We start from the raw sequence: 72,089 nt of genomic DNA, 5'->3' as shown, positions 1-72,089 counted from the left end.
AACCTAAACAGGAAAAAAGAGGAAAATCTCTAATCTCATCAGTCGGAAATGACAAAGACGAAATAACAACAGATTCCTCAGAAATTCAAAAAATCCTTAATGAATATTCCAAGAAACTTTATTCTCAGAAATATGAAAATCTGAAGGAAATTGACCAATAATTGGAAGCACATCACCTTCCAAGACTTAGCCAGAATCAAGTAGAAATCTTGACCAGGCCTATATCAAGTTCTGAAATAGCATCAACCACACAAAATCTTCCTAAAAAGAAAAGCCTGGGACCTGATGGCTTCACGTCAGAATTCTACCAAACCTTTAAAGAGGAATTAGTACCTATATTACTCAACCTGTTCCAAAAGGTAGAAAAAGAAGGAAGACTACCCAACACGTTCTATGAAGCAAACATCACCCTGATCCCCAAACCAGCAAAAGACCCAACAAGAAAAGAAAATAATAGACCAATATCACTAATGAATATAGATGCAAAAATATTCAACAAGATCCTAACAAACAGAATCCAGCAACACATCAAAGAAATTATACATCATGACCAAGTCGGTTTTATCCCAGGGTCTCAAGGCTAGTTCAATATATGTAACTCTATAAGCATAATCCAGCACATAAACAAATTAAAAAAAAAAGACCCTATGATTCTCTCAATTGATGCAGAAAAAGCCTTCGATAATATACAGCATCCCTTCATGATCAGAACACTTAAGAAAATGAGTATAGAAGGGACATTTCTTAAACTTATAGAGGCCATCTACCACAAACCCACAGCCAATATCATATTGAATGGAGTTAAATTGAAATCATTTCCACTCAGATCAGGAACCAGAGAAGGCTGCCCATTGTCTCCACTGCTCTTTAACATTATAATGGAAGTTTTAGCCACTGCAAATAGGGAAGAAAAGGCGATCAAGGGTATCCACATAGGGTCAGAAGAGATCAAACTTTCACTCTTTGCAGATGATTTGATTGTATATCTTGAAAACGGCAGTTAATTCCACTACAAAACTCTTAGAAGTGATCAAGGAATACAGCAGCATCTCAGGTTACAAAATCAACATTCATAAATCGGTAGCCTTTATATATACCAACAATAGTCAAGCTGAAAAAACAGTTAAGGATTCTATTCCATTCATAGTAGTGCAAAAGAAGATGAAATATTTGGGAGTTTATCTAACAAAGGACGTGAAAGACCTACATAAAGAGAACTATGAAACTCTAAGAAAAGAGATAGCCGAGAATGTTAATAAATGGAAAAACATACCATGCTCATGGCTGGGAAGAATCAACATTGTTATAATGTCCATACTACCCAAAGCAATATATAACTTCAATGCAATCCCTATTAAAGTTCCACTGTCATACTTTAAAGATCTTGAAAAAACTATACTCCATTTTATATGGAATCAGAAAAAACCTCGAATAGCCAAGACATTACTCAGAAATAAAAACAAAGCAGGAGGAATTATGCTACCAGACCTCAGACTATACTACAGATCGATAGTGTTCAAAACAGCATGGTACTGGGACAAAAACAGAGAAGTAGATGTCTGGAACAGAATAGAGAACCAAGAGATGAATCCAGCTACTTACCATTATTTAATCTTTGACAAGCCAATTAAAAACATTCAGTGGGGAAAATATTCCCTATTTAACAAATGGTGCTGGGTGAACTGGCTGGCAACCTGTAGAAGACTGAAACTGGACCCACACCTTTCACCATTAACCAAGATAGACTTACTGGATTAAAGATTTAAACTTAAGACATGAAACTATAAAAATACTAGAAGAGAGTGCAGGGAAAACCCTTGAAGAAATTGGTCTGGGCGAGTATTTTATGAGGAGGATGCCCTGGGCAATTGAAGCAGCTTCAAAAATACACTACTGGGACCTGATCAAACTAAAAAGCTTCTGCACAGCCAAGAATACATTAAGGAAAGCAAGCAAACAGCTCTCAGAATGGGAGAAGATATTTTCAGGTTAAGTCTCCAACAAAGGTTTAATAACCAGAATCCACAGAGAACTCAAACGTATAAGCAAGAAAAGAACAAGTGATCCCATCGCAGGCTGGGCAAGGGACTTGAAGAGAAAATTCTCTGAAGAAGACAGGTGCATGGCCTACAGACATATGAAAAAATGCTTATCATCCTTAATCATCAGAGAAATGCAAATCAAAACTACTTTGAGATATCTTCTAACTCCAGTAAGATTAGCCCATATCACAAAATCCCAAGACCAGAGATGTTGCCGTGAATATGGAGAAAAGGGAACACTTCTACACTGCTGTTGGGAATGTAAATTAATACATTCCTTTTGGAAAGATGTTTGGAGAACACTTAGAGATCTAAAAATAGATCTGCTATTCAATACTATAATTTCTCTACTAGGTATATACCCAGAAGACCAAAAATAACATTGTAACTAAGATATTTGTATCAGAATGTTTATTGCGGCCCAATTCATAATTGCTCAGTCATGGAAAATGCCCAAGTGCCCATCAATCCACGAATGGATTAATAAATTGTGGTATATGTACACCATGGAATATTATGCAGCCTTAAAGAAAGATGGAGACTTCACCTCTTTCATGTTTACATGGATGGAACTGGAACATATTTTCTTAGTAAAGTATCTCAAGAATGGAACAAAATGTATCCAATGTTCTCAGCCCTACTATGAAACTAATTTATGGCTTTCACATGAAAGCTATAACCCAGTTGTAACCTAAGAATAGGGGGAAGGGGGAAAGAGAGGGAAGAGAGGAGGGAGGTGGGCAGAGGGAGGTTGATTGGTGAGATTACACCTGCGGTGCATCTTACAAGAGTATACGTGAAACTTAGTAAATGTAGAATGTAAATGTCTTAACACAATAATGAAGACAATACCCAGAAGGCCATGTTAACCAGTGTGATGAAAATGTGTCAAACAGCCTATAAAACCAGTGTATGGTGCCCCATGATCGCATTAATGTACACAGCTTTGATTTAATAATAATAAAAAAGAAAAGGCCTCTGCTGTTTACTATATGGACATTAATGGCTTTGCTGGAGCCTGGTTGGTTTCCTTGTACAATATTGATATAATTGTCTTGAGGCACAGTGTTGGTGTGGAGTTCCAGTGAGATAACACATGAAACTGCAGCACACAGGAAATTGACCAGCCTTCCCAGTGAAGGGGCTCAGTAAAGGTTAGTTTTGCTTTTCAGCCTCCATATCCTTTTCCTTTCAGTAGAGTTTTTTTGTTTCTTTAGGTGCACAAGAAATACAGATACTTCAGGAGCATATCTAATTCTCTTATTCCACACCTATCTAAATTCCATGCCTTTGAGGTTACCTGTAACCCCTCTCCTAGGTATCCATGGGGATAGATATTAAATAAAATATGAAGTATTTTTTCACTGGGGTATTTAAACCAGTTTCCACTAGGAGCAAAGTGAATGTTAATTAACTCCTAAAAATAGTGGCTTTTCTATATGGTAACCCTTGTCCTTCTTACCGCACTCTTGGTATGGCATATCTGGTCCCTGAAGAGTACTGAAGCTATCAGACTCAACTGTCTTTTCTCATCACCAACAGTTTTAGGTCTGTTTATAAACAGGTCAGAGTGTCCACTCCCACCTCCTGTTGTGATAGTTTACATTCTGCAGCACTTCTCAATTTCCTAAGTCCCATCATCTCTAGTTCCCTTCTGTGACTGAGGCATGGGCCACTGGTTACTTGGAAAAGATATATAGGATATATATATTTTTCCCTATCATTTGAAGGCCATTCATTTTTTTATCTGTGGCCAGTGCTTGCTTTCTCCTTCAGCCCATCTCATTTTCACATACATGTAACCACTAATGCATGCAGTGAGAGGTTCTGTCCTCCAATCTCCCTGAAGAATGTATGAGAAGAAAATACAGAGCAAAAGCCATGAGAAAAAATGAAATTCAGCAAGGACAAGAAACCGTGTAGCTTGTTACCAGCAGTGCTTTCTCTGCCTCCATAATGATGTGAACGTGAATGAAAGAAACAAGAAGCGTGCTTTTAGAAAATGGGTATGTCTCTCTTGCCCGGAATCCTGAAGAAAAGAGCAGTCAAATTTGAGACTAAGACTGGAGTTATTTTCAAGGTTTTCTTCTTCTTGTTTCCTTTTGTTGAATCTTCTAGAAGGACTGATGCACAGTTGCAAGTCATTGTAACAATATAGGAATTACTCTGTTCTCAAAATAGGATCTCTCATCCACTTGGACTGAAAGATAAAGCTCAGTTTTGCCCCTTGGATTTAGACATCTCACCTCAACACAACTCATCCACTGAAGCTTGCAGGGAAGATAACCAGGATAGGATGATCCTGCCGGGGCCAGGCCATCTGGCTGAAGCCAGTGTGTCAACAGAAGGACCTTTACCCAGTGCTTGTGATCTAAGTTCCACCCTACAGGTTTTGAATGTAGCTTTTGTGTCTACACTAGGAATGGGCAGAAGAAAAATAATCAACCTTTTGGAAAATAATGGATTACCACATTTGGAAAGAGTTCATGTGTAAAAGGAAACTTAATAATAAATGTGAAAGTATTGAATTTCAAAAAATGCAGAAAGACTTCTAAAAGCATCACAGCATTAAAACAATAATAATAATCAATTTACCAATGATTAAAAATGGGCAGCTGAAAAGGAAAATCAAAATCTGGGTGGCCTTTGAACTTCTTTGCAATATTAGATGCTGGAAGATAATGAAGCCATGATTATAGCAGTTTGAAGGAAAAGATTATGCCCCCAGATTTTGTCCTTAGCCAAATTGTTACTCATCTGAAAGAAACAAAAAAGCATGCACGAGTGTGTGACGACTCAGAGCGATACCACTTCTGAATATTTTTGTTTGTTTGTTTGTTTTGTTTTGGCCGGGGCTGGGTTTGAACCCGCCACCTCTGGCATATGGGACTGGCGCCCTACTCCTTGAGCCACAGGCGCCACCCACTTCTGAACATTTTTAAAGCCAAAATACTTTAAGAAGAAAATAAAGGAACTAGTCAAAATAAATGAAAAATAATAGCTAACCAAATACAAAGAGATAGGAAGGAAGGAATAGTAAAGATTAAAGCACAATTTTATAAATTAGAAAACAAAGAGTACAATTCAAATTTAATTTCAATAATTTATCTTGTAAAAGACAAAGAATACAGATACAATATTAAGTAATTTGATTAGATAAATGATGCAAAATTAACAATGAATATAAGCAAATTAAATCAATTACACAAAAATACTTTGTAAAATTCTAATCTAATGACCTTTAAATGGTCTCATTAGAATGTATGTGTCTGGGTGTGTGTAAGCAAATTACCAAAATTGGTACAGTGTGAAATAGAAGATTCCAATATAAAAATATCCTTAAAATAAGCAGTTAACTTGTCTGAAGGACTAGTCCCAGGAAAGATGTAAGTTAAATGTGTCCACAATTTTTTTGTGGTTCTTCAAGGCATACATAAAGTTTTTAAATATAATTTCAGTTTTATCAAGCACAGAAAAAAAGAAGCCTCTTGAAATAATTTTATTTATTTCTATAAGGGTTGTATAAAATGGGTAGTCAAAACTTGAAAAAGATGGCACAGAATTTAAAAAAAGAACCTAATTTCTCTTTTATCTATGAAGTAGAGATCTTAACTAAATCAACTCCTGCAGCATATTAAGTGAATACATTACATGACTAAGTAGGATTTATTCTAGGGACACCTACATGACACAACATTAGGAGATCTACTAATATAATTTATGATATTAACAGGTTAAAGGGGAAAACATTTTCATAGTTGTCATATATACATTTGATGTAATTTAACATTATTTAAAAGGCCAAATCTTAGCTCTTAGGAATAGATGTATCCTTCCTCAACATAAGCAGAGTGGAAGATTCATTTCAAGTGAAGGCCAATTCCTGGTTTACCAAAGATGCACTAGATTAGATGAGATCAGATGAAATAAAACAATAATACCTACTGTCATCCTTTTTATTGAGCACAGTTTTAGAAATCCTAGTTTAAGCACACAGGATACTTCCTGTTTTAATAAACAATAATGAATAGAAGTATGAAAATTGGAAAGGATGAAGCAAATTTAGTCTTTATAAGAGGTATAATGACGTGAATAACTGCAAAGCCTAATGCAATCACTGGTATCAGCAGTTAGAAGTACTAAGAGAAGTTTCCAAAAAGTTTCAATAATTGTTTTACTATATAACATTAATAACTACCTAGAGAATAAGTTGGATCACAAGTCTCATGGAGAGTAGTACCCCAAAGAAGGAATGATCTGGGAACAAGATAAACACATCCCAAAGTCACAGTGGGATTCTCCTAGGTGAGCGGGTCCAGCCTTGGTAAAGGACAGACCCTTTCCAACTCTAGTTCTTTCTCTCTCTTTTTTTTTTTTTTGAATAATTTGCAAGATTTTATATAAATTAAGCATCAAAAACAAAGTAGTTAATATGGTAAAGCACATATAAAAATATGATCGTATGCCATTGCCCGGTTTCTACATGAGTATTGTCCTCTTTTTTATTTTTTGTGTAATTACAATGAATCTGCAACAGTAAACAACATCTGTGGAGGAACATTTGGGAACAACTGTCCTTCCTTTTATTCACTGGTGACATCGCCTTTGGTCTATCAAGCCCACTCAGGTCTGTGGAAGCAATGTCTTGATGGAGCTCTGAACGTGTGTGGCTGCTCAACGGCCTGTTTGGATTCTTTCTCCTTATTGGGGGAATACAGTCCAGCCATGCTCTGGAGAAAAGTATCAAAAAGCGGGTTGTCTTTTGACTTTTTGACTTCTCCTTATCCCCTTCCAGTCCTCCTTCCAGACTCTGGGACTTGAATGTGTTATTACAGCCTGTTGTCTGCAGAGCAATTACCGCCTAATTTGACTTGTGGCACAGCAGGCTGACAAAGGTGCTGGCTGTCAGCGAGGTCAGAGATGGGCCGCTGCCCCGTGGACTGCGGGCAGCAGGCGGGAGGACTCTGCCAAAGGCTCTTCTCAGCTGGGCGTGGGGCTGCAGCTGCCTGGGCCGCTTCAATGACTGTTCGGATGAAACGTGGACTGTTTCAAGACACACTGTCCCAGCTGCAGCTTGGCTCTTTGCCTTCTTATGAAAGATGGGTGAATCTCTCTGAAGTAAATGGAGATATTTCTTGTGCTTTGTGTATAAATTTCAAGTGGACTTCCTACCTAAGTAAGCATTAATATACTATGCCAATTTTCCTTTATACACTGAAGGTTTTGAAATAGTATTTCTTTTTTTCTTTTTAATGTTGGGGATTCATTGAGGGTACAATAAGCCAGGTTACACTGATTGAAATTGTTAGGTAAAGTCCCTCTTGCAATCATGTCTTGCCCCCATAAAGTGTGACACACACCAAGGCCCCACCCCCCTCCCTCTGTACATCTTTCTGCTTCCCCCCATAATCTTAATTGTCATTAATTGTCCTCATATCAAAATTGAGTACATAGGATTCATGCTTCTCCATTCTTGTGATGCTTTACTAAGAATAATGTCTTCCACGTCCATCCAGGTTAATACGAAGGATGTAAAGTCTCCATTTTTTTTAATGGCTGAATAGTATTCCATGGTATACATATACCACAACTTGTTAATCCATTCCTGGGTTGGTGGGCATTTAGGCTGTTTCCACATTTTGGCGATTGTAAATTGAGCTGCAATAAACAGTCTAGTACAAGTGTCCTTATGATAAAAAAATTTTTTTCCTTCTGGGTAGATGCCCAGTAATGGGATTGCAGGATCAAATGGGAGGTCTAGGTTGAGTGCTTTGAGGTTTCTCCATACTTCCTTCCAGAAAGGTTGTACTAGTTTGCAGTCCCACCAGCAGTGCAAAAGTGTTCCCTTTTCTCCACATCCACGCCAGGATCTGCAGTTTTGAGATTTTGTGATGTGGGCCATTCTCACTGGGGTTAGATGATATCTCAGGGTTGTTTTGATTTGCATTTCTCTAATATATGGAGATGATGAACACTTTTTCATGTGTTTGTTAGCCATTCGTCTGTCATCTTTAGAGAAAGTTCTATTCATGTCTCTTGCCCATTGATATAAGGGATTGTTGGCTTTTTTCATGTGGATTAATTTGAGTTCTCTATAGATCCTAGTTATCAAGCCTTTGTCTGATTGAAAATATGCAAATATCCTTTCCCATTGTGTAGGTTGTCTCTTTGCTTTGGTTATTGTCTCCTTAGCTGTACAGAAGCTTTTCAGTTTAATGAAGTCCCATTTGTTTATTTTTGTTGTTGTTGCAATTACCATGGCAGTCTTCTTCATGAAGTCTTCCCCCAGGCCAATATCTTCCAGTGTTTTTCCTATGCTTTCTTTGAGGATTTTTATTGTTTCATGCCTTAAATTTAAGTCCTTTATCCATCTTGAATCAATTTTTGTGAGTGGGGAAAGGTGTGGGTCCAGTTTCAGTCTTTTACATGTAGACATCCAGTTCTCCCAACACCATTTATTGAATAGGGAGTCTTTCCCCCAAGGTATGTTCTTGTTTGGTTTATCGAAGATTAGGTGGTTGTAAGATGTTAGTTTCATTTCTTGATTTTCAATTTGATTCCAAGTGTCTGTGTTTCTGTTTTTGTGCCAGTACCATGGTGTCTTGACCACTATGGCTTTGTGGTACAGACTAAAACTTGGTATGCTGATGCCCCAGCTTTATTTTTATTACTAAGAACTGCCTTAGCTATACGGGATTTTTTCCAGTACCATACAAAACGCAGAATTATTTTTTCCAAATCTTGAAAGTACGATGTTGGTATTTTGATAGGAATGGCATTGACTAGGTAGATTGCTTTGGGAAGTATAGACATTTTAACAATGTTGATTCTTCCCATCCATGAGCATGGTATGTTCTTCCATTTGTTAATATCCTCTGCTATTTCCTTTCTGAGGATTTCACAGTTTTCTTTATAGAGGTCCTTCACCTCCTTCGTTAGGTGTATTCCTAGGTATTTCATTTTCTTTGAAACTATGGTGAAGGGAGTAGTGTCCTTAATTTGCTTCTCATCTTGACTGTTATTGGTGTATACAAAGGCTACTGACTTGTGGACATTGATTTTATATCCTGAAACATTACTGTATTTTTTGATGACTTCTAGGAGTCTTGTGGTTGAGTCTTTGGGGTTCTCTAAGTATACGATCATGTCGTCAGCAAAGAGGGAGAGTTTGACCTCCTCTGCTCCCATTTGGATTCCCTTTATTTCCTTGTCTTGCCTAATTGTATTGGCTAGAACTTCCAGCACTATGTTGAATAGTAAAGGTGACAGAGGACAACCTTATCTGGTTCCACTTCTAAGAGGAAAAGCTTTGAGTTTTACTCCATTCAGTAAAATATTGACTGTGGGTTTGTCATAGATAGCTTCAATCAGTTTTAGAAATGTGCCACCTATGCCTATACTCTTCAGTGTTCTAATTAGAAAAGGATGCTGGATTTTATCAAATGCTTTTTCTGCATCTATTGAGAGGAGCATGTAATCTTTATTTTTGCCTCTGTTAATATGGTGGATGACGTTTATGGACTTGCGTATGTTAAACCAGCCTTGCATCCCTGGGATGAAGCCTACTTGATCATGATGAATGACTTTTTTGATGATAAGCTGTAATCTATTGGCTAGGATTTTGTTGAGAATTTTTGCATCTATATTCATGAGTGAGATTGGTCTGAAATTCTCCTTTTTGTTTGGGTCTTTTCCTGGTTTTGGTATCAGGGTGATGTTTGCTTCATAGAGTGTGTTGGGGAAGATTCCTTCTTCCTCAATTTTTTGGAATAATTTCTGCAGTACAGGAATAAGCTCTTCCTTGAAGTTTTGATAGAATTCTGGAGTGAAGCCATCTGGACCAGGGCATTTTTTGGTTGGAAGATTTTTTATTGTTTCTTTGATCTCAGTGCTTGAAATTCCTGGCTGAGTCTTGGGAGAGGGTGTGATTTCAAATATTTATCCATTTCCTTCACATTGTCAAATTTCTGGGCATAGAGTTTCTGGTAGTATTCAGAGATGATCTCTTGTATCTCTGTGGGATCAGTTGTTAATTCCCCTTTATCATTTCTGATTGAGGTTACTAGAGATTTCACTTTTCTGTTCCTCATTAGTCTGGCCAATGGTTTATCTATTTTATTTATTTTTTCAAAAAACCAACTCCTTGTTTTACTAACTTTCTGAATGATTTTTTTGTTTTCAATTTCATTGATCTCTGATTTGATTTTGGATATTTGTTTTCTTCTACTGAGTTTAGGCTTAGATTGTTCTTCTTTTTCCAATTCCATAAGATGGCTTGTGAGATTGTTGATGTGCTCTCTTTCTGTTTTTTGAATGTAGGCATCTAAAGTGATGAATTTTCCTCTGAAAACTGCTTTTGCAGTATCCCACAGGTTTTGGTAGCTTGTGTCTTCATTATTGTTATGTTCAAGGAAGTTAATGATTTCCTGTTTTATTTCTTCCTGCACCCATCTGTTATTCAACAGAAGATTGTTTAATTTCCATGCCTTTGGGTGGGGTCGAGCGTTTTTGTTAGAGTTGAGTTCCACCTTTAGTGCCTTATGGTCTGAGAAGATACAAGGTAAAATTTCAATTCTTTTGATTCTGTTGATATTTGTTTTGTGTCCCAGGATATGATCAATTTTGGAAAATGTTGCATGGGGTGATGAGAAGAATGTATATTCTTTATCTTTGGAGTGGAGTGTTCTATATGCGTCTATCAAGCACAGTTTTTCTAGGGTCTCATTTAAATCTCTTATATCTTTGTTTAATTTCTGTTTAGAGGATCTGTCCAGCTCTGTAAGAGGAGTGTTAAAGTCCCCTGTTATTATGGTCTTATCAGATATCATATTGCTCACACTGAGTGAGGTCTGTTTCAAGAATCTGGGAGCATTTAAATTGGGTGCATAAATATTTAGAATTGAAATGTCTTCTTGTTGTATTTTTCCCTTGACTAATATAAAGTGACCATCTTTGTCTTTTCTGACTTTAGTTGTTTTAAATCCACATGAATCTGATAATAAGATTGCAACTCCTCTTTTCTTCTGAATTCCATTTGCCTGAAAAATGGTCTTCCAACCCTTGACTCAGAGCTTTAATTTGTCTTTTGAAGCCAGGTGTGTTTCTTGCAGACAGCAAATGGATGGCTTGTGTTTTTTAATCCAGTCAACCAATCTATGTCTCTTCAGTGGGGAATTCAAGCCATTAACATTTATTGAGATAAGTGATAAGTGTGGTAGTATTCTATTCGTATTATTTTGGGAGAGTCCATTGCTTAGTTTTATCTTTTGCATCAGTGTGGAGGTTAGGTTCTGTCCTTTAATTTCTGAGTTCTTATTTTGCAGCTGATCCATTGTGGTGGTCAGTGTGCAGAACAGGTTGAAGTATTTCCTGTAGAGCTGGTCTTGTTGTGGTGAATTTCCTCAATGTTTGTATATCCGTAAATGATTTGATTTCTCCATCAATTTTTAAGCTTAGCTTAGAAGGGTGCAGAATTCTGAACAATCAAAATTATTCTGTTTAAGTAGATTAAAGGTAGATGACTATTGTCTTCTTGCTTGGAAAGTTTCATTAGAGAAGTCTGTGGTCACTCTGATGGATTTGCCCCTGTAGGTCAACTGGCGCTTACTCCTGGCAGCTTGGAGAATCTTTTCTTTTGTCTTGACTTTGGACAGGTTCATCACAATGTGTCTTGGAGAAGCTCGGTTAGAATTGAGGCGACCTGGGGTCCGATATCTCTCTGAAAGCAGTGTGTCAGAATCTTTGGTGATATTTGGGAAATTTTCTTTTATATTCTTTAGTGTGGCTTCCATTCCTCTGGAGCATTCTTCTTCCCCTTCTGGAATTCCTATAACTCGTATTTTGGAACACTTCATAAAGTCCCATAATTCTGACAGTGAACGTTCTGCTTTCTTTCTCTTCTGCCTCTTTTACTATCTGAGTTATCTCAAGAACTTTGTCTTCTACCTCTGAAATTCTTTCTTCTGCATGGTCTAACCTGTTGCTGATTCTTTCCATTGCATCTTTAAATTCCCTAATTGACTGTTCCAGTTCCTTCAGCTCTGCTATATCCTTTTTATATTATTCATATCGTTCATCTCTTATTTGATTCTGTTTTTGGATTTCCTTTTGCTTATTTTCCACTTTATTAGCAGTTTCCTTCATTGTTTCCATCATTTCTTTCATTGTTTTCAACATGTGTATTCTAAATTCCCTTTCTGTCATTCCTAACATTTCTTTATAGGTGGAATCCTCTGCAGTAGCTACCTCATGGTCCCTTGGCGGGGTCATTCTGGACTGGTTCTTCATGTTGCTTGGAGTTTTCTGCTGATTCTTCCTCATGAGTGATTTCTTTTATCTGTTTCCTTGCCCTAATTTTCCTTTCACTTCCTCTTGCTCTTTAAGTTGTCATGCCTGTGGACTAAGGGTTACAGGACCAGAAGGGTGAGAAGGTTGAAGAGCAAAAAAGGGATGAAAGAAAGGAGGACCGAGTGATAAGTAAAAAAAAAAAAAAAATAGAGAAAGTAGAGGGGGTGGGTAAAATGAATATTGAGAAAAAGAAGAGAGGCACAGAAAGAGGGAGACAGAGCAATATAGGTGTACAGTAGGATACTTTGACACAACCTTAGAAAAACCCCACCTTCTGGGGGTGCCCAGTTGTGTGGTTCCGTTGAGGTCAGCAGTTCTTTGCTAACCTGATCAGACACAGTACCCCACCTCCACCAAGTAGATAGGAAAGAGAAAAATGCTATAAATCAAACCAAAACAAGCAAACAGAAAACTTTACGGGATACAATTGGGTGAAAAACCAAATAATAGCAGTAGAACCACTAGCAAAAATGAAGTTCTAGTTATTGAAAAAGGCAGCAATGGGAAATTATAATTAAACTAGAAAAATTGAGAAAGAAAAAGGATCTGTATGGAAAAGGTTGAAATTAAAAACAAAACAACATCAAAATAAACAAAAAGACAACGAAACCAAAAAAAAAAACACAACCAAAAACAAAGCAGTACGTATATGTTATTGAATATTGTCTGGGCAACACATGGTCTTCTGGGGTATGAGATGTTAATCACAGTTCTGATATGACTGGAGGCTGCTTATTTCTCAAACCCCAGCAGGTAGACACCCTAAATTTCTCTTCTGCCCACTTAAAAGGCACTTTGAACTTGTAAACTTGCTGAGCAGAAGCTTTCCCAGGAAAGTGCTTGTCGCTGGAATCACTGCTGAAGTGGCTATCCACTTACCCAGTCTCCCAACACCGGTCTCACTCTGCCCAGAGGTTTAGGGCTGCAACGTGGCTCAGACCCCACCCTTAGGCTACTCAGTTGCTGGGTTACCAGCTCCCACCCGATTCTAGCTCTGCGACCCTGAGGGCAGAGCTTGCCGGGGCAGATCGCTCACAGTGGCTCCCTGTGACCCACAGCCAAACACTATTAGCTCCGTCTGGCTCAGCGGCTCAGATTGGGGCCCTAGACAACGGCCAAAGTTCTCCGCACTCCCGCTGAGGCTCTCCCCAAGGCAGTTCAACTGAGTGTCAAGTCCAAAGACACCAAAACAGTTCACAGGTAAGACCTTTCCGGTTTGCAGTCTCGCTGCTACTGAACTTACAGTTGCAGGTGGGTTTAGACGGATTGAACACACGTGACCACTTGCCGTTTTTCCACTGTTTTAGTCCTCCTCTTGGGGTCCAGAAGTCTCTTGCTTACTCCCTGTATCCTCACAGGGGTGATGATAGGCAGATCCCACCAGCCAGAGATGCCTGGAGTCCTATCTCCCCAGACTCACGGTGCCCAGATGCAAGGAAGCTGTTACTCGGCCACCATCTTGCTCCGACTCCCTCTAGTTCTTTCTCTTGATAGTTGTGTGACTTGTTCACTAACCTGAACTTGCATTCTCCTCCATAATAAAATGTGTGACGTGTTCACTCACCTGAATTGCATTCTCCTCCATAAAACTTAGAGAAGATATTTCCTGGGGCTTTTATGAGGATGAGATTAGACAATGTATCCAAAATGTCCAATAAAATGTTAGCATATAGGTTATTACTGAGACAACTCTGGGACTCTACCGGCACGTGGTAGCAATCCATCTCAGGAAAGCTAATCGCCTGCACAGACATGTGTGAAGGAAGAGTAAACACAAGTATGTTCTTCCCATTTTCTTTTTTCATTGAGAAAAATAAGACAGCAACTGTACATCAAACACAGACCATTAATAAAATATATGATTATAGATCTAAATCATCTAATATTGGCATTCATTTAAAAATATTATATGGTAACTTTTTCTCTGATATGTGAAAATTACCTAAATATAGCCAGTGAAAAAACACAAAAATGTCATTTGTGATCCTGTTTTGGTAAAAATTCTATATATTAAATCATATGTATTTAACTGTAAAATAAAAAAATGCAAAGGTATATGCTAAAATATTAGTAATGATTCTCTATGATTTTTCAGATGTTAGGACCCTGATTTTTCGTTTGTATTATCAGGGTTTTCTGATAAATCTATAATAAATATTAATTTCTTATATTTAAAGAAAGTAAGAAACAGATTGTTTGAGGTCCTCTCTTAACACACTGAAATTATTTGTCAAATCCCTCGGGACAAGACCCCTTCTCTCCTAACAGACTTTGGGTGAACAAAGGTTAGATGGTCAACATTTATCTCTCAATAATTTTAAAATCTGTATTCTTTAGCGCATTATGCTTGTCCCCAAATGGTTGACACATTTCTTTACGTGTCAGTATCTTTAATCAAGTGCTGCTCTGACTTGGGCACCAGGTGTCTGAGAAGTGCTTTGTACATCTCACCTCTCATAATTCCCTCAACAAATGTTTACTGAGCATCCCAACATTTGCTAGGCATCAGAGTGACCTCTTTGCTGGGAATCCACAAGGCTTCAATACATAGCACTGCTCTTGAACTAGCGGAGAAGTAAGACGAGAGAGCAGATGGAGAAATAAAATGTGCTTGCTCACTTTTTACTCAGGAGCGGTTCAGTGGAGGGAGGGTGTGGTCCGGAGAGCGGCTGGGCTTCTCACGTTGATGTCTCTCACCGGTCAGTTCCAGTGGAGCAGGAAAGAGAGTCCACATTTGTCTTCCCACCACTTGAGAACCACAGCTAAAAGTCTCTCTCCAGGTAACCTTTCCTTCCTCTCTGGAAGAAGAGCAAAGAAAGGGAATGAAAAGAAATCAGGCTTGAACACTTTTCTCCCTGCGGAAGGAAAAAATTAGAGATCTGAACCCTGAGGATGCCCCTGTGGTCTCAAAAGATATCTGCCCCTAGCTTCAAAGTCATTCCCAGTGCCTAATCACTGCATTTTAAGATGTCATTTGGGCCTCTGAGGGGGGCGGGGGAGCAGTATAGATTTTGCCCTGGTTGGCATTGAATTGGGGGGGAGGAGCATAGTAATTAAATTAACTCTGAGGTCACTCTATACCCAGGGCTGAAAATTCATTCCTAATTCTATTTCCCATTCCAAATTATGTCTAGCCATATTTTCTAGTATAGTCCACTAGAGATAACACAATAAAATTAAATGACAACATTAAGATAGTTGCAATAATAAAATGTCAAGAAAACAGAGATACCCTAAATTGAACATAAACATCTTCATATTATCAAATTCCTGGGGACAAATTAGTCTAAAAATTACATTGTTTTGCAAGTTCAGGTAAAAAGGAATTAATGTCAGACAGAAAATTTGCTTGCCCATGCGAATTAAAAGTCTAATGGAACCAGAGTTCTCCCTCGTTTCTTACTTGGTTCACTTTTAGCCACGGATGGTCTTTTTGGGTGGGACCGAGTTTCTTTCAGCAGGTGTCACTGGAATGATGATGATTTCTTTGGGACCTGGGGAAATGAATGCCGATCTCTGATGAGGGCCACCTTCAAAAGACTCCAAAGTTATTATCAGTAATGGTTACTAGTATCTGCCCACCCTGACTGCATTTAGAAAGCAAGGCGATCCCCAGCCCCGCCAGCAGTTATTGCAGACAAAGCTTTGTTTTTAGCACACAGTGTCTAATGCTGCTCAGGTGCAGAGCAGACGCTCAGTGGTACTAGGGAGGGTGACCATAAGTCCCACTTCCCTAGGATGGTCCCACTGTATGCATCTTATCTACAAGTAATAATTGATAGTAACCAGTTTCACTTTCAAAATTGCCTTTTTTGGAAAATAAATTATCTGATCATCCTGTGGAGTAAGGAAATGTAGATTATAGCTTTATCATGAAGGCATTTGGTTTATGCCCGTTCTCTGGAGTCTACCGTTTATAAATGAATGCGACAAAATGGGACAAAATCTTGAAGCAGGAGGTTAATTTGGGAAATATGCTCTTACCATATTTAGGGGTGGTGGGTGTGGGCTCCAGCTACTTACACTGTATCCACTCCCTGGGAGCAGATTTGAGACACTACTTCCTTCTTATTCACTTCAGAAATTTGTGATAGTGGCAGATTCAATCCTTCACTGGGACTTATTTAAGGTTTCTTTCTTTCCCTTCAAATACTCTTTTCATTTTTAACTATTCTTTCCCCTGTGCTCTCAGTACAAGTGTTCAGCAATAACAATAGAAACTTGGAACCTTGGTAATGACTGTAAGGCAGAGCAGCAAATATGGTCTGCCCGTAACGTCTAACTGACCTGTATTGCAAAAGACTATTCTTTATCTCTGGCCTTTTGTCTTATATGTGACTGTGTAGGAAAATTTGGGCTAGTTTAGTTGGGGAAAAGCTAGAGAAGCTGTACTCGGAGCTCATGGAACCTGCTAAGGGTTCAGCACTCAGCCTTATCTTGCTGGGTCCTCGTGGCCAGCATCCCATGGAGGTCATCTTTTGCACCAGTGCTTGGATAAGCACCTCCCTATTCTTGCCTGTACCATGGCTGGCATCTTTATTGAGGCTCAGCTTTCCACACTGTTACTTTCCTGAGGCTAAATTACCCATGAAGCTTCAGTAAGGGTTTTGCTAAGCCTCTAGTTTACTGTCTTGGTTTTGCCCCTGAGCCTCCCCCAAACTGCCCTTATCTGTGGACCATGGGCCCTTAAGCTGCAGACACCCAGCAAGGAAGAAAGCCCAAAGCCCCAGCAGAGGTGACACAGTAAAAAGCCAAATGCCTAATGGTGTGCTGGTAAATATTTAACAACCAGCTGTCAAGGGAAAGAAAACTTCAAACCTGATTTATGTTTGTCTATTTTCGTGGACGATTTTAGTTCGTGCTTTTTGTATCCTAGCTAAGAAATCTTTGCCTAATCTATTGAAAAGACTACCTTTTCTCCATTGATTTGCTTTGTACTTTTATCAAAAATAAACTTCCTATATATGCATGGGTCTGTTTCTGGGCATACTATTTTGTTACATTGATCTATATGTCGATTCTTATGCCAACACCACATCTTGTGATTATTGTGGCTCTGTAGTAAATGTTGAAATCAAATAGTATGAGTTTTCCAAATTTCTTTCAAAATAGTGCAGATTCTTCTAGGGCTTTTGTTTTCCTAATTTTAGAATCTATTTGTCTTTATTCCTTTTTTTATTTTGTTTTGTTTTGTTTGTTTCTTAAAGCTCCCTGAATAGGGTTCCAGAAGATTGGAGTCGAAACTCATTTTGTCCTGAAAGGCTGGGCAGGGCCTGACCATGTGGCTTGTTTCCTGGAGGAGGATAATTGTGAGCTCATGCTCCCAATTAAGGTAGGGGGCAATCTCCCAAGACAGAAAGGCAATCTTCCCAGAAAGAAAGAGAGAAAGAGGGAGGGCTAGTGCATAGTCACATGGATTCTTAAAACTAACTTCTAGAGTCAGGCCAGTTTTCACGAAGCACAGGACCTGGCAGGTCTCCCTTCACTCCCAGGAAAGCATCTTGTTCCAAAGAGATGGAGAGAGGGAAGGGTCTCAGCTATGCATGTGCTTTTGTCATTTTCTCCTAAATTCACTGATCACTTATTACCTGGAGGGATGAAAACTAGGTGAGAGGATGGAAAGAGAGCAAGAAAGTATAGTAATGGCAGCTGTCGCTACCTGAGAGAACATACCAAGAGTGGGGAAGCTGCATTCGCCCCACCAACACTGACTCAACCCATTAGCATTGAGAGGGCAGCCTTTTTCCCATTTCCATGTGCGTAGGGGAACCTGGCACTTCTTCTTATGCATCTCACAAAACAAGATCTTGGTTTTTTGGGGGGTATGGAAGGGATGTCTTTTTTTTTTTTTGAGACAGAGTCTCACTTTGTCACCCCTGATAGAGGGCTGTGGCATCATAGCTCACAGCAACCTAATATTCTTGGGCTGAAGAGATTCTCTTGCCTCAGCCTCCAGAGTAGCTGGGATTTAGGCACCCACCACAATGCCTGGCTATTTTTAGAGGCTGGGTCTCGCTTTAGCTCAGGCTGGTCTCGAACTTGTGAGGTTAGACTATCAGCCTGCCTCGGCATCCCAGAGTGCTGGGATTATAGGCATATAATAGTGCTGGGCATACTATTTTGTGTGCTGTGCTGGCCTGAGAAGGGATGTCTTTTAAGAAACAAATGAAATTGGTAATGTTTGTAGGAGATACTACAGAGAATTGTTTTGTAGAAATGGGTTGGGTCTTGGTATATTGACCAGGCTGGTCTTGAACTTCTGGACTCAATTATCTCACCTCAGTCTCTTAAAGTGCTGGGATAACAGGCATGAGCCACCACACCCAGGGTGTAACAAAAACCCATTTTATTTGATCTGAACTCAGCTGACTTCTTTATAAGTCATTACCACACAGAAGGAGCTCCATATTTTTTAAATAATTTTTTAAAAATAAAGCTTAGCTATGAAATAGCTACAAAATACCAAGAATGGTTTTTGAGCAAGTACACCAACTTCTACTTCCAAAAGAGTGAGTGGTCATTTTAGGTTCATCACCTTATCCCAAATCAGTTTCATTTCTCAAAACAGCTCTTCCAATAGCTTCTGGCTTCTGGTGGGTGCCTGGTGTGTTTCTCCTTGGTTCCACTGTAGCATCACTGTTTCTCTGGGAAGGTGCCAAAGCCTGGGTAATGGGTGCTGCCCCTGTGGGTCCCACAGCTGGTCTTGGTGGCACATGGTTAGTGTTTACACTGAAATTTCTCTTCTTGGCCTCTGAGGCCACGTTTCCCTTGAAGACTTCCCAAGGAATTGTTTTTTTGAAAACTTCTCTTTCAATTTCAGAAGTGTCCTCTCTTTCGGTATAAACTGTCAACATAGTCTTTCCTTTTCCCTCACCCAACCGTGCTTCCCTCAATGAATTCCCTAATGGACATGGACTGTTCTCTTCAAATAGATCCTGGAGGGCTCACCAGTCCATCAGTTCCTAAAAAGACTTATTCTTCTCAGATGAGACACTCTCCTATAGTTAATTTCTTTTTCTTCTTATTCGTAACATAGAAAACCTCTAATGAATTTTAAGTTTGTTGATTTGTTGACTATTTTTCTACAGCAGCTTATTCTCACTAAGAATGGTACCTCCACAAGGCATTTGCATTTTAAGCCTCATCCCAAGCTGAAACAAAAGACCATTTCTTGTTCTTATGTTTTTAAGAGGTCCAGAGGTGTACCTGTTTGCCAAAAAGGCCTGAAAAAATCAGGTTCATCTCCTGTTTATGTAGGTTTTGGCTTCTACTTCTTCATGCAACATGAGAAATTTGGGGGGCATTAGAGATGAAACAGGAAAAAAAGAATAAACATAGTATTTTTGGAGGTGTTTACTGTAGACTGAGAAATGACAGCCTACCTTTGGTACTTACCAAGTGCCATATTCTGAGCTACATTCTTTTAAATCTATTTCTCCTTTCCTGTTTTGTTTTTCTCCATATAATTTATTGTTCTCTCAAGTCATACTATCTACTTTTTTTTTTTTATTTATTTTTGTTCATCTTCCTCCAGAGTGTAAACTCCATGAGGGCAGGGATTATTATCTAATGGGAGTCACTCAAGAAATATTTGTTGCATTATTAAATCTCTCATCTCATGCAGTGAGTATTACAACTGTTTGCGTGTGTGAGAGAACAGGGGCTTAGACAGGCTTTGTAACTTGTCCAATGTCATAAATTTAATAAATGGAAGAACCAAGAATTGAAGCTAAGGTTTGACTCCTAAATCTATAGTTGAGCCACCGTATTCATTGCCTCTCATCACTTTCCATCCTGACAACACTATTTCTGTGAAGTAGATACCACTCAGTTTATAGATGAGAAAATTGAAGCCCACATAGGTCAAGTAACCTGATTCAGGTCACATAGCTGGCATATAAGGAAGAGGTCTTGAACTCAGATTTATTTTTTCTCTTCAAGTTCATGCACTTTTCTCTGTTGGTTGAGAGGCATTAAAAGTAACTTTGGTTACAAATTTCAGGCTCAATTTATGATGGCATTCAGAATAGTACACACTCATGTATGGCAGAAAACACGTAGTTCAAATCAGAGACAGGAGAGTCCTGTGTTTCATGACTCAGAATACAGTTTCTTTAGGGGCTTCCCTCTTGCTGGTGAGTGTCTCAGATAATAAGGAGGCCGTAAGTCCTGCTTACCTGCTCATTAGCACTTGTGGCAGAAACAGACTTTCCCCTCTACAGTTAGTGCCACCAAAGACAGATTTGTTTGCTGTCTATTTACCAAGGTGATAAATCACCGATTTGAGTCCCTCTGGGAAGGCTGTGCCTTAAGCAGCCAGAGTCACGAAGTTGCCATAAAAATGATGGGGGAAGTCACTCAAAGCTCTCTGAGTGCCCTGAAGGTACTAAGGATGAACGCTCTGAATTCCAGTTGTGTACTATTGTAAGTGTCGGAGGATAAATATCAACTGCTGCTAAAATCCACCTGCCTACCTTCCAGCAGACATAAGCTCTTTAGAGAATATGGTGCTTAAGGAGTTAATAATGTTTAGAAATCCCCGGACCTGCCAGAATAATGAATGCAGCTAATATAAACATTCTAATTAGTTAACCTGTAAAAAAAAAAATCTTTGCCACTATAGAGTGGGCATTTTCATATTATCCTGAATGTAAACATTACCTTATCATACACTGCCATTTAAATGTTACTCTATAGCTTTTCTTGGGTTTAGACACCATTATTGACTATGCAAAAAGCAGCAAAAAAGGACTTAATAAAAAGTGACAGCAGGCAGCTCTCCTTGCCGGCAGAGATTAAGTGCTTAGCTCTTGGCATTTCAATTACCTAAAACTAATGGAATAAATATTTTACACTATTATTGCCTTTTGGGGGGTAAAGCACTCCAAGGAAAAAATATACATGAAATGGGATTCTGTTCTTTTCTTAATGAAATAATTAAAAATGGATTTAGTATCTGAATGTGATCATTAAAAAAATAGCGATTCTAGAATCGTATCAGCATGAAGAGATCAGGACATAATTTCTTATACGTGTGGCCTTAGCTGCCATCATTTTGCCTCCAGTATAACTTTAAAATAATGCCATCTAACTATATCCATAAAACCACTTTAGCTGAGCTCAGATTATTTTACAATGGCATAAATTTATTAGAGTAATTTTTTTAAAACATGAGGCTAGTCAAGAATTTCCATCCTTAGGGAATATTGTATTTTAAGTGTCATGGGGGTTGAGGTACTAGTAAATTTACTTTTTGAGTCAGCTCCCAGTGATCTCAGTTTTGTGCTCTTTCCTGTTCCCTGGCTCACTTAAGGCAGGACACACAAATAAGCAACAGCTGCCAGGACTATGTGCATTTTCTTCAATGGAATGATACCTCTTTATCGCCTACTGTGGGGGCTTCCAGGCAAAGATAATAATGGCTTTTCTTCAATAATATAAAATAGTAAGGCCCAAAGATAAATCACACGCTGCTAATTTTAGTGTTGGTTGTCTTTGGAGGTAAGAAAATGGCCTATTTTCTCCTTAGGTATGTCATTATTGTCACTAATGCTAATAAAAATAATGTCAAACTTGAATCTGCAAATGGCTTGCATACTCTATAATGTCACATTATATCTTATTGGGCCCATTAGTTTATAGCAATTGTTTATAGAGTTTATAATAATGTGCATGTGTGCGTGTGTGTGGTCAAATGACTTGCTCTATGCACATGGTATTTTCAAAAGATATCCTGATAGAGACCATGGATTTCCATATTTTTTGTATCAGTGCCAATAGCAGATTATTTTTTGAAATGCATCTTTGTATGTGACAAAATACTTCTTTCTTCAGAAAAAGGTACTTGCTATGTTATCTGGTTTTTTTTTTTTTTTTTTTACAGTTTTTGGCTGGGCCTGGGCTTGAACCCACCACCTCCGGCATATGGGGCTGGCTCCCTACTCCTTTGAGCCACAGGCACCACCCTGGTATTTTTTTTTTTTCTGAAAATTTATATATCCTGGAAAATATTCATGGAATGAGAATTTGCTTTGAAATTAATTATCTGAAGAGATTACTTGAACTCTTAAAAAATACATATGTGCTAGAAGAAATAAAAGATTGGCTTGACACTGAAACACTGTGCAAAAATTTTGTTACCAAAGTATTTATTAAATTACTACATGTAATATTATTGTGCAAGTTTTATTTTTCATTATTTATTTATTTATTTTTGAGATAGAGTCTTACTTTGTCATCTTCAGTAGAGTGCCATGGCATCATAGCTTACAGCAACCTCAAACTCTTGGGCTCAAGAGATTCTCTTACCTCAACCTCCCAAGTAGCTGGAACTACAGGAACCCATCACAATGCCTGGGTATTTTTAGAACTGGTATCTTGCTGTGGCTCAGGCTGGTCTCCAACTTGTGAGCTCAGGTGATCCACCTGCCTCAGCCTCCTAAGAGTGCTAGGATTCCAGGCATGAGCCACTGTGCCTGGCATTATTGTGAAATTTTTAATCTACAGATTAAAAACAGTCAATGTGACCCTGGATTGTGGCATCACCACAGATCACTTGCCTGGAATTAGTGCCACAATCTAAATCTTAATAACCTGGAAATCTAATCCATCAGCATGTCTGCTGAATTTGCTTGCTATATCTGTACACTTCTGTCAGTTTAACCCAAACCACTGTTATCTCTCTTCTAAGTTGTTGCAAGAAATAATCTTAGCTATTGCTGTTCTAGAATCATTTCTCAACACAATAGCTAAAATCATCAATGAAAGATGGAAAGCCAATTTTCTAATGCCCTTGCTCACACCCTCTAGTGCAGCAGTTCTTAGCCTTCCTAATGCCACGACCATTTAATACAGTTCCTCATGTTGTAGTGACCCCAAACCATAAAATTATTTTCATTGCTACTGCATAACTGTAATTTTTCTACTTTTATGAATCATAATGTAAATATCCTATATGCAGGATAGTCTTAGCTGACCTCTGTGAAAGGGTCGTTTGACCCCCAAAGGGTTTGCAACCCACAGGTTGAGAACCGCTGCTCTAGTAGCTTCCTATTACTTCAAAAATTGGATCCAACCCCTTATCCCTCCACAAGGACCTTCCCACTGTTTTCATCACCTCATCCGTATCACACTCTACCTTATTCTCTGGAAGCAGCTGGCCGCCTTCTTACCTATCCCTAGAATGGTCTGCTCCTGGCCTTGGAACACCATCATTCCCCACTTCTCTGCATTGTCATTCAAGTCCCATCTCTTGACACACAGTTTTAACATACTTCCTCTTAGAACTTTTCAATATCTAATATTTTATTAATTGATTTACTCATTGTCACACTTCCATTACTGGGTGTAAGTTCCATAATGCAATCACCTCACCTGTTTTATCCACTATTCTCTACCCAGTTCAAGAGCACTCTGTTGGTTCTCAACTTATATTTACTAAATAAATGAATGAATGACTGGTCATGAAATGTTTCCTAGAAATCTGGAGATTTTTAAATACTTGAGTGCAGTACAACCCCTTCCTAACTCACATAATTAGAATATGCTTTCTTCTTTGACATGTTGATCTTGATGCTTACCTAGGAAATATTTTCATTTAATTCATAGTGGCTAATTACACAATGAATGAGAATGATGTGAGACTTTTCTATGATATTCAGGTGAATACAATTTCTTTAGTTTTAGTGATATGAACTGTAACTTCTTCTGAATCTGCTCTACATTCCCCTTGGTGGCAATTAACATATGAACAAGATACATCTGATGTGTTTTATTCCAACGCTTCCCCCTGGACCTCATGATCACTGACTGGATTCACTTTTTATTATCTCACATTAATTGGGCTCATAGGATCCAAGTTGTGTCCAAGATTGAATCCTGATATCCCCCCCACCAATGGTGGGGCCACCCCATAGATGCAGACACTCCTCTTTTTTCCCTGTCCATATTTATAAGCTAGGTACTTTGGCACTGAGATGTCTGTCTGTTCTTTCTTTCATTTTTTTTTCAAGGTCAGGGTTGTCTTCCCAGGACCTCCTTCCTAGTCTTTGCTCAAAACTCGAACAACTCCCACTTGTTTCCAGAAATGTCCCTCATATGTGTTTTCGCGCATGGAACAGCTGGTAACTTTTACAACAGTAGATGCTTCTCATTCAATACTGAGCATATGGGTTGGAGTGTCCTTCTAAAAATTGAATGTCTGGGTTTTCAGAAGTTCCAGGAAATCTGTAATGCAAGGCAGAAGCACAGACTCTCTGTGAAGAATGAAGGGAAAAGATGGGGTCTCGTATAAGAAGTTTTAGGAAACGCCTGTCTGGATGAAGTGCTTGAGAAAAAAAAAATGATGCTTTTGAAATAAGACTTTATTTTAAGTCTATGGAAATTCTATAGCTAGTGTGGGAACTGTGACAGGGTTTTGAGAATTGCCTGGTGGGACCCATCCTAACTTATGCTAAGAGAAACAAGTGCTTACGCCAACTGCTTTATTGATGCATCCACTTAGGAGTTCCTAAGGACTCTTCCCCAGATTCAATGAGTAAGAAATGCTCTGTCTCCAGATTGTCTGAACCTATGGTTGTACCTGGGTCTCTGCATCAAGGTATGTCAGAGTATATCATCTGCTTTCCTGGTTTGTTTCATACTGACCCATAGTCTCACAGGATTTGTTAAAAATTCTTAACTATTTCCAAAGGATTTATCAACATTAAAACATATTTAAACTATCAGTCACAAAACCACGTGTTCCTGGAATAGTAATGACTATTCCAGATAATGTGGAACAAGACACAGATTCTAGAAAATGTTCCAAGAATATTTGAGAAGTCAGCATTTTAAATAGTGGAGAAAAGATGGATTATTTAATAACTAATGCTGGAGTAAGTGGCTAGACAGTGATAAAAAGCCGAGACTGTAAAATAACTCTAGATGAATAAATAGTTTAAATCTAAAAATTATACCATATAAATGCTGCATGAAAAAATGGATTTTTTGGTTGTTTGGTAGGTAAAGAATGCCTTTTCAAGGATACCACCCTAGCTAGAAACCACAAAAGAAAAGAATGATTGATTTGACTACTTAAAATGATAAATGCTTATATAGGAAAAAATCATGAAGCAAAGTTTAAAGAATGAAAAAGTGAGGAAAATGTTTGTAGTGTGGATGAGAATTAATATCTCTAAGGTAATTTTATTTATTTTTATTATTAAATCATAGCTGTGTACATTAATGCGACATGGGGCACCATACACTGGTTTTATAGACCGTTTGACACATTTTCATCACACTGGTTAACATAGCCTTCCTGGCATTTTCTTAGTTATTGTGTTAAGACATTTATATTCTACATTTACTAAGTTTCACGTGTACCCTTGTAAGATGCACTGCAGGTGTAATCACACCAATCACCCTCCGCCAATCCTCCCCCCTCCCTCCTCTCCCTCTCCCTCTTCCCCATATTCTTAGGTTATAACTGGATTATAGCTTTCATGTGAAAGCCATAAATTAGTTTCATAGTAGGGCTGAGTACATTGGATACTTTTTCTTTCATTCTTGAGATACTTTACTAAGAAGAATACGTTCCAGCTCCATCCATGTAAACATGAAAGAGGTAAACTCTCCATCTTTCTTTAAGGCTGCATAATATTCCATGGTGTACATATACCACAATTTATTAATCCATTCGTGGATTGATGGGCACTTGGGTTTCTTCCATGACTTAGAAATTATGAATTGGGCTGCAATAAACATTCTGGTACAAATATCTTTCTTATAATGTGATTTTCAGTCTTCTGGGTATATACCTAGTAGAGAAATTATAGGATTGAATGGCAGATATATTTTTAGATCTCTAAGTGTTCTCCAAACATCTTTCCAAAAGGAATGTATTGATTTGCCTTCCCACCAGCAGTGTAGAAGTGTTCCCTTTTCTCCACACCCACGCCAACATCTCGGTCTTGGGATTTTGTGATATGGGCTAATCTCTAAGATAATTTTAAAGACCCCTTCAAAGCATTGAGAAAAAGACTAATATACCCATAGGAAATATGTACAAAAGGACATGAACAAGTAATTTACAACAGGATCAACAAAAATGACCAATAAACATGAAAATTTATTGAGCCTTCCAGATATTCTATAAAAGCAAAAGCAGGTTTTTCTTCATGTATTAGATTTACATATAGAATATTGCTAACACAACGTGTAAAGAAAATACTGGGAAACAGACACTCTCATTCACTGTTAGTAGGGCACAAACTAGTACAATATTTCTCAAGGGCACCAAAAATAAAACATTAGAATCCTTTTTGATCCAGCAATTCAACTTCTAGGAAGTTATCTTAGGAAAATAATGAGCCATATGTCAAAAGATAAATACTAAATGGTGATCATTTTAGCATTGCTTGTAATACTGGCAAAGAAAGCAAGAAGATTCATGTTCAGTGTCCATTAATAAGGAAACAAATAATTATGATTTATGTTTATTATAGAATAGTATGCAGCCACTAATAAGGATGTCAATCTAAATTAATAGACATAGAAAAGAGAGCCACAATATGTCATTGAATGAAAAATTTGGCTGCCCAATGGCACGTATAACATGATAGTATTTGTTTAAAAATATACACATATATACTTACCTGATCAATATGACCCATTGATCTCTTTTTAAATTTTCAGCCCTAATATGTCATATCTCTTTTTAAATTTTCAAATCAAAAGATCCAAGTCTCTAGTCTGCCTCTAGCCTTTCTTCTCCCTAGGGCTCCCTCTCCTGCAATGGTCCATGATGGTCCCAGCAAGTTACTAAGGTACTTTTTTATGCCCACAGGGGTTGTTCAGACTGCTTTGGCTCGCAGTTGGAGCTAGATCTCAACTGTGTTCCCTTGATGCTGGAGACCACCACAAATAGCACTGAGAGCACATGGGGTCCTCTGATGAATCAGGGAGGAATGTTCCTGCTGACCCAACTCTGTGCACACTTCCACGTGGGCTGCCTTCTCAGGGTTTCAGCTTTATAGGCTGTGCCCTCCTACATCCCTCCCTCCCTGCCCTAGACACTTTTCTGGGGAATAAAACATTTTTGTTGGAGTCCAGTGTCACCAGTCATAGGCCTTAGTTCCTGGAAATGTCCACTGATCTGATTTTGTGTTTCCCTACCCCTAGCAGAATTTCTTTCCAGGGATTTTTTTTTTTTTTTTTTTTTTTGCCAAATTGTGTGTACCCAATGCATTTCTTTCAATCTTAATGAAAGGGTTAGCTTTGAAAATTTTCCTTCAGAGGTTTCTATATTCCATGTATAGCACTTTTCCCCATGTATCTCCATAATGTTCAAACTCAGGGTATCAGTGGTATGTTTGGCAAAGAACAAATTAAGATTCAAGTTTTGCTTGATACCTCACACTTCCACTGTGGGAGAAGAGGCATTGGAAACAGTGAGAGGGAATGGGAGTTATTTAGGGAGGCATTTTCACCAAAATTTCAACTGTGTTATTTCTGGTGATAAAATTTTAGGTGATTTGTCTGTAATATTTTTTTCCTAAATTTTAGTTTAAAAAAAACAAGAATGAGACATCTTAAAAATAAGGATTAAAAAAGCTGTTTATTTTTGGAAAAGAATCAATTTCTCAAATCTCTTTGTGCAAACTCTTTCTACCTGAGCTTGGACAAGTCATTCAGCGTTTTTAGGCCTCATTAACCTATATGTAAAATGGAAAGGTATGATTACTTACCTTTAGCTTAAAAAATGTTTTCTTAGCAAACTTCACCTGCACCCTTCCAAGATGCACCCTAGGTGTGGACCCACCAATCACTCTTCCTCCACACTACCTCCCCCTCCCTTCCCCTCCCTTTCCCTTTTCCCCATATTCTTGTACTGAAATTTTTTTATGGCCTTCGTATGAAAGCTATAAATTAATTTCACATTAGGGCTGAGTACATTGGGTACTTTTTTCTTCCATTCTTGGGATACCTTGCTAAGAAGAATAGAGTATAAGGGTTTGAACACAATAATTAAGAAAATGCCATGAAGGCTATGTTAACCAGTTCGGTGAAAATATTTCAGACTGTATATGGAAACAGCACATTGTACCTCATGATTGCATTATTGTACACAGCTAAGATTTAATAAAAAAAAAGTTTTCTTACTTCTCCAAGAGAAATAATTCAGAACAGTGTAAATAGGACAGAGAATTCAGATGTAGATGATATATTATTTTTTTTTCCTTTTTTTTTATTGTTGGGGATTCATCGAGGGTACAATAAGCCAGGTTACACTGATTGCAATTGTTAGGTAAAGTCCCTCTTGCAATCATGTCTTGCCCCCATAAAGTGTGACACACACCAAGGCCCCACCCACCTCCCTCCTTCCCTCTTTCTGTCCCCCCCATAACCATAATTGTCATTAATTGTCCTCATATCAAAATTGAGTACATAGGATTCATGCTTCTCCATTCTTGTGATGCTTTACTAAGAATAATGTCTTCCATGTCCATCCAGGTTAATACGAAAGATGTAAAGTCTCCATTTTTTTTCAATGGCTGAATAGTATTCCATGGTATACATATACCACAGCTTGTTAATCCCTTCCTGGGTTGGTGGGCATTTAGGCTGTTTGCACATTTTGGCGATTGTAAATTGAGCTGTAATAAACAGTCTAGTACAAGTGTCCTTATGCTAAAAGGATTTTTTTCCTTCTGGGTAGATGCCCAGTAATGGGATTGCAGGATCAAATGGGAGGTCTACCATCTCTATATATTAGAGAAATGCAAATCAAAACAACCCTGAGATATCATCTAACCCCAGTGAGAATGGCCCACATCACAAAATCTCAAAACTGCAGATGCTGGCGTGGATGTGGAGAGAAGGGAACACTTTTACACTGCTGGTGGGACTGCAAACTAGTACAACCTTTCTGGAAGGAAGTATGGAGAAACCTCAAAGCACTCAAGATGTAGATGATATTTTACAGAGGAGGTGGCAGAGGTGTGGAGGAGGAAGTAACTTCCTAACTGTGGCAGAGGTAATTAGGGGAAAGCTAGCATTGCACCCAACTGCTTTAACCTCCCTACCCTCTAGTTCAGCAACACTACATTTTACTTCTTTCTGTACCTGTGTGGTTGTGGGGTCTTTTCTTTTTTCACTTTATTTAAATTTTCATTTAATTTTTTTAATTAATTAATTTTTTTTTAGACTGAGTCTCACTATATTACCCTAGGTAGAGTGCCATGATGTCATCATAGCTCACAGATTGAGCTCAAGCAATCCTCTTGCCTCAGTTTCTTTTTCTTTCTTTTTTTTTTAAGTAGAAATGGGCTCTTATTCTTGCTCAGGCTGGTCTCAAACTTTTCATCTCAAGCAATTCACCTCTCCCAGAGTGTTAGAAATACAGACATGAGCCATTGCACCTGGCCTCTTTTTTCACTTAAAAAATGAGAAGTTTATAAGACAGTCTGTAAGCTCCATCTCTGCTTTAAAATTCAATGACCTTTGAAAAAATTAATGACTTAGAAGGCACGTGAGACAACAACTTGGAATATGTTGGCGCCACTAACTCTATTGACTTAAATGATCACATTTAGTTGGAGCTACTTCAGAATAATATCTCTCATTTAAAAAACCACAGAGATTTGTTTTCTTTATTTGTCCAGTTAAAAGGAATAGGAAAAATGAGTCCAGCTCCTCACTCCTCAAATAAGAGGGAGCTCTTATTTCCCTCCACTGCCTATTAGGGAATGGCTATAGGTTTTTCATTGCTATTACTTCAGAGACATTTCTAAGGCATATTTTACCAAAATTGTTTCAACATACCCTTCAACCCTCTTGGAAATCATTAGCTCACTCTGCTCTTTTGCTTGCACTGTCCTTTTTCACCTTTCTGACCCGAGAACATATTTGACTGAGATGTTTGATTTGTCTGTCATTTCCTTTCTCCATTTCACTCATATCATTTACCAGTATTTTCTTTCCAGGAAGATTTGTTGGGGGCCTTCTTTGGGTCTGTAATTTTTAACAGAATTCATTCAAACTCTGTTACATCTTATAGTGGATTTCCCTCCAACATGCATAATCATTAAAAATTAAAACATAGAATTTGAATTATTCTAAAGCAAAAGCCCTTAAAAATCACCACAGTATTAGGATTGGAAATCAGAAGTTTGTCTTCAAAAGGAAGCACATTGCTTGCTCAGGACAGTTGGTCATTACACCAGGATTCAGATGCAGTTGTGATGGTCCAAAAGTTTGTGCCAACTTCCCCACCCCCAATTCATATTTAAAATCCTAACCCCCAAAGTGATGGTATTAAGAGGAGATCCCTTGTTGGGAGTTGATTAAGTCATGAGGGTAAACTCATAATGAGTGGGTTTAGCACCCCAGTTAGAGACCCCAGAGGGATCTCTCACTTCTTTATCATGGGAGGGCACAGCAGAAAGACAGTCATCTGCTGTGAACCGGGAAGTGGTGCTCACCAGACCTTGAGTCTGCAGGTTGCCTTCACCTTGGATTTCCCAGCCTTCAGAACTGTGAGAAATAACTTTCTGTTCTTTATAAGCCACCTAGTTTATAGCCCTAGTTTATAGCTTGAAAGTGCTAAATTTGGATCCCAGATCTGTGCTCTCCTTTCTCTCCATCCCACCTTCCTCCTTCCCTTCCTTCTTTCTTTCTTCTTTCAATTATTTAACTTCAACATTTTAAATTATACAAGAATGATTAGTGTAGAATGGAAATGCCCCTTTGGAGAGCCCTACACTCCTGCTCTACTCTGTAGTTGTAGCCAGTAACATTTTACTGAGTGTCTTTACTAACAATTTTTTATACACGATGTATATAAATATATATCATATATAAAATATATGTCATTATATCTCACATAGAATTTTTATTTTTTGTATTAAATTGCATTGTGATATATGTGTAATTTTGTAACTTAAAAAATAATACTTGGATATATTTTTGGATAAATATATATAGATCCACCTATTCTTTTTAATGCATCCATGATAAGTGAGTACCATAATGTATCCAGCCATTTTCCTATTAATAGATGTTTAGCCCCTTTTCAGTTTTCTCTATAAAAGCAATGCTACAATAAATATTCTTTAAGTATATGTGCAAGTATCTCCTTGAAATTGCGCTGGATTTACTTTGTGGACTTTGTCAGATTTGATAGGCCAGAGTTTCCTGCCAGGTGCTAGTGTGATCTTGTAGGAAGACAGCCTGGCACTTGGCTGTGTTCTTATTGGCCTCAGAGGCAAGTGTTAAACAATGCCAAACAGGGACACAGAGAAGCTAGTGGATAAACTATTCTCTGTGTATCTGATGGGCCACTGCCTGACAGAGTGTTCCCTATGTCCCCTCAGGACATAGGCTGTGCATTTGAGCAACCAGATGCACTTTCTGGTAAGGTCACGGCCAGATTCATAATACACCTGCAACACTTTGTATTTGCTTTCTCTCCTAAATGTACTCGCTGCCTTTTTTATCCTTCTATTCTAGCTTCCTTGCAATTGCACCCCTCATAAAGCATCGTATGTAATGGTTTGTTTTCCCAGCCTTTGTTTTCTAGAAAACTTGGGCTTAGAGAAAAATATATTCTAAAATCATTATTATTAGGTCAAAGGGTATGTGAGCTTCTGCCACTCTACTTTTTAATTGGGTATATTCAATTACAAATATTTAGGTACATTTGCTTTTATTTTTATTAATTATTAACATTTCTATCATAAGAAGAACTATGTTATTATTTGCACATTATAGAGTATATACTCTAAGGTAATATTACGTTATGAGCATTCGATGGTAGTAAAGAACCTCTCAGTGTGTTTGTATTTTCACGTATTAATGTTACCTGAAATCTTTATAAGTGAAGACTCCCAGTGCTTTAATTTTGTAGCTAAATAAAACAAACCCTGAATTAGTTCTTTATTCTTCTCTGAATTACACCATAAAATAGTTACTGCTCCCCACAGAAGCCATCTCTCAGAAAATATGAAGTAGCTCAAAGAGCATCATTAGGTCACCCTATATTTTTGTTGCTGCTGCAAGGATTTTATACAGCATAAACTTCCATAACTTCATGACAGGGAGATGACTTGATTGCCTTTCACCCAAGTTTTGGCTTACTATACAAAGAATAGAAGAAAGTGAAGAATGTTTTGCATCTATTTAGTGTCCCAGGAGAGAGTGGTTGAAAGTGACGCAAGAAGTGGATAGAATCTAGAAGAAACAGAATCTCTCAAAACTCAGGGAACTGAGTCTTAGCTCTAGTTTGTTAGCTCAGCAGCAATCCTAACCCAGGCCCACATTTGGAGCTCCCTCCTAGCCACAGGGATCGTATTGCTTACTCTACCACATCTTCCACTTGGCCTGCAGGGTCTAGGAGTCCCTCTGTGAATACATTTTCAAATGGGCATGTGTTATTCAGAACACTCCATTTTCTGTGATAGTGTGGGGAGCAGCAGATAATCCTTATATCTTGGACTGGCATCTAGAGTGTGACTTGCTGGGTCAGCACACACACTTACTTACTCATCCATTAATATGGAGTTAGGTTCATAAAGGAAATTTCTATTGCACTGTGAAGGAAGACCCATTTTATGTCTTTTCATTCATTCATGGTGGCTATTTTTCTGAGCTGGTTATACTGGCAGGACTCCTGAGTCTTAGCTAAGCAGTGAGCAGAAAAAAAAGCCTGAATTTCCCTGGAGAGTTGCCAAGGAACAAATCCCTATTTAGGTTAGAAAAGTCAAGAAGGGAAGTAGAAAGTTGGGTGAATATGTGAAAATTATGTTGGCCTAAACTTGGAAAATGGATTAAGCAGTGCTTTGGTTAACCCCTCAAATCAGTCTTCTCAGCCAACTGTGAGTGTGGGGTCTCAACACAGATGCGAGAAGAAGGGAGATTTTTATTGGAGTGGAGATGCTTCAGCCATGTTTATAGTTGCTAACGAGCCAGATACACCTGTGTTGGCCTGAAGTGAGGAGTGCATGGATTTGCAAAGTGGAAAACTCATTTGAATTCTAATTAGATTAAAGATAATGATGTAGCCAGGCCAATTTTATCCTGTAATTGGGAAAACGAGGGCTTTGTCCAGTAGGTATTGACTGAGGTTCACTATTTTGCAGTGCTTTATTAAAGAAGAAGCACTATTTATTTAACTACTATCATCCTGGACACCTTACCTTGACTCCAGAGTGTTACCACTCCTCAATTTGCAGCTTCCTGTTGGTGACTTGACAAGCCAGGTTGTGTAGCAAAGGTTTTGTAACAAGCTTAGAGCACCCTCCCAAGTCTCAGCGACCACGTCTAGTTTCTGAAATAAACACAAACTCTGTAGTAAATTCTTATGAAAATGTTTTTATTTTTCTCAAAATAGCTCACAAACAGAGTTACAGAAAATAGAAAAGTGTACAAGGTCTCATGATGGAAAACAAAATTCTCCTTTGAGGTATTAGGATCTATTTGACTATTGTAGAAGAATTATATGTAATATGTAACTTGGATGTATATAATTTCAGAGTCTTATTTAACAAAATGTGCTAAATTAAAGATAACTGCTGATTGTTTGACGTGTGTGTGTGTGTGTGTCTATGATCATATTTCTTGCCCTTAAATAGGGTGGAGCTCTGTGACAGTTCTAATTGAACATGGTAGATGTGACTCTGTCTATTTTAGGACCCAGACCTTAGGAGGCTATGAGCTTCTTCCAGTTTTTTTGGAATACTTCCTTGTGGAAACCAGCTGTCATGTTATGTGGAGATACATAAAAGGAACTAAACCTCTCAACTAATGCTCTAGTGAGCTTCCAGCTAGCAGCCACCCCTGGCTTGCAGTCCTGTAAGGGAACCATCTGGGAGTGGGTACTCTGGCTCCACATGAACTGCCTCAGCTATTGCCATGTGGAGAAGCAGCATTGCCCAGCCAAGCCTGCCCAATTCCTGACCACAGAATTGTGAGATAGAACAAAACGATGGCTGTTTTAAGCCACTGGACTTTGGGGATAACTTATTATTTAGCAATAAGTAGCCAGAGCAGGCATTTTGATAAAATGGAAGAGCACAGCTCTTGGAGAGTTAGTCCTGGTTTCAAATTCTGTTTCCAACATTTAATAGTTATGTGACTTTGGAGATAGCTATTAAACCCCTTTCAACCTTACAGAAAAGTTTTCTGATCTGTAAAATATCAATAATAATATATTTGTTAAAGGCAGTGATAAGGTTTAGCAATAAAACATGTGAAGTGACCATTACATTTTCTGGAAGAGGATAACTCAACATCAAAACAGTTATGGATTATTTATCAGTTAACCCACATTTTTGGACAGTCTTCTTCCCAAGCTGTTTTATTGCTGAAGGGAATATCCTTTTTGAAAGTCAATTTAGCAGAGTGATTCAAAGTTTTAATATGTTTATATATCTTTCATCAAGTAATTTCAGTGTATGACTTTATTCTAAGGAAATATTCCCAAATGCCAGCCTATAACAGACTAAATCTCTATTCATGAAATATGATGCGTATGTAGTTTCCTGATCTCCATGCATCACTTAAAACAATTCTGTGTATACATTCCTTTGAAGTGCATCACTGTGTTTGGTCAGCAAGTACATTCACACTTGCAATCATATGGAAAGTCCATGAGTATGTCAAATTGATGTTTCATTGAGCAAAGAAAGTCATGTGGTCAAATTCTACATTAATCAAATGAGGTACTACATACAAGTGGGGGATGGGAAAGAATAAATGCTTCTTTTGACAATATTATAATCTGCTGTCCTGTGGATGAATCTAAAATGGCTTTCTACTAGAAGATCCTAACCTCAGATAGCAATGAAAACTATATTTCCTTATTTGCATAAATTCCCAGACATTGCTCATATCAATCAATGTTACATATTTAGAACTTGCCCAAAATATTTCTTCTTGAGTCCAATTCAGTGAAAACAAGCTCCTTTCTCTCCACTAGTAGTATTTTTTTTTTCTGAGTTTACAACTTGCAATTTTGTTCTATAATAATTTTCACAGTTGTCCAATGATTTTATAATGAATTGGTTGCTTGCTATCAGTTTTAAAAAGTTACGGCTCTTCCAGTCATCCGTTGTTTATCAAAATTATTATTATTTTTTTAAGTGGCTTAGTTCTTATATGTTTGAAAATGATGCCTCCTCCTTCAGACTTGGAAAAAAGCTTGAATGCTGTAACTTTTTGGATCACATTGTTTTGTCCTGATGACCTGGTAGAGGTTGCTTCATCAACATTGTTATTGTGGTGGTGGAAGTTACTGTTAATGTTATTTCATGTTCTGTTTTAAAAACTAAAACTCTACAGCAGATCAGTCTTTCTCTTCTCAATTCCAATAATTCCTCAAAAGTAACCAATGCTATTAGTTTTGTGTGTTACCATTCAAGACTATCCTATACGTCTTTAGTTATATAGACACACACACGCACGTGTTTATTATTCCAGTTCTCCAAGCATTAACACCACTATAAAACGCTGAGATAAACTTTTTTTGAACAGAACTAAATTTTTCCTCAGTTGCCTCCCTCAGGAATCTTCCTTTAATCCTTGATTTTGGTAATATCTTTAAAAGTATATGTTGCCCTGCTAATCATTTTCTGGAATTTTCCTGGGACATTTTGCTTACACATACTTGCATACATGTAAAGATAGAAGAAAATATGTTCCAAACTTTTCTAGAAGAATAATTTCTGGAAAGAAACCACAAATTCAAATTGATTTTTACTTCAGAAAATGTTTCTTTCACTGTATCTTTAATCATTTTTTCTTTTATCCTTTCGTAGTTTTTACTTCAAAAATATCTATTCTATGTATACTGTATCTTGTTTTCTATAAATATTTTTCTTCCTGTAATTATTATAAACTTTTTTTTTTCAATTTTACTTCTTTCACTTTAGTTATCTAAAATCTGATCATAACATCATTGGCTGTTTTCAACAGATCCAATTCTATTCCTTATTATTTCTGATTTGTTTTAATTTCCTAATACCTTCCAACTAAGATCTGCTAGCTTAGTATTCATTTCCTTATTACACAGAATATATATATTTTGACTTGTTTATCTTTTATTTATATTCCGATTTCTAAGAGGTCATATTTTGTATAATTTATATGATTCCATAAAGATACTTTTAAATGTTCCCCTTCTTCTTAGTATGATCTTGAAGAGTAGCCTTTGCAGGCTTTTTGTTTTTTATATTATTTTTCTTTGTATAATTTTTTTACCTAAACTGAATCCTCATGTTTTATAGATTAGATTTGTGGAGGCTTATTTGGGGGCTAGTTATTGTCTATTTATTTATTTATTTAATAAATAAACTGAATCCTCATGTTTTATAAATTATATTTGTGGAGGCTCATTTGGGGGCTAGCTGTTGTCTGTTTATCTAGGGAGATAGAGTCTCACTTTGTCACCATTGGTAGAATGCTGTGGCATCATAGCTCACAGGAACCTGAAACACTTGGGGTCAAGTGATCCCTTAGCTTCTGCTTTTCATTTTTAGTAAAGATAGGGTCTCACTCTTGCTCAGGCTGGTCTTGAACTCATGAGCTCAAGCAATCCACCTGTCTTGGCTTCCCAGAGTGCTAGGATTACAGGCATGAATCACTGCATCCAATTGCTAGATGTTGTGTAGAATACATATGATAAAAGGCCGGAGAAGTGAATTACAGAAGGGCAGGCTAATTCATGAGTGTTGTTTCCAAATATCTTCTCACCAACCCTGCCCCAAGGGTCTATCTGCTCTGTGCTCTCAGAGTGCTATTAGCTCCCCTCTGAGGAAATGGAGTCTCTGTGCCAAATAGTTCAGTACTGTATGTCACAAAGCTCTCTCTCTCTCTCTTTAGTATTCTTTGTGTTTATTTTCCTCAGTTGACAGCAGCAAAACAGAAAACCGACCCAGTCACCTCAGAGTCTGGCCCTTTGAGAAGACAGCATGCCTGCTAATTTCTTCATTTATGCCTTTCCCCTAGCTCTCAGGACAAGAATTCAGGGTTGGGGCAATCGCTCCCTCAAACCTCTGACCTTGCAGTCTTAAAGAAGGAATTGCACTTTGGACTCTTTTAGTCCTTGCTACATAATATTGAAAATTTCCTGTCATGTGAGAACATAAAGGTACATGTTATTATGTTGTAAGTCTGGGTCTTTCATAAATTTGACATAAATTTAACATATGGGTTGTAGATATTTTCTAACTTTAATGAAGATGAGATTTTTCTCTCTCTTTCTCTCATTGTGGTGATTTTATGTGGTGTAGATGTGTCTTTCTGTCACCATTTCTAACCAGATGTCTCTCTGAGTTTTAAAATATGTTTTTCTAATTTTAAGAGTTAAAAAATTCTATATTAAATACTTGGAAAAATCATTAAAACATAGAGCTAAATAATAAATACATGAATAAACAACCAAACAAATAAATAACATGACCCCTATCTACCTGGATATATCAGGTAACTGAATACTTCAGAGCATATACACAGCCATCTAAGTCATAAAAAGCTCTATGGACAAGAAGCCTATTTAATTTTGCAACTCATTAAACCAAATATTTACTCATTTACCTGATGACAAAAGAAAAACACAAAATATAGCCAGATTCAAAAGGATTAGTTGATAAATTAAGAACTATTGGTCTAAGACATATTGTTTAGTACTCACTAATAAAAGAGCAACTAAAAAAGATAAAGGTGGCTGCCTCAGGTTTGAGGGTGGTGGAGAAGAGATCAGGCAAAAGATTTGGTTTTTAATCTAATATTTTCTTGAATATTTGATTTTTTCTTTTCATTTTAACTCCTTTTCTTTATTTCAATAGATTTAGGGGCTACTTGTAGTTTTTGACACATGGAGGAATAGTGGTGAAGTCAGGGCTTTTACTGTACCTATCACCTAAATAGTGTACATTGTACCTGATACAATGTATGGTGTAAATATACTTTTATACTCTCCCCCCTGTGAACCTTCAAAGTCTGTGTCCATTATACCACTCTGTATGACCATTTATACCTATTATGTAGCTCCTACTTATAAGTGAGTGCATGTGGTATTTTTTTTTATTCCTGAGATACTTAAGATTATGGCCCTCAGTTCCATCCAAGCTGCTATGAAATATATTGTTTCATTCTTTTTAATGGCTGAGTAGTATTCCGTGGTATATGTGTGTGTGTGTATAACACCCCCCACTCATTTTCCTTATCTACACATCAGTTGATGGGTTGATTCCCTAACTTTGCAATTGTGAATTGTGCTTTAACAAACACAAATGCATATGTCTTTTTGATTTGTGACTACTTTTCCTTTGGGTAGATACCCAATGGTCTGATTGCTGGATTGAATGGTGGGTGTACTTTAATTCCTTGAGGAATTTCCGTACTTTTTTTCCCATAGAAGTTGTACTAATTTACATTCCTACCAACAGTGTATGAATGTTCCTTTTTTACTGCATCTGCCCTAACATCTGTTGATTTTCGACTTTTTAGCAATGACAGGGTGAGTTGATATCTCATTGTGGTTTTAAATTGCCTCTCTGTGATGATCAGTGATATTGAGTATTTTTTCATATGATTGCTGGCCATTTTTACATCTTCTTTTACAAAATTTCTGTTCATGTCTTTTGTCCACCTTTTAAAGAAGTTATTTGTTTTTTTTTTTTTGCAGTTTTTGGCCAGGGCTGGGTTTGAACCTGCCACCTCCAGCATATGGGGCCAGAACCCTACTCCATTGAGCCACAGGCACCTCCCAGAAGTTATTTGTTTTTTGTTCTCACTGATTTGTTTGAGTTCCTTGTAGATTCTGAATATTGTCTTTTTTCAGGTATGTACTTTGCAAATATTTTCTCCAATTCTGTAGGTCGTCTATTTACTTGGTTATTTCTTTTACTGTGCATAAATTCTTTAGTTTACTTAAGTCTCATTCATTTATTTTTATTTTTGTGGTATTTGCTTTTTTGGAACTTAGTCATAATTTTTTTGTCTAGCCCAATGTTCAGAAGAGTTTCTCCTGTTTTCTTCTATAATTTTTCAATATGTCAGGTCTTACATTTAAGTCTTCAATCCATCTGGAGTTAATTTTTGCATATGGTAAGAGGCAGGGATCCTGTTTCATTCTTCTGCATGTTCGTATCCAATTTTTTTTGTATCCATTTGTTAAATGGGTAGACCTTTCTCTGGTGTATTTTTCTGTCTGCTTTGTTAAAGATCAGTGTGTTGTAGGTGTGTGGTTTTATTTAAGTGTTCTCTTGTCTATTCCATTAATCTATTTATCGTCTTTTATACTAGTCCCATGCAATTTTAGTTACTATAGCCTTGTAGTATAATTTGAAGTCAGGTAATGTGATCCCTCCAAATTTTTTCTTTTGGCTTAAGATTGCTTTGGTTATTCTGGCTTTTTTTTTGATTCCATATGAAATTTTGGATTGTTTTTTTCTACTTCTGTGAAATATGACATGTGTATTTTGATGGCAATTACCTTGAATCTGTAAATCACTTTGGGAAGTATGAGTACTTTAACAATATTGATTCTTTTAATTCATGAGCATGCAATGCTTTTCCATTTTTTGTACCATGAATTATTTCTTTCATCAGTATTTTGTATTTTTATTTGTAAAAATTTTTTACTTCCTTGGTTAATTATATTCCTAGGTAATTTATTTATTTTTTTTTTGGAGCTATCAGAAATGATTTTAAGTTCTTAATTTGATTCTTTTCTTGGCTATTATTAGTAAATAGAAATGCTACTGATTTGTGTGCCCACTTTCATCACTTCTATTCAACATAATATTGAAAATACTAGCCAGATTAATCAGGGTAGGATTTCTAGAGAGGACATCCAAATTGGAAAATCCTGTTTGTCGATGATATGGTTTTATATCTAGAAAACCCTAAAAAGTCCTCCAAAAGTCTCCTAGAATTCATAAAAAAAATTCAATAACATTTCAGGTTATAAAATTAAAGAATTTGATTTTTTAACCTTATAAATGGGTTATTATTTCTTCTTATAAAAAATAATAAGAAATTAAAATAAATTAGATGTTACCGAAAGTAGGTGTATGTTTTGGTACAAAATTCTTTACCTTTTGTTAAATGCTTTTCTTATCATAGTTTTTAATTTTCAAATATTAAACATGTTATAGAAATTAAAGAAGGAATAATAGTTCCATTCCTGTTTGGTTATGTGTTTAAACCTCAGCATTTCTTGGCTGTAGTTACACAGTGTCTTATTTCCCTAATGCCTTCCGATTGTTGTGTCCTGCATCACATTTTCTGGGTCTTAGATCCTTGGTTATGTAGCAAAAGTACCCAAATTTGTCATGGTCGCATGTCTTTCACCTTCTTTTTCTTGTAGAGTCTTTTGGGATACACAGAAAGCATCCTTATTCCCCGTGTTGTCCCTGGTTCTGGATTTGCTGTGTGGTTTTTCAGAGACTTCCTACTGCTTCACTCAAGATCCCAGAGTAAGCAATTCCCTTGTGCTGTCCTTTGTCACCCAGCTGGAGGACTCCTGACTCTGGAGGGAGAAGCAAGTAGAGGCAAGTGATGCATTTTCCAGATCCAGATATCAGGCAAGCTTTTGAGCCTCCTTGGACCAAATTTTCCTCATCTACATATGCAGGATGTCAAACTGAGTAATGGGTAAGGTCCATCAGGAATACAAAATGGTGAGATTCTACAAAAGGGTGGGAATAATGTCCTTTATGTCACACATTCTGAATTATCCAAGCTGTGATGTCAGATTATTTAAGGCCATTATCTCCCAACTCTGTTTGGCAAATGCATGTAAGAATCCACACAGACGGACCTCTGTGGAAGTTTTAATTGAGGACTGCAATGGATGTGGATGTCACTGAAGAGAGAAAGCGCGGAAGCATGATAATTTGGCTGCTATGTACATATCGATTTTGAAATATAAAGATGTGAGAGTTCTTGGGTGTTGCTCGAGTTAAATAAATGAGAGTTTCATCCCTCAAATCCAATTTCTTTAAACACCTGGAGAGACTCCAAGCTTTATGCTAAATAAAATTCCTAAAAGTCTAATAAAACAAACACATGCACACACACAAACACTTGCTTAACCTCCCCTTCATTTCATGAGCGTTATAATTAGAGTGAGGTATGCATAATGAGGAGCTCTGCAAGGTCAGCTCCATCATAAAAGCAGGAGAAATTGAATCCCTGGTCCCTGCAAGAACCAGAGCAGGAAGCTGAGGCCATCTCTCCATAGGTTTAGAGAATTCATACATTCCTTTGATCAGAATTTTAAGTTCAAAGGATTCCAAAAGCAAACTAACACGAGACAGTTTAAACCCCCCTATGGTATTCGCATTGCATTTGTTGCATACCCTTTATTTTTATCTTTATTTCATCTTCTCACAAAGCATGTGACACAGGTGCAGCAAGGATCACTTCCCCCATTTGGTAGATGATTGGCTGAGACACAGAGAGATTGCTGGGACTTGTCTAACAACACACAGCAGTTCTTCACAGAGATAGGACTAGAACCTTGAAGTGTCATGTCTGCTCACTTTGCTGCTCCTGGAATTCAGTCACACAGGTGGCTCCAGGAGGCAAGAGGTGTCAAGGACTTTGTGTGGGGTCTTGGTTTTAGCCGCTCCCTTTGAGGCCTTGCTCCCTGTATTGCAGGCCCTGGCTGGGTGTTGTTTCTCTCAATGATCCCTGCAATGAGGAATTAAAAATTACAGTTACCAAGCACTGTATTTGGAAAAAAATGTAGCCTATGGAGTCTGCAAATTTTTCCGAGTGAGGCTGGCAAATTTAATCCTATTTTTATTTTTCCAGGCTTTTGTTCTTCAGTTTCATTTCTTCCTTCTATATTCAAACAAGATATCACTGTTGGCATTAATGTGAGTAAAATGTGTTAAGATTTGTCTTCCTAAGCAAACGAGAGAACCCCAGCCATCGTTGTGCATTGCTTGAATTTGAAGATATTTTAAAATCAGTTTCTAGTCATGTATTGTCTATATGCAGGGCACATATTTGTTTTATTTTCTCTTTTTCCTCAATTATTTTATGTTGGCTTTGAGGCCCAGGAGTCGTAACACTATTGCATGATTAATTTTGTTCCTCTATTATGATGGAGCTTTTGTGAAATTAACTGTGCTGTTTCCTTCCCAGTAATGTCCTCTGATGAATATTTTATTTTTCTCAATTGCTGTGTGGTCTGCCTTGCTTAATATTTTGAGGTACATTTTCAAATAACAAGAGCCTTTGCCCCATGGAGCACTGTTCCTTTGTAGTCGCTTCAGAAGTCAGCCGAGAAAGCTCTTCCTTTTAAGAGCACGGGCCATGCCCGATCTTCATGCCCACAGGGTAGGAATGAGACCTCCCTGAGTCCCCAAAGGTCATATGTTAGAAATAACAATAGCTTCCTCACAGAAAAGGGGTCATAATTGCATCCCACCATCATGAAGATGTGTTACCAAGCCAGTCGGGTTGCATGTCCCTCTGAGACTATGAAAATTGTGTGAGTTTCCTGATTATTCTCCCATGAGCACAGAGTTGGCTCTGGATTATTTGATATGGAATCTCTCCTGGCAGCTCTGAGGGCTGTGCAGCTGCCTGTTTTTCTAAGGCAGGCAGAAGTTCAGCAGAAAGAAAAAAAAACTCACAGAGAAGGAGTGACAGGTGCAGGTGCAAGGCGAGAGAAAGGGGAAAATGGAGCAGCTACTAACTGTCAGATGCTGTGCTTGGTGCTTTAAAAATATTATCTCTTTAATTTTCACAATTACCAGGTAATGAAGTTATGATCCTTAATCTATAAATAAGACCTCTGGAGCTCAGAGAGGTTAAGTAACGTGTCTGAGGAACCTGGTGTCTAGCATTCAAATATTTGTTGAATCAATGATGAGTGAGTAAATGTTATACAGACAGTTCAGGGACTAGATGAGGGGGCCCCTCTTATCTCCATTTTAGAGGAATGCATATCTCCTGTGGCAGAGGAAAGACTTAGTAGATTGGGTGCAGGAGCTTAGAAATGAATTTTTGCTTGAGTGTCTGAACAGATGAGGACGGTGATATGTTCTCTAGCTTCCTAAGTTGCATACCTTGCAGCCCGTGGTCACCAAGCACACTCTAGGTCTGTCCACTCTTCTTTCTGCTTCATCCCTGTTTTGCTAAAGCATTTTTGGGAAGGGCTTAGCATTAGCTGAGCTACTTGATATGATCTCATTGTACATGATCTTGTGCATGACCATGAAGACTGAAAACATCCCTCAAGGTTCTAAAAGTTTTCTGCCTTTGGGGGCACTTAGAAGTAAGGTAAGGTAAAGAATCAAGAAATTTGGGGTTTGACAACAAAAATGGGATTCAAATTTAAACGACATAGGGTGTGTCTGGCAGTCCTACTCATAAGCTCTAATTTCTTTTTCAAGCCATGTTTCTACTAAACCTGTGGTTTTCCAGATTGTGCTGAAAGCAAATCCCACATCCCCTTTGAAATGATTTGGTTTCTGCACTCAAAATTTCTACTATTGAGATGGTCTCAGGGCAAGCTGCTGAAAAATCTTTCCTCCCTGCGAATTAAATGCTCTTGGGCAGGAAGAAAGAGTGTGAGATTGCTGCTCCTGCTTGAAAGCAGGCAGGTATCTCCAGCCTCTGTCTCAAAGCCTTCAGTGCCCATGTTGATGTTAATAATAAATGACAAGTTCCTTGCAGACTTTCAATTCAGCAACATTGCTTTTCCTGTGGTTAGGTCAGCACTGGTGTATTTGGTTCTAACATTTCAGATGTCTCCTGCCAAACGAATGCAAAAAGAATTAGCAGCGCACCGTGCTTCTGCCTTGCTCCCTGTAAACAATCTTTTAACTTAAGAAAAAACTAGCAGTGTTTTTCAAGTGAATCATGGTTATAAAAGCCTTTTTGAGAATTACTAATCTAAGTAACTCTAGAGTGGTCTTGAGCCCTCTTCTCTGATATTGACGGGCCAATCAGATGGAACTGGGTGACAGAAATTGGGATAGTTTCTCAAGATGAACCTACAAATTGGAATTGGATGGAATTCACCTTCCTGCCACAGCCCAGGGACGTTGACACAAGAACTCTTTCTAGTTTTTCTTCTCTCCACTGACCCAGCCCAAGCTAAGCCCCCATCAGCTCTCATCTGACTGTGCAGAAATCTCCTAACTATTCTTCCTGATTCTACTCTTCCTTCCAATTTAGGGAGCCATGATGATCTTTTAAACAAATGCTCATTTGTTTGACTCCTTGGTCGAAACCTTCCAGTGGCTTTCCCTTCCTTTTTTTTTTTTTTTTTTTGTAGAGACAGTCTCACTTTATGGCCCTCAGTAGAGTGCCATGGCCTCACACAGCTCACAGCAACCTCCAATTCCTGGGCTTAAGCGATTCCCTTGCCTCAGCCTCCCGAGTATCTGGGACTACAGGCGCACACCACAACGCCTGGCTATTTTTTGGTTGCAGTTTGGCCAGGGCCGGGTTTGAACCCACCACCCTTGGTATATGGGGCTGGCACCCTACCGACTGAGCCACAGGCACCGTACCAGATTCAATTTTTAATAGTTTCTTTTGAAAAAATAATTTTTAAAAAAATTTTGATAACATGAGATTAGCCATTTTAACTATCTTAAAGTGTACAATTCAGTGGTGTTGGTTACATTAACAATGCCGGGCAACCATTAGTACTACCCTGTTTCCCCGAAAATAAGACATCTTCCGAAAATAAGACCTACTTACAGGAAAGATAAGACGTCTCCTGAAAATAAGACCTAGTGCATCTTTGGGAGCACACCTTAAAATAAGACACTGTCTTATTTTCGGGGAAACAGGGTATCTATTCCCCAAACTTTTTATCACCTCAGAAACTCAAGGCTGGGTGTGGTGGCTCGGCCTATAATCCTAGCACTCTGGGAGGACAAGGCCGGTGAATTGCTTGAGCTCATGAGTTCGAAACCAGCTTGAGCAAGAGCAAGACCCCCTACCTCCACTAAAAACAGAAAGAAAATAAAAACTAGCTGGGTGTGGTGGTGGGTGCCTGTAGTCCCAGCTATTTGAGAGGCTAAGGCAAGAGGATCACTTAAGCCCAAGAGTTCGTGGTTGCCGTGAGCTGTGTAATCACAGCACTCTCGCTTGGGGTGATGAGTGAGATTCTGTCTCAAACAAACAAACAAAACCAAAAACTCCATATTTCCTCACCAAACAATAACTCTCCATCCCCTAGCCCCTGCACTCTTTAGTAACTGCTAATCTACTTTCTGTCTCTAGGAATTTGACTATTCCAGATATTTTATATAAATGGACCCATACCGTAATTGTCCTTTTGTATCCTTTTTTTTTAAACAGAGTCTCACTTTATTGCCCTGGGTAGAGTGCTGCGGCATCATAGCTCACAGCAACCTCAAATTCTTGGGCTCAAGAGATCCTCTTGCCTCAGTTTTTCATTTTTAGTATAGACGGGAGTCTCACTCCTGCTCAGGCTCGGCTTTCCCTTCTATATGGCATAAAAACCAAAATTCTACCGTGGCCTACAACCTGCTCTACTCTGGTTGGCTGTCCTGTGCTTTTACTGCTCTTTTGCAGATCCCAGAGCCAGTGGGCACTGCCCTCTCTGCAGCCTCTGCACACTTTCAGTCCACTCTGTCTTAATTTTCTTCTTTCCTCTCTTTGCTTTCCTCACTTCTACTAATCCTTGAGGTTTCAGTTTAAAGTTTTCCCTGATTAAAATAAAAATATAAACTTATACTTAGCACTTAAGGTGAAGGCTGTTTGTTAGTGTGTTCTAAAGATGATGTTTTAGAAGTCTGCCTTCCCCCTGGCTTATAAATTCCGTTAAGCAAGAACTAAGTCTGTTTTATACCCCACTATATCCTTCGCACCTAATGGAGTGCCTGACAATTGAGAGATTCTATAAATACTTATTGAATCAATAAAAAACTGGCATCTTGGGCCATCTGTCAGTTTTACTTACCTTCATTTTTAAGACCACAATACGGGATGCCTGGTTTCAGCCCTTGGATCAGAAGGTGCAGCTGTGGGCGCTCGCCACCTGCTGCTTCACTGTTTGGCATCTGTTACATGTCCTGGGACAGGCCGAGCTCTTATGACCGGAAACAGACCCATTGCTCTGTATCTGATGCTCATCCTATTACCCTCTCCTGGTAATCTGAGCCCTTGCTTAAAGCCTATTTCAATAGAATCCTTTAAAAATCCTTAATTTTAAGAAGCTAAACCATCCTGATAGGTCTTTCTTTAGAATAAATATCACTTTTTAAACACAGACTCTAAGAGTCAGCCCATGCCTAATTCAACTTCTTCCTTTGGCTTATATAATTATGAAGTCCAAGTGGAAATATTTACAAATTAGTCTACATCGAAAAGGTAGTGGCTGTTACAACTTACAAGAAGTTAGGACTTTGCAATTTCTTAAAGCCATAGCATTTAAACATGTTTAATGATGTGCTTTGGAAATAAAAGTCTAAGTAGAAGTATGAAGGATATACCAATTGTACCTTCATCTAACATTCCTCTTACTGCTCTCGTGTGGGAAGGCAAGAATAATTCATTTCCCCATGTTTCCATGAAGAGATCTCCTTCTAAATTTTGTGAAAATTTTTAAAATACATTTTACTATATTTTATCTTTATGAGAACACAATGTAAGATCTACCCTTGTAATAAATGTTTAAGTGTACAACATATTATTGTTGAGGGTGGTACAATGCTGCCCAGCAGATCTCTAGACTGTGTTCATATTGCTTGGGGATTTAGTCACATTAATTAGTCAAAAATTGCTGTCTCTTCCCAGCCCCTGGTAATCAACATTCCCCTCTTGGATTCCATAAATTTGATTATTTTAGATACTTCATGTTAGTGAAATCATGCAGTATTTGTCTTTCTGTGACTGGTTCATTTTACTTAGCAAAATATCCTCTCATTTTATCCATGCTGTGGCACCTGGCAGGAGTCCCTTATTTTTTAAGTCTGTGTAGTATTTTGTCATGTGGATATACAAAGTTTTCTTAATCCATTCATCCGATGATGGACATTTAGGCTCTTTCCACGTCGTGCCTATTGTGAACAGTCCTACAGTAAATGCAGGAGTGCTAATATCTCTTCAGGATCCTGATTTTAATTCTTTAGGACACATACCCAGAACATAGATTTGTCAAAACTTAAAATTTGTCCTTGACCTCCCACACTTCTCACTCGATGTTGATTCTCTAAAGAAGCCCAGCTACATTTATTCCTGAATTATTTTACATTATTTTACAGATACTATAGTATGTTTAGGACCTACGCCACCAAATATACTGATTCTGTGGAAAAGAATTCATCAACATCTGAATGCATCATAAGGTAAAAGATAATCATACAGAATATTCAAAAATTCTACTTCAATACCCTTTTCTTAAAAAAACAATCCTCAACCTCTCATTAATACATGTTCTGTGTCTGATAGAAAAAAGCTCTCTGGCTCATTCTACGGCATTTTCTATTGCTGTAAACAAAATGTCAGTGAAAGGTGGAATCTCTTTTTGCCTTCCTTTTTTTATTTTTGGGGGCCAATTTACAAAATAAACATTTACTGATTTGGTCGTTAGAGTTTAAACTATTACAGTGAAGACATAAGCTCTTTGAATAAAGATTAAAAAGAAGGGTTTGATCAGAACTCCTCATAAGGCCAGAGCTGATATGCGGATGAGTACAGATTCTCTTATCTGTGATGAGGTCTTTAGTGGAGACTATGGCTTTAGAATTTTAAAGATGCATATAGGATACAGCAGACTTTGGAAACCCGTCTCCTTTGGTGTTCTTCCAGTTTACTGCAAAGAAAATTGTTTCTGAGTTTTGCTTTGTAAACTGAACTTTGCCAGACAAGTAAGTATATTGAAGAGATGCATTTCCTGAGTGCCTAAATCTCTGTTCATTTTGAGGATTCAGGAATCCTTATGTTGAAAGCAAACCAACTCAATCAATGTCAACACCACCCCAAAAGAGATTACACTGAGATCTAATTCTTTTCCTTCTCCTTCTTTTTTTCTCCTCCTCCTCCTTCTTTTTCTTCTTTGTGGAAAAAGAGATATGATTCTTAGAGAAAATAATCAGGGCAGGGAATGGTACTTTTCACTGTCATCAAGCACTGAAGGCATTGAGAATGTCGTGAAAGTGTGAGACATCATGTGGGTGGTGACTTTCTTTGGGTCTGTTGGGAGAAGTTGACTACATGTACTGTGACTGTACCAGGCACAGCTCTGTGCCTCACCCTCACTCATTACTAGAAAACCCCAATGCAATAATAACACAGCCCACAACTCTCTTGGTGCCTGAAATCCACCATAAAATTTCATTATTTGGGGAAAAGTCAAGTTTCTTGATAGTCATTCTGGTTGTAGATGGCCTTCCTAGAAAAATCACAGCACGTGTAGGAGAACATGTAGGGATGTGTAGGGGGTAGGGACTGGAATGGGAGAAGAGGTGCATCTGGAGTTCCACCTGCCCTATTTGGGAGAGGAGAGTGGGGAAGAGCAGAGAAAGGTTATGCTGGTGAGTCGCAGGTCTCTGAGGGGGAGTTGGAAGATGAGAAAGCACCAATCACAAGACCTTCCCCTTTTCTGGTCTCATTTACACCAAACACAGCTGCCTGGGCAGGGCAAAAAACGACTGTCATCCCTTTGGTCTCCCTAGAAATACTTTACCTAAACATGTTGCGAGAAGACACAGAGAAGAAAGATTATTCCAATGTAGGGCAAATGAATTTGTGATTTAACGGACAACTTTGTACACAACTTTACTATCCAGGTAATGGGAAATTTACTTTGCAAAATAGCAGTTTACCTTGAGGTCAGCCTCAGCAGTTTCCTGAGGCTGAAGTGGGCATGTTCTGGCTACGTCTGTGTAACTTCCAAAGCACTTTAAGAGACACCGAGAGCACAGATGGGCACATCCTGCCTGCAGGATCCTCTGAGCCGGACACAGAGAGGGCGACTTGGAAAGAAAAGGCACTCCCCAGGAGTTAAGGCAAAAAGGGTGGTTTCATGCATTTTTCCCTTCCTCTGGCTATTCTTCATTTTACTTCTGTGAATATTTAGAGAAAATTACACTCCTGTTCTGTATTTTGAGAGAGGATTTAAATCTACCAGCTCTGAACATGTCACAGCCGCCATTTGCTACTGCCACCCACCTATGGATTTCCTATAAGCAGAGTTCATTCATTGTGAAAATTAGATAATTGAAACAATCTGTCTGCTTCAGGCTGCTGGCTTCAGAGGTGACGCTTGCCGTTGCCATGACAAGCAATTTTCAAAGCGAGATTTTAGCCAACCGTAACTCACTGAACAATGTGTTGTTGCCTTGTTCTGTTTATTAGGAAGAGAAGACTCCCCCTTTTGTTCCAAAATAAAATTATTTATTTCTTAGTGTTTGTTACATGAGATGATGAAACGAGCTCTTGCCAATCAGTCTTCCGTCCAGCTCTCTCTCTTCCGCACTGTGATCATCTCCCGCAGAAGATGCGATGGTAAAAGAGTGCCATTCTGTCAGTGGTGCTCACGCGGGTGCACTCGGGCATAACTTCCAGATGGGGGATATTGATGCTGGTGCAGATCCTGAGGGATTAAATCAGAGCAGGTGGGAAATCCGTACTTCCTGTTGGCTCACAAATTTGCATGTGGTGTCCACACCTGGGTTAGTTACATTCCTTTATCTTTCCAATCAGAGAGAAAAGTCTTATAAGGAGAGGGACAAGGGCTAGTACAAGCTTCCTTTGACTTTTGTAGGATTAAAAGTCAGCGAGGGCAGTACAGGATGCCAGCTCCACGAGGTCTGGGACCTCAATTGCTTTTGTCTGGGTGTGGGGGGGGTCAATCTGATGTACTCAAGAAATATGTGCTAAACAAATAAATTGAACACATGAGTGAAAAGGCTGTCTCTGCTGTTCGCTTCACACACAGACTCTACTGTCCATCTCGTTTCTCTTCTCATACACACCTGCTCTCAGAATTCCATCTCCGTTTAAACATAAGTGCCTGAGAACTTTAAGTGGCACCTTCCAAAGAGTGAGCAAAAATCCCTGAAACCTGCTCCATGGAAGAGGGTTGTATGAGTTCGGGAAATTGTGTGTGCTAGATTCTATTCTTAGTGATGGAAAATATTCACAGGAATACTAAATGCTCTTCCTCCTGCAGTTTAAAAAATCTGGTTAACTTTGAGCAGCTTAACTTTTCTTAAACTTTATTAATTTATTTCTCTTTTTTTCATCCAGTAAATATTAATGGAACATCTACAATGTATTAGGAAATGGTTTAGGCACAGGGGGATTTATGTTGTAGTGGGAAAGACAGAGAACACACAAATAAATAAAGGAACATTTAATTTACCAAATGGTAATAAGTTCAATGGAGAATCATGAAGGGAGGAAGGAGAGGGAAGGCTCTTGCGGGGAGTCACCACCACTTTAAGTTGAGTGGATGGTTGTTACTCCTGAGGTTTGAAGCAAGGTGGAAGCTGCTGGGGGAAGGTGTTCTGGGCAGCGGAAGCAGCAGGTGGAAAGGCCCGGGGAAAGGCACATGTCTGGAGCTCAGGAGAGGGGCTGGGTAGATAGGGAGAAAAGAACAATAGGAGAAAGATCGGGCAGGTGATATGTGTGGGGCAGGGGCCAGGTCGTGACTGCCATATTTAATTTAACTACTAAATTATTTTCCTGTTTCTTCAAGTGTTATACAACCCCTTGAAATGCTGACTGAGAAATGTGTGACTATTCAGAATCCTTCCTGTCCTCTTGTACAGTGGATCACATAATTAAAAAAGAACAAGGAAGAAGGAAAAAACATGAATTCTTCTCATCTACAGAAGGAGGATTCTTTCAAAATTATTTGGAGGATGAAATAAAAATAAATTATGTGGTTCCTGGTCAATAAACATGAGTTTTCTGCCATTTTTCTGTCTCTTTTTGCCTCCCGTGGTCCACATTGCCTGTTCGTCGTCATCGTGCCTCTTTAGTGTGTAAGCAGCACGCTCAAAGTGCAGCGTCAGAACCGTTCAGAGCAGAGCAAGCACTGAAGGGAGACAGATAAACAGTGTAACCTCAGTGGACAAAAGGCAGGAGATGTCTCTAGTCAAAAAGATGAGGGAAAACTAAAATTTCCCACAGCAGGAGGACTCAGTGTGGCTGTACATACTGCGTGGCGCTTCAGGACCAGCTGCAAGACAGCCAGCCGCAAGGTGCCAGGAGGGAGGAGGGTCTTCACTTTTCTAGGACGACTTCTTGGGATGGCGAACGTCTGAGCTTTCTGGGGGATGAGTGGGCGGATGATTGGACATTTCTAACATGAAAATGCTCTGCCTGAAAACGTGGGGATATATAGATTCTAACAACAAAAGATTGTCGACTTCTTCTAAATGTAGAGTTTGTAGGAGAGTTTGTTTCCTTAACACCTGGTGTTATTGGACTCTGCTAATTTTATGGCTGTAAGAACATATCTCATTGACACTTTGTATTTCTCCAGTTATTATTGCCCTTGAACATCTTGTCATGTGTTTGTTGGAAACTGATGTTCAATGCATTGACATTTATTGAGGTCACTTACATGTCTGGTCTTTTATCTTTCCTATCATGTTTCCTTTATTTCACTCTTTCTCTATTGATGGTAATTTCTATTGTTTACAGTCTTTTGGTATTACAAGCAATGTTTCAATGAATAATCTATCCATGTCACCTCACACGTGTTTAGGAATATTTTTTGGAAAAAGTTTTCTAAAAGTAAAATTGCTGGAGCAGAAGTATGTGTGTTTATAGTAAGTTGCAAGAAATCCATTCTTTAGCAGGTAATAAAAAATATGTTATAATTTTTAAAAGGACCAAAGAGGTAAATAGCAAAAATTAAATTTTTGGTCAACCTCTTCTCACGTAGCCACACAGTTCCTAAAATATTGCTGCCAGTTTATAAGGAATCTTTTAGAAAAATTCTGTGCATAAACCAGGGGGTGCCAAAAAATGTATACACATTTTAAGCAAGAAAAAAATTCTATTAAAATCGTAATACGCAATATATACCAACAACATTTGTTATCTTGTGTATTGTATCTTGCACTTATAATTGCAGAAGTCAAATGTGACTTGAGTATTACAATTTCAATACTCAATTGTAACAGTTTTTTTCCTTTCTTAATATGTGTATACATTTTGGACACCCTCTATACACATATAAGCAAACATGTACACAGGAAAATTCCTTTTATTTAGGTGATATGTTTTCTTCTGCATTATAGCTTATAGGAAGGACATAGATCTTGCTAGGACATTGATTCCAGGCTTTAGTGTGAATGATTCTGTTAGGAACATTTTTTGATTGTTTTGTCTTTCAGTCTTAGCCATTCATGGGCATCATGATGGATGTCACAAATAAAATGATCATTTCTTTAATTTTGATATGCTTAAAACTTCACTCTGGAGGAAAAGCTGGTGATCTGTTTAGGGCCCTGTGCTGCTCTTGGTCAGATTTTTTTGAACTTGCTTCAGTCTGGGTTGGTTGCTCTGTGTACTTGATACACAGAAGTTACCGTGGATTCTCTCTTTATCACCATCTTGCTGCTTCCTTTGCTCTTTCTCATGTTATTTCCTGTTCTGGCCCATTATGTTTTCTGTCTTAGTTTCCTTCCTTATTTTGGTGAAAAGTATCTTCCTGTAGTTTTCTGAGAAAGAAGCATATCAGAGGTAAATACCTTGATATCTAATCAGTCAGAAAATATTTTTGATCTTGATTGGTAGTTTGGCTGGGTATTGAATTCTATCCCAGGAATTATTGTTTTCTTTTTCATAATTTTGAAGACATTGATATGGCTTCCAATGTTGCTTTTGAGAAATATGAAGACTTTTTTTCTACCTTGAAGTGTTTAAGATCTTGTAGTGTCTCCTATAAACTGAATGTCCAAAATATTGTGCCTTGGTCTATTATTCATTTTGCTTGGCTCTCATGAGATTTATCAATCTGAAAATCATCCTTCAGTTCGAGAAGATTTCCTGAACTAGTTTATTCATGTTTCATCCTGGTCCATTTTCTCTTTTATCTTCCAGGAACTGATATAATTTAAATTTGCTTTTCTAGATTGGACCCTCAATTTTTTTTATCTTTTGTTTCTTACTTTATCTCTTCATTTTTTTAAAAAAAATTTGTTCCATTTTCTAGAAATTTCTTCAAATTTACATTTTATTTTTCCATTAGCTTTCAATTTCTGCTACCATACTTTTAATTTCTACAAGTTATTCTAATTTGTTCTCTGAATTTTCTTTCTTAGAACATCCTGTTCTCGCTTTATTTGCTTTGTAATTAAACATCACATCTCCTTTATCTTCTTCATAAGAAAAGCAATCTCTAAATTTCTGCTCGGTTTGTAGGAGACGATCACTGAATGATGTGGAGTTGGGGAAGTGATTATAGAGATAAGATTGCTTTTTGAACCAATTTTAATGCTCTCCCTTTCACTCCCAATTATATAGATATCTGATGGTGTCAGTTCCTGTTATAAATTTGATTTTCTACTCTCTTCACTGTAGGCTTTGGACTTTATTGTCTGTCCTTGATTTTCCTTCTGGATTCTGAAATATTTTGGCTCTTGCCACTTTTCTTATTCTCTTTATCTTTGTGCTCCTATCTTTAAATTTAGCAAGGTTGAGGAAGGTGCTATCCATGAAGATTTGTGCCCTCCCTGCTCACCCAAAATTCTTGTGATAAAGCCCTAACCACCAATGTGATGATAGTTGGAAGTGAGGCTTTGGGGAGGTAATTAGAGTCATTAGGATGGTGCCCCCATGATGATATTATTGTTTTTATAAGAAGAGGAAGAGCAACCAGGGCTCTCTCCACCATGGGAGCACACAATGAGCAGACTGCTGTCTGTAAGCTGGAAAAAGGACCTCACTAAGAACCCAATCTCCAGTCCTTGATCTTGGACTTCCCAGACTTGCAGTCCTTCCAGACTGTGAGAAATAAAATCTGTTTTCTAAGCCACTCACTCTTTGGTGTTTTGTTGTAGAAGCTGGAGCTGACTATACAGAGGATATAAAACTAGATTTTTAATTTTTTTTTTTATTTTTTAAGTAAATTTATTTCAGGTTAATATTCATACCAGGTCAAAATATTTGATTTAGTTAGGTAGAGTTCATTTTGTGGTTATGTCCTACGCACAGAGGGTGTGCCAACCTTCCCATACCTGGTGCCCGTTCAGTGAGAGCACTCAAACTCCCCCTCCCCATTCCTCTTTAGCCCCCCCCCAACTTGAATTGAAATGAGTTTTTCTCCTATTTGGGCAGGCATTAGATCATCTACTGGCTTCATATTAGTATTGAGTACACTGCATATTTGATTTTAAATTCTTGTGATACTTTACCTAGAAGAATGCATTTCCATTCATCCAGGATATTACAAGAGATGTGAAGTCACCATCTTTTTCATGGCCTAATAGTATTCCACAGTGTGCATGTACCACACTTTGTTAATCCATTCTTGAGTTGATAGGCATTTAGTTTGTTTCCACATCCTGGCAATTGTGAATTGAGCCGCATAAATAATCTAGTGCAAATGTCCTTATGGTAGAATGATTATTTTTTTTCTTTGGAGTAGATATCCCTAGTAGTAGGATTGCAGGGTCAAATGGGAGGTCTAATTTGAGAACTTTGAGGATTCTCCATAGTTCTTTCTAAAGAGGCTGCATGAGTGTGCAGTCCCACAAACAATGTAAGTGTCCCCCTCTTCCACATCTGTGCCAGCATCTGCAGCTTTGGGACTTTGTGATGTGGGGTAAGACTGGATTTTTGTTTTTAATCTGCTATCTTAACCTGAAACCTCCTTGATAAGTTAATTTGGGGGGAAAGCAAGAATTGGGGAAGGTACAGAGCATAGGATACTGCTAAGAGTAAACAGCTAAAGTGTGGTTGGGCGTCTGAAGGAAGCAGGAAGTTAGTGGTTCCTGGGGGTCTGAAGGAAGCAGAAAGATCTTTGGTATCTTTTGGGGATGGGGAAGAGCAATGGGACTCATTGAAGGTGAGCTTTGCCTGCTTCAGCCTTCAACTTTGTTAGCATTCCTGAGCCAAGGCACAGCCTATAGCATTTAGAATACTGACAGACAGGATGTTTTCTGCTGTGAAGATGCACTAAAGACTCCAGTGCCATTTTTAAGGGGTAGTGATGAAATTTAAATGGAACTCGTTCTGTGTAGAACTTGTGCTGGTAATGGATGGCTCAGCACATAATCTCCCAGCTCCTTGTGACATATTTTTAAGGACTGTATTTGCAGATGACCTTTTACAGAGGTAGATTGCATATAAGGTGCTGTAAGTGCCACATTTAATAATGCTTTGGGGACATTAGGAGGAAAGTAACAGTTATTATTCGGTGATAGCATACCATTATTAACTTACAGGCCGGTTATCTGGCAGTGAATTTGGCTCAGCAAAAGATGCCTCCTCCTCCAGGATTAAGAATGATCCCTACTGGCCAGGTTATTCTCAGTAAGTTAAGGGGGTTAAATAGGAAAAAGCCCAAGATAGGCAAGGGAAAATGCTTGGACTAAGAAAATGTACATGTCTCACTTAAAACTGAGTTGATAAATAGTTTATTTTTAGGAAGAAACAATAATCTTTGAACTGGCCTGCAGTAAAAGGGTTTGAGCTGACCCGTTTTCAGTCTTCCCCAGTATTAATCATGAGGGGCACTTTACTGGAGGTGTCCTTTTCACTCATCTCACATATGGTTGCTAAATTAAAATACTATTTTTATACATATTACTGAAAAACCCTTCAAATGGCTCTTTTTAAAAATGACTCAGAGAAAGTAGTGAAAATTCTTTGATCTGGTAATCAAGACTTTTTTTTGAGATAGAGTCTCACTCTGTTGCACTGGGTAGAGTGGAGTGGCATCATCACAGCTTATTGCAACCTCAGACTCCTGGGCTCACGTGATCCTCCTGCCTCAGCTTCTGAAGTAGCTCAGATTACAGGTATGAACCATCACACCTGGCCAGGTTTTTTTTTTTTTTTCCTATTTTTTGTAGAGATGGGGTCTCACAGTAACCTCAAACCATGCAAACAAATGAGTGCGGCTGGGGTTGGTCCTGGGGTTGTTACAGTTTGCTGACCTCTGCTCAAGCCTCCTGAATGCTGCGGTTCCAGCAGTGATATCTCAAACGCCATGTTCTCTGGGAGACCATCCCAACACATCTTCTGTTCTGGTCTCTGAATGTCCCGAGATTGCTACTTCATTGCCTTCACAGTTGCTGCCCGTCTCGGCCTGGCAAGAGTGAGACTCTGACTTCTTTTCTGAGGTTTGCTTTTCCTCAATTTCCTGGTCTCGTGTTAGAATCCAAACCTGGACTGAAACTGAGGGTTTGTTTGTTTCTCTCCCATTGTCTTCTCAGAGAGTCCTCTTCACACGGTGATGCTCAGATATGTCGGACTGGATCAGAAAAGCAGTTTAGGGCAGTAGTCAGTACTGTCCCAAGTCCACAATTTTTACTTTTCAGTTAAACATTCTTTCCTTCTTATGTTGGACGAGCAGAGTCACAGAAACAGAGTTGCCAAGAGATCAAGTCAGTAATGGATGCAGGGAAAAATTCAGTGAGAAATTTCTCTTTCACTCATCTTCTTTAAATTAAATAACAGCAACAACAAAACAAATATGAAAGGCACGAGAAAACCCTCACCAAATCTGTTTTTAAAATAATGCTTCTATTCTATACTTTTCTACCATTACCTGAGAGATAAAAGGCTTAATGGATGAATCAGCATAAATCAGCTGAAGTCGTGAATACATTTAGTCAGTCCTGGGTTGTTTGCAATTCTGGCCTTCTCATCAAATATTTAGGCTTATATTTCCCTGTCTTAGTTCGCCTATTTTTATGAGACATCTTGACTATTTGGATTCAGGTAGTGACACATGTTATGTTTGCTGGCTGAAATGTTCCTTGTGACTAGTATGGCTCGGGAACCATCCTGCTCCAATCTCTGCTCCCCAGATAGTCTATAAGAACTCACAGAAAATAAATTTTAATCAAGATACACACACCCACGAGATTTAAAAACATAAAGCATAAACATTTGAGAGTCAACATGATTTATTCTTCATTTTAGCTATTAGATGAAATGTGAATAAGAAATTAGTAAATTAAATTAGATTGATCTCTCATCTGGTTAGTAACATAGTATTAATAGCTCAGTTGAGACCATTAATTATTTTACACCCATCTGACTGGTTCTTGTTTATAGGATGGCCTCTAAGGGAAGGAAGTGCAGAGCCATCCGTTACCAACAGGCAGAGATTCTATGACTTTTTTATTCCCCAGTGGAGTTGACAAGCCACATTAATACTTGATCAGGAGTTTCAGGTCATCATTAAAGTCATTGAAACAGGGTCTGCTCTCCAAGAAGGACAGCTTGTTACAATAATAGTGAGAACAAGGCATAAAACCCCTCGTCTCACTTCCTCTTGGGTGTTTTCTATCAAAACTCCCACCTGCTGCCTCATTTCTTATTATATCATTACTTAGAAAAGTGATGGTAGTGTGACTTGAGGTAAAGCCTTTGAATTTTCATTAAAAGAAAAAAATCATTATAAAACCAGGAAAAAAAGTCATTTTTAATTCAGTAATACTTCTCTCACTTTTTCTTACTTGAAAAGAACCTGAATAATTTGGGGGGGAAAAAGGACTGATTGTGTCAAACTGGAATTTCAATATTAAATTATATTATGTTGAAACCACATGGAATTGCCATTTTGACAGTAAGAAAGGGTTGAATATTAGCAATTTCAAATGGTTCAACTGAATAATAACCATTGTTACTCATTGATCCTTTTTTAATGTCAGAAACTCTGCTCTATAACAATCCATATTTTATTATATTATAAATCTTTATAATAATCATGTGAGCAATGATATCAAATCTCTATCAGTCCCGATCCTCCCGCCTTGGCCAAGGCCAGTTCACATGGACTTTTCTAGGCAAATGAAGTTTCAAGATCAGTCTTCCATCCCAATCCCTATCTCAAGCTGCTTACCAGATTGCCTCCCAAAGATCTATTTTATAGAAACGTTTGCAATCCTACTGACTAAGATACAGGTGGAATTACCATTTGTAGTTTTTTGTTTGTTTGTTTTTGAGACAGAGTCTCTCCATGTCACCCTCAGTAGAGTGCTGTGGCATTACAGTTCACAGTAACCTCAAACTCTTGGGCTTAAGCGATTCTCTTGCCTCAGCCCTCCAAGTAGCTGGAACTATAGGTGCGCACCACAACACCCAGCTATTTTTCAGTTGCAGTTGTCATTGTTGTTTAGCAGGCCCAGGCAGGGCTCGAACACATGGACCTTGGTGTATGTGGCCAGCGCCCTACCCACTGAGTTACGGGTGCCACCCAGGTGGCATTATCATGGCACACACTTAATGTATGGGGAAATGGAGGCTCAGGTAATCAGGAAGGGAGAGAATCAGGGAATAAATAAGGCAGATCTTTTTTTATTAAATTATAGCTGTGTACATTAATATGGTCATGGGGCACCATGCACTAGGTTCATAGACCGTTTGACACATTTTCATCACACTAGTTAACATAGCCTTCCTGGCATTTTCTTAGTTATTTTGCTAAGATTTACATTCCACATTTACTAAGTTTCACATATACCTTTGTAAGATGCACCGCAGGTGTAATCCTATTAATCCCCCTCCCTCTACCCTCCTCCCCCCTCTCTCCACACCCTTTCCCCCTTCCCCCTATTCTTAGGTTGTAACTGGGTTATAGCTTTCATGTGAAGGTCCTAAATTAGTTTCATAGTAGGGGTGAGTACATTGGGTACTTTTTATTCCATTCTTGAGACACTTTACTAAGAATATGTTCCAGCTCCATCCATGTAAACATGAAAGAGGTAAAGTCTTTATCTTTCTTTAAAGCTGCGTAGTATTCCATGGTGTACATATACCACAATTTATTAATCCATTCGTGGATTGATGGGCATTTGGGCTTTTTCCATGACTTAGCAATTATGAATAGGGCTGCAATAAACATTCTGGTACAAATATCTTTGTTATGATTTGATTTTTGGTCTTCTGGGTATATGCCCAGTAGAGGAATTACAGGATTGAATGGCAGGTCTATTTTTAAATCTCTAAGTGTTCTCCATATATCTTTCCAAAAGGAATGTATTAATTTGCACTCCCACCAGCAGTGCAAAAGAGTTCCCTTTTCTCCACATCCACGCCAACATCTCTGGTCTTGGGATTTTGTGGTATAGGCTAGTCTCACTGGAGTTAGATGATATCTCAAAGTAGTTTTGATTTGCATTTCTCTGATGATTAAAGATGATGAGCATTTTTTCATGTGTCTGAAGGCCGCACGCCTGTCTTTTTCAGAGAAGATTCTCTTCAAGTCCCTTGCCCAGCCTGCGATGGGATCCCTTGTTTTTTTCTTGCTAATGCGTTTGAGTTCTCTGTGGATTCTAGTTATTAAACCTTTGTCGGAGACATAACCTGAAAATATCTTCTCCCATTCTGAGGGCTGTTTGCTTGCTTTACTTACTGTGTTCTTGGCTGTGCAGAAGCTTTTTAGTTTGATCAAGTCCCAGTAGTATATTTTTGAAGCTGTTTCAATTGCCCGGGGGGTCTTCCTCATAAAAAACTCGCCCAACCCAATTTCTTCAAGGGTTTTCCCTGCACTCACTTCCAGTATTTTTATAGTTTCATGTCTTAAGTTTAAATCTTTAATCCAGTGAGAGTCTATCTTGGTTAATGGTGAAAGGTGTAGGTCCAGTTTCAGTCTTCTGCAGGTTGCCAGCCAGTTCACCCAGCACCATTTGTTAAATAGGGAATCTTTTCCCCATTGAATGTTTTTAATTGGCTTGTCAAAGATTAAATAACGGTAAGTAGCTGGATTCATCTCTTGGTTCTCTATTCTGTTCCAGACATCTACTTCTCTGTTTTTGTGCCAGTACCATGCTGTTTTGATCACTATCGATTTGTAGTATAGTCTGAGGTCTGGTAGCATGATTCCTCCTACTTTGTTTTTATTTTTGAGTAATGCCTTGGCTATTCGAGGTTTTTTCTGATTCCATATAAAATGCAGTATTGTCTTTTCAAGATCTTTAAAGTATGACAGTGGAGCTTTAATGGGGATTGCGTTTAAATTATATATTGCTTTGGGTAGTATGGACATTTTAACAATGTTGATTCTTCCCAGCCATGAGCATGGTATGTTTTTCCATTTAACATTCTCAGCTATCTCTTTTCTTAGAGTTTCATAGTTCTCTTTATAAAGATCTTTCACGTCCTTTGTTAGATAAACTCCCAAGTATTTCATCTTCTTTGGCACTACTGTGAATGGGATAGAGTCCTTAATTGTTTTTTCAAATTGATTATTGTTGGTATATATAAAGGCTACTGATTTATGGATGTTGATGTTGTAACCTGAGACGCTGCTGTATTCCTTGATCACTTCTAAGAGTTTTGCAGTAGAGTCCCTAGTGTTTTCCAGATATACAATCATATCATCTGCGAAGAGCGAAAGTTTGATCTCTTCTGACCCTATGTGGATACCCTTGATCGCCTTTTCTTCCCTAATTGCAGTGGCTAAAACTTCCATTACAATGTTAAAAAGCAATGGAGACAATGGGCAGCCTTGTCTGGTTCCTGATCTTCATGGAAATGATTCCAATTTAACTCCATTCCATATGATATTGGCTGTCAGTTTGCTGTAGATGGCCTCTATCAGTTTAAGAAATGTCCCTTCTATACCAATTTTCTTAAGTGTTCTGATCATGAAGGGATGTTGGATGTTATCAAAAGCTTTTTCTGCATCGATTGAGGGAATCATATGGTCTTTGTTTTTAATTTGTTTGTGTGCTGAATTACGTTTATAGATTTACATATATTTTTGCATGTATATTCATTAGAGATATTGGTCTATAATTTTCTTTTCTTGTTAGGTCTTTTCCTGGTTTGGTGATCAGGGTGATGTTTGCTCACTGTCCAGGAATCACTGAGATGAGCCAGGTGGGAAACCTTGAGGGTGTGAGGGAAACTTGAAATAATGTTAACATACTCCAATTGCTTTATTTTATACATGAAGAAAGGAAACTCACCCCAGAGATGTGAAGCAACTTCTTTTCTGCTAGTAACACTGGTACCAGGACTAGAATGTGGGTTCCATCATAGAACTCCTAATGAAATGGAATGGTTCATAAACTTGAGCCACAGACCCCAGGAGTACATATGTGCAATAGCTATTATTATAGGTTAAATATATCACATGAGTCTCACATATGGTATTTATTAATATGCACAAGAATGCTCTTTACCCTAACACCTTCATTTAAAAGGACTACTGAATTCAGAATAGTGTTTTAATTATGTATTTTCTCTAATGTTGGTCTGCAGTACTTCTTATAAACATTACATAAGGGTACTCCTATTTGAGCAGAGTTAGGAGCTACGGTCCAGCTCTCTTTATTCACTCTCATTGCTACTGAAGCCTTTGCAGTCACTGAAAGTAGATCTGTTATTAGACCTCTACTTAGCACCTTGCTTAGCTTAGTTGGGACATCAGAATTAGTTAAGGCCTAAAAGAAATCACATTGAAGATCAGATGAAACGTCTAATGACATCTGCAAACAGAACCTTCCCCAGAAGGTACCGTTTCCAAGCTGGCCTGGGCTGGAAATCCCAGCCTCAGCCATTTAGAGTAAACATAGTAGTGAACCTAAAATGGGCTGGATCCTTGGCCCCCTTAAAAGATGAAATGCTACATGTTTGGAAAAGGGCTTGGATTTTCCCAATCAAGTACATACTGGGATGGTTTGATAGCAGTTCCTGAATGTGGTAGATAGGCACACTGAGCAAGCCTCTGCTGATTGGGTGTTTGAGGAGGGATAGGAAAGTGTAGTAGATTCCACTCCCACTAACACACCCACACCAGGTGAGAGGTGAGAGTGAGCTCCTTGCACTTGGTGAAATGTCCACACCATGGATGTTACAGCACCTGCACCTCCAGCAGGACCTGTAGACCTGAGGAGCTTGGACCTCCACCTGGGAGCACACTGTGTTGCCTCTGTCAATGCAACAATCTCCATAAGTTTTTATATCTCAGTTTAACTTGAGCTGTTGCAATCTTCGCATCAATCATGTATGGGAGGTTTGTTGTGACAACCCTGCACCCATATTCCTCAGGTCCTACAAAGGAAAATGTAATAAAAGGGAGAGAGTAACAAGAAAATTGAATAATAGTAATGATGGTGGACAGTCACCTCTGACTGTCTCTGTAAGTCTTTATAAATAGAAGGCAAAGCCCCAGGGTGCCTGTTGGTGACCACAGAATTCTCTCCGGAAGCCAGTTCTTTAGTGCCCATATCCGTTTAGTCTTTGTTTCCTTGTCCTCTGTCCTTGTAGTCCCCCCCCCTTTTTTTTTTTTTCATAATCTGGTTTGCTAATCTTTTTGATGGCATCTATTATTTAGGCTTCTGAGTTCCCATTCTGTCTGGACAGCCACAGACTCTTTTGTGAAGAACAGCATGTCCCTCCCGTGCCCTTCACCCACAGTCAGGGGTATAGTGTGAAGCTCAGCAGGCTTCACCCTGTTTTCCCCAGAGCTTCCCTTCTCTGCTGCAGGGAAGGCTGACCCATTCTCAGCAGCCCACTGAGGTGGGGCTCCAGCATGCCCTGATAGCCCCAACCCCTTCAAGCAAGAAAAACACAGCATGCAGAGTTTTGAGGGGTATTTACAACCAGAGAGGACAATTACAGGTGCTCACAGGATCAACTTTGACATGGTTTTATGCAAAAATTTGCCTTTTTAAGTCAAATGTATTAGATTTCCAGGCAGATCAATTATTTCTCAGGAAATTAAAGACTAAATTCTGTGGGAATCTCCAAAATGATTCTGATTTTAAAGTGAAAACTGCTGGAAAGTCTGTACTAAACACTCACCATGAACCACATCTCAGAACTGTGATTCAGAAATATTTTATCAACTTTGTAAAAATCTCTTTGTGGTACTTAGCACTTGAGTCACTTCTGACCACCAATATGGATAAATAAAATATTTTTATGGGATTATCTTCTTCTCTTCAATCTTGTCCTTAGGTACCATATTTCTCTCTGATGTTCTGTATTTGTTTGAGGGCATTTTCCAAGGCTTTTGATGTTTCTTGGGCCTACCTCTCCCCTCCTTATGTGACAGTTTATCTACAAAGAAGAAAAAAAACAAAAGCTATTGCACATTAAAGTATAGTGATGACAGATGATCTGCCAAGATATCAGGGAATAATTATAAAATAAAACATGCAAACATGAACAATTCAGATCTAATAATATTGGGCAGATTATATGACATTATTTTGACTTTAAGTGGCCTAAAATGATTATTATAAGTATTAAGGATCATTTTTCTAACATTGGGTGACAACATGATTACTTGATTTTGTCTCATGCATTGGAAACAGACCCTGTAAAAAGAAAAACTAGGCTCTGACAAAGTGAATTATACAGTTTGTAGGTATGAAAATAAAGAAACATTTACATGGCTGGAAATATCCCAACTAGAAAACCTATTTCTGAGAGATGGATAAGAATTTTTGAGAAAAAATGGAGAAGAATTTTTTGAGAGAAAATTCTTTGAAAAACATAATCATGCTAGGGAGTAAACACATCAGGTTCTCTTGAATTTTTGGACTCAGATATAAATTGCTGATCTAAATAAAGGAAAAGTTGCTTTGTAAGTTGAAAATACATTAGCACTTCTTAGCCTCACTCCTACGGGAATGCCTTGTGTGGTAGAGATGTGTATACAGCCATATTTTGTTTGGTTTGAAAGGAGCTTGAAGATTGAAGGACAGATTTGGTTCTGCTTTGATTATTATAATGCTGAAACACTTTTATTTGATGTAAGCCTGGAGACTCCTGGTCAGAAGGAAATTATGCTTGTGGAATGAGAGATTTTGTGGATGAAGGGAGGAACACATGGTAGACTCAGATTTTCTGCCATATTTTGAGTTAAATGTAAAAATAGATGTTTGTCCCTACAACAATGCTGCATTGACTCCAGATGATTCAGTTGCTATTTAGAGAAGACCCTTCAAATGCCAGGGAGCTTCCAAATTATTACTTAATTTAGGGCAGTGGTTCTCAACCTTCCTAAAGCTGTGACCCTTTAATACAGTTCCTCATGTTGTGGTGACCCCCAACCATAAAATTATTTTTGTTGCTACTTCATAACTGTAATTTTGCTACTGTTATGAATCATAATGTAAATATCTGATATGCAGGAGACCCCCAAAGGGATCATGACCCACAGACTGAGAACTGCTGATTTAGGGTAACACTAACAGAGGGAGGAAATTCAGCTGGGCTTACAGAATGGCCAGGCTGGGTGACTGGGATGCTGAAGGGGTAACAGAAAGCCCTGGCTTCTCCATCTTCTAAGTTTACATGACACATGCCAGTTCTGTGAAACCATAAATGCCATTTGATTTTCCCAGTAGAAAACAAAAATAAGATTTTGAAGCTTCTCATTGAAGAAAGAATTATATGATTTCAAGGCTAGAAGGGAAAAAAATAAGGAAAAATACATTGATTAGGTGCTCAGCACACGTCAGGAAGCAAGCCATGTGCTCAGACCCATCTGTAAATTTAATTCTACCTTCACCCTCTCGTCTCCTTGTTATGATTCTTATTTGGCTGACAAGCCTGAAGGTCAGAGTAAGTCAAGTAGCTGTTAGCATTGAAAAGGCCCTTCGTTCCTTGCTACCTCTGTGTGATAGGCACAAAATTAAGTACAACTTCCCAATTGGGGCTAAGATTTTCAACCAGGACCGTCTCGAGTCTTGGTTTTCCCTCTTCAAACACTAGTTTTTCGTAGTCAAACATGCTTTGTACACAGGGCTCAGAGATGAGTTTCCAGTATCTGTGTGGCCCAAGCACTGTTTCCCTGGGCAGCCCACTGCATGGGACAAAGCCTGCAGTGAGGTTCCTCTCCTCTAAGTTCCCTAGCCTTTCTAGTACTCTAGTTCTACCCTGTGGACTATTTGTGGGGTCCTGGTTCCCTGTCTAGCTTTTACCCCTATTTCACCTAGAATCTTTGTTCTACTTGTCTGTCCCTGAATTTCCACTGAAAAGCTCCGAGGGTCTTGAGCCCTTGCCTGAGAATGTCCAGCGTTTGAATGTCTCCCCACAAAATCTTTATAACTTAGCTCACTAGGTTTGAAAATCTCTAATTCCTTTCAGAAAGGAAGAGTACCTGTGTTCGGGCACTCTGCCTTTGGAAATTGCTTGTTTATATCAAACAAACATCTTTTTATCACTTTTACCCAGTGGTCTTTCTTATCAGAGAAGTTAAGTGATTTTTTTTTCCAAAGGCTCACCATAAGTAGGTGACAGAGTCAATCGCCATTCCTTATCTCTGTGAAGTGGGCGGCTTTGGAAATTGAGTCAAGTTCTTAGGATCAGGGTGGGATTCCTCCATTCATTCATTCAAAATATGCTTTCTGAGTGCCCCACAGACAGAAGTCATGGGAAATAAGTCTGATCCATATTTCAGGGAAAGGCTCTAAATCTGTCACTATCGTCATCTGCAGGCTTACAGACTTAATACACTCAGTTCTTTCTGATACGATATGACATCATCCTTTATGGGGAGTCAAGAGGACATGGGACATATTACGATGCTCATTATTACATCCCCATGTCTAGCAAATCTTCAATATCAATAAATGTCTTTAAAAATAATATTAATACGTTATGCTTCTTTCTGGCACTCTTCTAATTTGGCCAGGGATTTGAACTGAATCTCTTCTAGCTAGAATTTATAAACTTACTTCCTGAATAAAACAGAATCAGTGAAATATAAACCATTTTACACTAAAAGGAAAAGGATTGATTATGAGGTATTTGCTTTAAGGAAACAACAACCAAAAGAAGTGGTCTACAGCCAAAGATAGGGACTGGAAGAATAAACAGTTTGCAATGACAGGGAAGGCAGAGATCCTGAAACACATCTAAAAGGGTCGAGGATGCGAGGAGCTTTAGGCTTATCTATTTAAGTGAAGAATTTCCCAGAAATGCAACCTTCATTATAAATGATTGTATTATTTTCAGCAGCACATTTGAAGTTCTCATCAGCAGAACCCACCATTTTTCTATGGATAGTTTTCTAATAAATATGTAGGTTTTACCTTTGAACTCTTAGCATTTGGGGCCAACACCAATGACTTGTCAGTTTACTCATGTACTGTCCTTTGGCATCTTTAAAAACTGCATATTTTTGTGTTATTTTACTTTTCTTGAATCTATGCTGTGTTCCTGTGACAAGAGTCAAGTTATTTTTTGGTAAAAAGTCCAATGCCTTTCACTTCTTTATTTGTCTCAGAAAGCCTATAAGAATCCTATTCTATTAGTCAGGCTGGGCAAACATGCTGTGACAAATAGGCCCACAGATTTGTAATGGTTTAAATGTAATAGAAATCTATCTGGCATGCCTGCTCTGTTCATGAATAGCTTTTCTCCACGTGTAGATACAGGGCCAGCTCCTTTCAATGCGTGGTTCTTCCTATCCCAGGATTTTATTGTTTCCTACATTAAGCTTGTAGAAGCTGATAGTCTAACAGAGGAGTTGTCCTATTCCTAAACTTGGCTTACAAATGCAAACATCATTCTCAGTTAGTGCTATTGGAGAGATGAGTCGTATGGCCACACAAGAGCAGGGGGCACTGGGCATGCTGTCCTGTCCTGAGTAGGCATTGCCCAGGCTCAGGTCTACCCTCTCCTGAGGGATGGCCAGCTATCTCTGCTAAACACAAAGTGGGGTTTAACAAATATTTGTTGATGTATTTATATCAGCAGTAAAGATTAAATTACTTTTATTTCTCCTTGGAACAGTGCTATTTACCATCTCAGGAATTTTAGAAAATTCTGCAATGGTGTTCACTAGATTATGCATTTCTTCAACAATGATTTGAAAGATTGCTGATGTTTATCTAGGGAGATGTGAAGCAATTTAATATTATTAATTGCTAACAAATGGATAAGATTTACAAGAATTGTCAGGGCTTAACGCTCCAAATAATCATTTCTCACACAAGAAAATTTATTATGCCATTATGCTTATTTCTAGCAGGGTTCCTATAGTGCAATCACTGTTCGCTATTAAATTTTTATTGCACATTTAATTTATCTTTCTCTCTAGTGAGGAAACTTATTAGAGAATTCATTTGACACCAGTATCATCTCTCCTTCTCTTTTTCTCACCACTTCTGCACTCCCTGAGATAGATAGGAATATATTTGTATCTTGGTATTAATTATACAGGAGCTAGGAAGAGAACAATGCTTACTTCTGCCTGAAGGGAATTATCCAGCCAGAATTAGCTTTCTGAAGAACCAGTGGACTTCCATTATAAATATCCATTTTCAGTGGTTTATAAAAAATTCTGGAAAAATCCATTTATATACTAAAGCTTGCTTTTCATCGGTTAAGATAAAAAGCAATCTTGGTTTTCAAATATTAAAGGCAGTTTGCTTGTTAAAAGTTGGAGTTGTGGGTTATTTAGTTCTTCAAGTGCTGTATTGAAAATGAAGTTTTATGTTACTGAAGATAACAAACTTATGTGCAAAGCTTAACAAACTCACTCCCTGCCCCTCTGCCTGTACCCAAAATTATGTATAGTGAAATCAGGAGGAAAACAATAATACGGAATAAGAAAACATCTTTTCTGTCACCAGGGCCTTTTTTCTTAATAGGGCCAGATTCAGTGGAAACCCAGTAAGTTCTAATACAAGTGGAAGCATTCTCTTGCATTTCAGAAAGATTTCTAGCTCTGGGGCCTCATACACTAAGACAGAAGTTAGATTGTGTTATTTATTAATCTGAAGCTTTAGTCACTCATGGGATTTGATAACACACCACAAGTATTTTCCTCACATTGAACAGCTACTAAAGTTTTGTTTGTATTTTGGGTAAGAGGTTGAAGTTGACAAAATATCAGTGATCCCATTTCCAGTGCCCAAGTGAGGTTATATTTGTTTCCTTTGTCTTAACAATGAGGCCTGCACATCTGATCTCCTGAATTCAGAAGGGAGTACATAGAAGGCCTGTTTCTTCCAGGAAGAATCTCTGAATCCTTCAAAAAGAGCTGGTTACAGCTTCAGTGCTACCTTTTTCTCTCTTATTCTCCACTGCACAGGGAGGGCACTTTCCCCCTTGATCCCACTGGAATGTATTTAATTTGCATATTTACTGATGGCTGTATTTATCTTTTTCCTTATAGATGTTGACATTAATGCCCTGAAGGATGATGTAATTAGTGCTCCACAAGAAAGGGGATTTAGATCTGACATTTGCGGGGTTTTGACAGTGGAAATAGCTTGGGGCTTAACATGGTTCTGAGTATTTCCATCTATCCATTACTAACTGGATGTAACAGCCAATGAAGGAAGACCAGGAATCCCAGCGAAGTTGAGCACGCCTCCCCCTCTATCTCCCGGGGGTGCTGTTCTGGATCCTCACACATTATCTTTAGGCTTGGCACCTCCTTCAGGATGGCTTCTGCTTCAGCCATGGCTTCCTCCTGCTGCCCTATCTCTAAGGACTTCCTGTCAGCCTCAGGACCACCAGTGGAGCAAACCCTTCCTCTTTCTTTCATTACTGATTGTTATTACATGGAACGCCTGGGCTCCCAGCATTGTGGGGCTCCCTGCACCTCTCTCTGGCACCTGATGCTTAGTAGGTGCTCAACGTGTTCTCTGTGTTGTTTAACACTTTGACTGATTTGTTCCAAAGGCTTAAGAGATTCCTCTCCCAACCCTTCCCTTAAACTGATTTCCAAGTTCCCTTCTCTAAGATCGCCCACTGTACACACATACACGTCCACACACACATACATATCCTGAATTGGTCTTAAAACTGGTTGTAAATAACTGAAGCCTACTCAAACTAGTTCAAGGTAAAGGAGATGGTTGAGAAGGAAGTGGTTGTTAGGGATAGAGGTGACAAATGAGTAAGGGAACCACTCTCTCTATCTTCTATGGGGTTCTAGGAACTCCCATCTCAACCTTTCTCTATGTATTTGTTCCATTTTCTTAGTTTTTTTTTTTCTGCAGACTAATTCTTTTTCTCAAGTAGGCTGTCTCTGCTTCCAGTTAATTTAACTTAACAATTTACTTTGGTTTATATGATACTGACTACAGCGCTGACTCTGTGTGGATGTTTGGTTCACTCACACTCCATCAGCTGTGTTCCGTTTTCACTTTTCACATCATGTTCTTTTGTTCAAATTCTTAAATTCAGGCTATACTGGTCACCTGTCAACCCATAATCTTCTGTAGTCAGTGCCAGCTGAAGTTAGTTGATTGATATGCTGGACCCTTGTAGCACCATTTACTAGTGACAGGTGATTTATTTAGTATGTAAATTTAAACTGTGAATAGTCTCTTTATTTGAATATTTATAAAGATTTATAAAAGAAAAATAATGGAAAGTGCAAGAGTTTTTCCAATGGTTTTCAGGTAGAAACTAAATAAAGAAAGCATTTTGTTAGTTCATTTGTTTTTCTGTTAAGTTTCTGAAAAATTTTCCTGGGCAAAATTTCATTTATATCCTGAATTTAAATTAGCTATACAATTTGTATGGTAGAAAATCATTCTCCACTTTTATTTTTTAAATGTTGATTAGGAAGGCCATTGGATAGCAACCCTGCACATCACACTTGCATCTCTCATGCTGGCCACGGTGGCATCTGGCACTTAGCACAAGTTCTGCCTGTGCATTATCTACAAAAGCTGTGTTTAGGAACGTGCCCAGTCTGCTAGGTGAGGGAATTTGAGCATTGGCTACTCTGAACTCCTGTCTGAGTCTCTTATTTGGTTAAGGGAGGCCTCAGATAGAGAAGCAACTGCCATGACGGGGGCAAGAGGACAGGCAGAGGCAGCAGCAGCCTTTGCCTTTGTCACTTTGTCTCTGCCAGGATGGTAACTGGTGCCCACCCATAGTCACAGAGGCTGATCCTTAACCAGGCTGCACTGCATCTCGTTTGAATTCCTCCCAGTAAGCTCCCTCCCTGCAGAGCCACATAACACCTGTCTGATTTGGTTTGGAGCACGTAACTAAAGAACATGTTTAAAGGCCCAGGCATGGTTATCTGCATGGATTTTTTTGTTTTGTTTTTTGTTAGCTTCTGGCCCTTGTTAACACTCAAGACCTTGAGGTTGTCAAGGCCTTGCTTCCACACAGAGCCTGCTTTTCTCTTGTAAGGTGCCCCACAGTTGACTGTGCTCCTGGAGGTGTTCTAATTTAGGACAACTGCCTGCTGTCAGCATGGAATTAATGTATGTGGCTCGAGGCAAGCTGTTTTCCCTGCTAACTTTTCATCTGCCTCTTGGGTCAGACTGCTCCAGTTCCCAGGGCAGTGATCCTCCAGGCGGGGTCTGTCTCAGCCTCAGCTTACAAGTGATGGATTGCATTGTTTGGAAATTCTCGGCCAAAGCTGCTGTCAGAAGCGCTGAGAGCAACTGTCATGGTGGAGGGAGAGTGAGCAAAGGGCTCACCTTAGAAGCCATGTACTTCCCTTTCCAGATTTGATGTCTCTTGCTATTAGTATCAGCAGCACATGGAGTGGAACCTTTGCCCCTCTCTCTATTCCTAATCCTGTCCAAGGCCACCCGAGCTCTTCTCGCCGGCAGCAGTTGACATGTGGAGTCTTGGTGCCCTCTTCACTTCGCCCTTCCCACAGACTTGCTGCCATAGTCACCTTCCATTCTCCTGTAGGATGCTGTCCAGGACAACATTCCTGTCTTTAGCCAAAGTCTTTCTCATTCACCCAGCAAGCAGCAGTGGGGAGCCGGGGAGAAGAAATGTTTATGTTAAATCAGTGAATCTTCACACTGAATTCAGATCATTTTCACTGTTAATCCCAGACAGCAAAAGAAGGCTCATTGGGATGGAAATCCCAGCTGCTCCGCAGGGCTCACTTTGCCTCATTGTCCCTGTGAAACCTTCATCTACTGCTGCAGCCCCACACCCTGATCCGGCCACTCTCTGTACAAATCCTGGAATTATAGTGTAAAGCATGGGCCCTGAGTTCAACTAGGTCAACTAGGTCTTTAAAAATTGCCAACTTATTCCCCCTCTAGATTGGGGTATAGTGGTTTTTGGGACAAAGGCCCCATCTTACCTGGAGCAAGCCCAAGAACAGAGTAGATGGGGCCTTGAGCATTTTTTTTTCCAGAGGCTCTATTACAAACTCTAAAGCAAGCAAGCGAAAAAGCACATTGTTGGAGTGAGTGTGACTGATGTTATTATGAGAGCATTATTGATTTATTTACATCTCCAAATCATTCTAGAAAGTGATTTGAGACAGCTTATCTCTCTCATATCTTTCTATCTGCATGCATACAGTGGGATAAATGGAGAAAATAAAGGTGAGGAAATGGCAGCAAAGGGGAAATGAAATCAGGAAAATCGGATAATAGAGAGGTTTGATAACACATAATGGATACCATAAGACACTATTCAGCTGCTGAAGATGAGCCCCAAATTTGGCTATAAATTTACTGGCAGCCACAACAAAGGGGAAACACAATCTGTTGCAAAAAATTATGGTGCCCATAAAATGAAACTAAACAAAGGCAGGAAAAGCCTGTTTTTTTCTGGTCCTGTGATTACAGAGATCTGTGACTTAAGATTCCTGAGAAGAGGAAGAGGCACTGA

This window comes from Nycticebus coucang, chromosome 7 (genome assembly GCF_027406575.1).
Source record: "Nycticebus coucang isolate mNycCou1 chromosome 7, mNycCou1.pri, whole genome shotgun sequence".
NCBI classification, from domain to species: Eukaryota; Metazoa; Chordata; class Mammalia; order Primates; family Lorisidae; genus Nycticebus; species Nycticebus coucang.
The sequence above is the reverse complement of the archived record's forward strand: the minus strand, read 5'-3'. Positions refer to the sequence as shown.